The sequence below is a fragment of the Metopolophium dirhodum genome, chromosome 1, assembly GCF_019925205.1.
Source record: "Metopolophium dirhodum isolate CAU chromosome 1, ASM1992520v1, whole genome shotgun sequence".
In the NCBI taxonomy this organism is placed as follows: domain Eukaryota; kingdom Metazoa; phylum Arthropoda; class Insecta; order Hemiptera; family Aphididae; genus Metopolophium; species Metopolophium dirhodum.
In genome coordinates this window covers 88,944,893-89,006,465 of record NC_083560.1, presented here as the reverse complement: position 1 = coordinate 89,006,465, position 61,573 = coordinate 88,944,893, and the positions used below count along the sequence as shown (strand labels likewise).

At 26.8% G+C, this 61,573-nt stretch overlaps 3 protein-coding genes, 2 long non-coding RNA genes, 1 other non-coding gene and 2 pseudogenes across 13 annotated transcripts; 4 read left to right on the top strand and 4 right to left on the bottom strand.

The window, feature by feature from the left end:
• The first annotated feature begins 2,950 nt into the window (after nt 1-2,950).
• On the top strand, nt 2,951-3,808 carry LOC132944360 (zinc finger MYM-type protein 1-like). Its single transcript, XM_061013666.1, has 3 exons — nt 2,951-3,425; nt 3,470-3,655; nt 3,762-3,808. The coding sequence occupies exons 1-3, from the start codon at nt 2,951-2,953 to the stop codon at nt 3,806-3,808; spliced, it is 708 nt and encodes a 235-aa protein (XP_060869649.1).
• Nucleotides 3,809-3,909: 101 nt separating this feature from the next.
• LOC132944352 (52 kDa repressor of the inhibitor of the protein kinase-like) lies at nt 3,910-4,497 on the top strand (annotated as a pseudogene).
• A 13,382-nt stretch (nt 4,498-17,879) lies between these two features.
• LOC132936145 (uncharacterized) lies at nt 17,880-23,793 on the bottom strand. Of its 4 annotated transcripts, none has more exons than XR_009663405.1 (7): nt 23,486-23,793; nt 22,595-22,827; nt 22,098-22,505; nt 21,279-22,032; nt 20,165-20,465; nt 18,592-18,981; nt 17,880-18,505 (listed from the first exon to the last, which is right to left on the bottom strand). It is a non-coding gene; the product is annotated as an uncharacterized LOC132936145 (long non-coding RNA). The 4 variants fall into 4 exon arrangements; XR_009663407.1 differs by lacking the exon at nt 23,486-23,793 and having other exon boundaries at nt 18,592-18,810; nt 18,886-18,981; nt 22,595-22,733; XR_009663406.1 differs by lacking the exon at nt 23,486-23,793 and having other exon boundaries at nt 21,279-21,822; nt 21,908-22,032; nt 22,595-22,733.
• On the top strand, nt 18,766-22,824 carry LOC132936144 (uncharacterized). Its single transcript, XM_061002833.1, has 12 exons — nt 18,766-18,993; nt 19,208-19,417; nt 20,025-20,105; nt 20,171-20,456; nt 20,544-20,608; nt 21,317-21,479; nt 21,543-21,812; nt 21,887-21,925; nt 22,000-22,050; nt 22,110-22,202; nt 22,351-22,542; nt 22,607-22,824. The coding sequence occupies exons 1-12, from the start codon at nt 18,775-18,777 to the stop codon at nt 22,822-22,824; spliced, it is 1,887 nt and encodes a 628-aa protein (XP_060858816.1). The 5' UTR covers nt 18,766-18,774.
• A 6,147-nt stretch (nt 23,794-29,940) lies between the features above and the next one.
• LOC132937766 (5S ribosomal RNA) lies at nt 29,941-30,059 on the bottom strand. Its single transcript, XR_009663830.1, has one exon. It is a non-coding gene; the product is annotated as a 5S ribosomal RNA (ribosomal RNA).
• A 4,317-nt stretch (nt 30,060-34,376) lies between these two features.
• On the bottom strand, nt 34,377-39,759 carry LOC132935010 (uncharacterized). Of its 5 annotated transcripts, XR_009663137.1 has the most exons (9): nt 39,550-39,759; nt 39,259-39,480; nt 39,106-39,188; nt 37,622-37,818; nt 36,651-36,776; nt 36,327-36,561; nt 35,301-35,524; nt 34,876-35,122; nt 34,381-34,805 (listed from the first exon to the last, which is right to left on the bottom strand). It is a non-coding gene; the product is annotated as an uncharacterized LOC132935010 (long non-coding RNA). The 5 variants fall into 5 exon arrangements; XR_009663139.1 differs by having other exon boundaries at nt 34,377-34,805; nt 34,876-35,524; nt 37,690-37,818; XR_009663135.1 differs by having other exon boundaries at nt 34,378-34,805; nt 34,876-35,524.
• Nucleotides 39,760-40,295: 536 nt separating this feature from the next.
• LOC132944347 (uncharacterized) lies at nt 40,296-46,533 on the bottom strand. Its single transcript, XM_061013643.1, has 3 exons — nt 46,220-46,533; nt 41,258-41,795; nt 40,296-40,304 (listed from the first exon to the last, which is right to left on the bottom strand). The coding sequence occupies exons 1-3, from the start codon at nt 46,531-46,533 to the stop codon at nt 40,296-40,298; spliced, it is 861 nt and encodes a 286-aa protein (XP_060869626.1).
• LOC132936237 (uncharacterized) lies at nt 44,836-45,979 on the top strand (annotated as a pseudogene).
• Nucleotides 46,534-61,573: the final 15,040 nt, after the last annotated feature.

The following is a 61,573-nucleotide window of genomic DNA, read 5'->3' as shown; positions in this document are numbered from 1 at the left end:
TAGAAGTTTCAAGTAGGTTGAAGCATAGTTCTAATAAGTATAAAGCTTAACATTGTATTATTTTTGAGGACATATATAAAGTTGGAGATAAAAATATTGAAAAACAGAGTTCAAACCTAACTTTGTGCTTTAAACGATAGTCATGACAAAAAATTACGTGTAAAGCGACAAAATTTAATCTTCTTATAAATTGAGTTATAGTATAGTAAGCGACGCAATGATTGTCGTGTTAAACGCCATAATATTTTAGATTCTAAACGGAGCATCGAAATGTATTGATTTTACAATGATGTGTGTGTTTTTTTTAATTTTTAATTTTTGTATCTCTCACCACCGTTTGGGGCAGTAAAACTTCTTAGATTTTCTTCAACAGTATCTTATTTTATGGGAAAGTGAATCTAGTTGGTGAATTCGGGAGGCCCCAATATTTTTTAAAAGCACCGGGAAAAACAACATAAAAGTTAAGGAAAAACAGGAATTTTTACGCAAAATTGGTTTTTGACAAATTTGATTTTCGTTTTTGGCGTAACTCTTAAGCAAATGACCGTAGATACATGAAATTTTTACTGAACATTTATATTACCATTTGCACACCATAAAATATTCAAAATATTTTGACTTGTTTTGAACTGTTTACGGACATTATTAATTTTCATTTTTTAAAGGTTTTTTAATTCTATGAATGCCAATAAAACTTTATTTGTTAGGTAAAAAAGTTTGGAAATTTAATACAAGGCTCTTAATATATTTTTATAATGACATTTGAAAAATATTAAAAATCCATTGTCACAATTGTTTTTATAAGCATTTAAAGTTCGAATTTTGAAAAAAATACTGAATCACGAATCACGAATATTAGCAAATTATTTTGAGTTGAGAATTCATAAAAATTTTTCTTTTTAAATCTAAGATTTTAAAATGTAATACAAGTTTGCTCATAAGTTTGTCTACCCTTATCAAAAAAATAAAATTGTCTACAAGCAAATCAAATTAAATTTTTATGAGCGTTTGAAGTTTATATTTTTACAAGATAGGATATTCACTCGATTTTTCATGTAGCGATTTTGTTATTTTGTTGTAATTCAAAAACAAATAACTGTAGATATATGAACATTTTACTGAATATTTATATTTTCATTTTCTATACACCATATAATTTTGAATATATTCTGATTCTTTTTGAGCTGTTTACGGACATTGTCAGTTTTCAATTTTTGTAGTTTTTATTTCTATAAATATCAATACAATTTTATTTGTTGGGTAATTTTATACAATGCTCCTGATATATTGTAACAATAGCAGTTGAAAAATATTAAAAACACATAGGCACAATTTTTTTTTTATAAGCATTTAAAGTTTGAATTTTGACAAAATGTATTAAATTTAAAATTTAATAGTTATTTTGTAGATAAAAATTTATAAAATGTTCAACTTTTATAGCTAAGGATTGAAAATTTAAAACAAGTTTTGTTGAAAATCGTTTTTGAACCAGAGTGCAGTTCGACCATTACCTTTTCAAACCCAAGTGCGATTCTACTATTTAATTTAGGAAAAAAGTGCAATCCGATTATCCCGTATCTGTTCATATTATCAATGTTTATTCATTAATGTTAAAGTTAACTTTAATTTACTAATGGCAATTATAAATATTTAAATACCTTTAATTTATTTTGAAATATGTATGTTATAGTTCAATACCTAGGTTAAAAATTGTGGTTCGGGTAAGCTGTCCATTTCAATCTGAGTAACATGTCGGAGGTACCGGTACGAAACATTTTATCTTGCTAATTGTGGGTATCATAGAACATTTTATGAATCATAATTATGTTATTTGTTCCATTATAAAAATAAAAATAAATATTATATGATTATTACCTATATATTATAAAGTACATTTTTTTTATCAAACATCAAAATTGATTTTTGAATTTGTCGGTTTAACTCATTTTGACAAGTTTAGTTGTTTTTAAATAAACCAAAAAAATATATCATTTACGGTTAATATTATTTAACAGAAAATATTTTTTTTTATTATTTAAATTAAATTAAATTTTTGACAATTGTGTCACCTTATTATTATTATTAGTACCTATCTGTTACAGGCACGCAGTTTAGGGGTGGCCTGGGGTGACCCGGCCACCCAAAATATTTACAGGCCACCCTAATACATTGTTAAAATTGTCACCCCATTATATTGTTAAAATACCCAAGGCTCAAATAATTAATTAAAAAGAGTTAAACTATTTTCAAAAATGATATTTGTTATTATTCACTAATTATCATTAACGCTGTGTTTTCACAACGATTACAAATTTTGAACATAATAGCTTGTAATTTATCGCATCAGAAGCAATTTGATTTTCGAACAGCATGGGCTTCAGCCCCCCCCCCCCCCCCCCCCCCGAAATCTAGGAATTGTTTATTAAGTCTACTTATTATGTTCTACTAGATGATAAAGAATTATTATTAACAACGAACAAGTTATTCATATTATAATGTGTCAATGACGATTTTGATCGTAACGATTATATCTTTGAGTTCGGTACATAATGCTTAATTTTGACGTGCGGTACTGCTGCATTATCGTAATTTTATTTGATTTACTGATATTATACACGCGTTGTCGCGTTTCAATCACCGTACAATAATTATACGAGCATTACGAGCCTGTATGAGCTAAAAATATTTCCGAGAAGTTGTGACGACGACGGCCGGCTGTTATATTATAGTCGCTATTATAGATAAATATTTTGTTGTCTGATATATACGACGTTTAGTATCGCACGTAGTACGTACCTACTAACTACTAAAGCAGTGGATTGTGACGAGTGTTTTTATTTGTTGGTTAAATAAAATAATAATAATACACCTAAGCATAATGAAAAGAACTCAACAATCATTATGTATTTAATCGTTAAAAGAACATTTGGAAACTAGTGGTTGTAAATCTATGTATACAAGTCCACTTATACAAAACGAAATAATAAATTTGTTTGGTGATTTAATTCAGTCAAAAATTCTTGAAAGAGTTTCAAAAACTAATTTTTATACAATACTTGCAGACGAAACAACTGATATTTCTCAAATTGAACAGTTCTCATTATGTATCCGTTATGTTGACGAGCAGGTTTTTTCAATTCGAGAAGATTTTCTTACATTCGTTCCGGTATATGATATATCTGGTGAAGGTTTGGCTAACACGATTAAAGAAACATTAAAAAAAATTGGTTTTGATTTGAATAAAATGCGAGGTCAGGGTTACGACGGGGCTGCAGCAATGCGTGGTCGTTTTAGAGGTGTTCAGGCAATTATTAAAGATATGTACCCAAAAGTATTATACACACATTGTGTATCACACTCACTAAATCTTTGTTTATCGGATGCTACAAAATCTCAAGATATTCGAAATGCTTTTGGTGTAATAAGTGAATGCTGTTTTTTTTTAACAGTTCGGCAAAACGAACTACAGTCCTCAAAAATAAAATAAAAGAAATTAAACCAAATTCACAATCTACAAAATTGAAATCTTTATGTGAAACTCGCTGGGTGTTACGCCATGAAGCAGTTATGCTTTTTAAAGAATTTGTAGAACCCGTTGTAGCTGCATTAGAAAAAGTGCAAAGTGAATGTTCTGGGACCGATTCTTCAAAAAGAGGTAATAGCCTTTTACATTGTATTTGCAACTTTAATTTTTTAATATCTATTTGTGTGTCTAGTAAATTATTAAGTTATACTTATAATTTATCGAAATATTTACAAAGCAAAAATATTGATTTATTTAATGCTCTTAATCAAGTTTCTGGTGTAATTTCTGTGTTTGAATCCATAAGAGAAAACGTTGATTTAAAATTTAACAATATTTATAAAGAAGCCAAAGATGTTGCTGAAAAGATAAATATTGAGCCAAAAATGCCTCGTATTTGTAGCAGTCAAAGAAATAGAAGCAATGTACCATCTAACAACATTGAAGAATATTACAAAAAATCTATTTTTATACCGTACTTGGACGATTTGATGATGGCATTAAATGAAAGATTTATACCTCACAATGAAACTATAACTTAATTACAATATGTCTTACCAAGTATTGTAGTTGAAAAACCATTTTCTTATTTAAAAAAAGCTGTTGAATTTTATGAAAATGATTTACCGGGGCTAAATGACGTTATAGAAGCAGAGTACGAAATTTGGCAAGCTAAGTGGAAGAATATTGAAGACAACTTAAGGCCCACAACTGCTATAGAGGCTTTGAGTGTCTGTGATAATTTAATGTATCCAAACATGTATGAATTACTAAAAATACTAGCTATAATACCAGTGTCCACCGCTACAGCTGAGCGTAGCTTTTCGACGTTGAGAAGACTCAAAACGTATTTAAGAAATACAACTTCAGAATCTAGACTAGTGGGACTTGCCCTTTTAGCTATTCATAGAGACATTGACATACCAGATGACATTTTATTAGATACATTTGCTAACAGTGGCAAAGAAATTTAAATTTGATTTGATTTGTTATATTAATATCGTATTATTATTATTATTATTATTATATATTATTTCATTATTAATTTTTTGAAAACATTAAAAATCATGACAAAAATTAAAATTGTGTACTAATTTCCTAACTCTTATTTTTAATAGGCTGAATTAGGGAATTTTAGTTAGAGAAAATACCACAGCCCCCCCCCCCCAAAAAAAATATCTAAATACGCCCCTGTGGGACACAATGCATCTATATTATGAACATGCATTGCTATAATGGTATATCATTAATTCAGCACTTCCCATCATTGCTTGGTTAGCGATGGTTAGCTTGATACCACGATAATTATTATGCGCATTATGCGCAATAATATACTTAGTAGGTACCTATTTATAATACTAACTATTATTAGTTATTACTACCAGCCCCCATTTTTCAAAATATAACGTATTACACATTTTATTTACAATGATATTAAGATACTGTAGTGATAAAGAGGACCAAGAAATTAAACTTATATTAATATATTATGTAGTAAAAATATAGCCCATAACTTTTTATAAATTTAAGAGAATTAAAATCATACCACACTACCACAGAAACAATTAAAAGTACCTATCAATCGATTAATCTATTTTCATAATAATTCAATAGCATTTTTAAAACTTATTTTATCTTTCAAATGTGGGATACAGCATGCTTTTTTATATAATGATACGAAGTGGATTGGTTCAAATTCTAAATATACCTTTACATATCTTATTGTGATCACACATTATTATTATTCGTCAGTAATTTCATCATTTTCAGTTATTACTTATATAATCGGTCTAATTAGTTAATAATATTATACTATTTTGTATACCTACATATCATGTACCTTGGTAATGTAAATTATACATTTGTACATTGATTACATTTTTAGAAAAAAAATATAACAAAAAGTCTCCTTCACGATAGTTGTAGGTATCTATCGACTATACCCAGCGTGTTCACTATTCACAATTAAAAGTAGAGAAGTAAAGATCAATTTGGTAAAATGTTACTGAAAACAATTTATTTTTGGTACCTATCATAAAAGATTTTCATTTTTAAAAAATTCAAAAATGTTTAATTTTATTGTTGTCTACACTTCTCAAATCCGTAGTGCACACTTTCAATTTCGGACTACACACTTTGTGTCGGGGTTCGCTAAAAAATAGGGGCTGATTACTACTAATACTATTATAATATTTAAAACAAATATAAATATAATCGCCGAATTCCTACTATAAACAACTTGGTATAAAAAATAAAGCTACGATAATAGCATGGTATATAGCCATATAGGTACCAATACCTATTGTACTTTTGTTACTATAGTAGTATATTTAAAAGAGAAACACTTATAAATTAAATTAGTGCCTGGGGGGGGGGGGGGATTAAATGTTAGCCAATAAACATTTGTCTGATTAGGCCAACCTAATTATGTAATCCTACCTACGTGCCTGATCTACTATAGTAGGTAGGTACCACATTATTGTGTTTCAAATTCTTGAGACATATATTATAAGTTCTAGGATTTTTAAAATATCAGAATAAAATTGTATGGCGGTCCGCGTATACGTAATTTATACTCCGACTTACGATCAGTCAATAGTTTAACGTATCGTGTAAAAATAATAAAATAAAATAATGCCAACAAATCTTCAAACACCAAAATCTGATTGAAATAAATACAGATCTAGGTAGGTAGGTATATAGACTATAGGTACAATCATATAATGTTAACAAGAAATAATAAATATATATATCGATGTATATATATATATAATATACACACTCACAAATTGTATCATTTTATCTAACACTAACAGTATAAGGTTTGCCAAACAACAATTTCCCATATGTGACTTTTGTATTCGCACGTGATTAGATTACGGTGATTGGTAACTGCTGTTTGGCTCCTCACATTCTCGCCACGCACAATAAAACTATCACTCAGTCTGTTCGCACACAACTCCTAACGAGATTACATTTTGTTTGGAAACATCATATGTTGTAGTATCAGTTAATATACCAACGACCCACCGTAAAAAATCATTGAATACATATACAATTGTATTATAATATTCACATGCCAGAAAAAAAAAAGTAAAATATATTTACCAACATAAAACCGAATTGCAATCATTATTAAATACCTGCCTGTCATACCCACTATTTAGTACTTTACCTTAGTTAGATATATATTGTGTGTGGATAATTTCTTGAATTGTAATAATCATAAGTGTCTATAATTTCATATGTAGGTTTATAGCAAATTAAACATCGTATAGTGAATTATCGGAAATTGTTATTTTGTTCATTGTTAATGCTGATTTTACCTATTACTCTTTATTACCTATTACCCCTTATTTTACATTTAAAAATGCAATAGTTGAAGTTTAATTATCCTTATTCCTTACAACTTTTTATATAATAATTATTCACTATACCTATACTGTTAAAAAAAATTAATATGACTTTCAGTAAACTTTTTTTTTGTTGTTTAAGTTAAAACAAATTGTGGGGAGTCTTCTATCAACATTTCTAATGTTAATTATAAAAAGAAAAATGTTTATGAATTTCTAACTGAAAAATAGTTTGAAAATGTTTGACATTTTGAGGAATTTTGTCAAAATTTGAACTTAAAATGCATTAAAAAATAATCGTGACTTTTAATTTCTGATATTTTTTTGTACTTACATAATTGAAACTAATAAGGAACCTTGTATTGAATTTCCAAGCTTTTACTTAGTAAAAAAGTTTTTACCGAGAATAACTTTAAACAAATTTACAAATTTCTAAATATTTCTAAAGGCTATAACCTGCTCAAAAAAAGTCAAAATATTTCGAAATTATTGTTACCACTCGTTGAAAATGCTAATATAAATATTATGTGAAAATGTCAATGATCTGCGGTTATTAGTTTGTTAAATTAGTGAGTTAAATTAAAAAAAAAATCGATTTAGCATGAAAGTTACCTATCACTTTTTTCACTTTATTTTTGTTTTTCTTGACACTTTCTAAAACCATTTTGAACTATCAAAATTACCAATTAGATTCACTTTTCTAGATTTCCGTTTGCTGATGCAACATTTTAAGAAATAGCAATGAAGAGGACTGGAGTGTTGCATGTTTTAAGCAGTAATATTTAGACAGTTCATATGACGTCATGTACATTTGGGATGTCTCAATGCGAGTAGTAAATGTAAAATGAAGATTAGTGTATGTAGTCGGTTCGCTTTTAACTCCCGCACACGCTGACACAAACGCACCTGTCAACTACTCACGGAAAATTAAACAGGTACTTATATTTTTATTTGCATAGCTATAAAAATTACTAAAAGCTGTAGTAAATTAAACAAATATAAGTATACATTAATATACTGTTATATTACTATATAACATACAAGTATATACAATGCCGTCTTAAGCCTGGAGCCCCGAAATTTTAAGGGCCACAAATTCACATTGATTACATTATTTACTAAATAATTTACATTTTGTTTTAAATGTTTCTAATATAAATCTCGAAAGAAAAAATATTAAAATTATGAAACTGCCGCTAGAGAAAAATTTCCAGATTCTGGCTTTAAAGATGTACACCAATGAACTAAGAAGAAGAGTATTCATTTAACATTCCCCGGGGTGAACAGACTAACGAAAGTACATCGTTTACAAGTTGTGAAAAATTCAAAATAGAAACTTACTTCCCAATAATAGATTCATTAATAACTCAGTAAAAATTCGTGGTAAATTATACAAATCAATAAATACACTGTTTGGATTTTTCTCTAATTTACAAAATTTAGAGACAAAAGAAATACATTGTATTATCCATTGTAAAACATTAGCGGAATTTTATCACATAGACATTAATGAAACTGAATTAATTTTTGAACATATACACTTAAAAGCGTATCTATCAGAACTTGATATTTCTGAATTCAGTATTTCTAGTACATACAAATGTTTAAAATCAAATAGACTAGAAAAAACATTTCCAAACATAATAATATCTTTCCTATTTTTTTTTATCAATGATGATTATCAACTGTAGTGGGGAACGTTCATTTTCTAAGTTAAATTTAGTTAAAGAAGAGCTTAGAAGTACCATGAGCCAGAAACGGTTAAACTCCTTATTTTTAATGAGTATTGAACATGAACTACTATTAAGTTAAGATTATGGAAATGTTATAGAAGACATTGCGAATGAAAAAGCTAGGAAGAAACCATTAAAGAGTACCTACTTAATAATTGACAAATCTATATCAATATACATATAATGTTTTTTATGACAATTATATTAGTTTTTGTTTAATGAATTACATTTATTTTTAACTATAGAACATATTGATGTATGAATAATTAATATATTGACGATTTAATTAATAGGAAAGAATTTTTTGACCGTGTATTTTGAAATTATAATTAACAATAAAGTAACAGAGATTTAAACAAAAATGCACTTTTTACTAATAAAGTATAATATTTAATAAATAATAATACATTATGTGTTAAAAATGTATATATTATAATTTAGTATTATAGGGCCCCCGAAATATGTTTGGCCCGGGGCTCAATAAAACCTTAAGACGGCTCTCAGCATAATATACTGTTATACTTACTGAAATTCGATTGTAATTTCGAAAAAAGTTTTGAACACATACGTTTTTAGACTAGATTTAGGCTATTTTACGAATTATTTTAGATTCTGAGCGGGGCGATAAATGTATTGATTTTACGATTATATTGTTTTTTTATTTTTGTGTCTGTTGCCACCTTTTGGGACAATAAAGCTGCTTCGATATTCTTCAACAGTATCTTGTTCAATGGGAAAGTGAATTTAATTGATGCATTCGGGAGGTCAAAATTTAGAATTCCCAATAGTTTTCAAAAGCGCTGGGAAAAAGAACATACAAATTAAGGGAAAACGGGAATTTTTACGCAAAATCGGTTTTTGACAAAATCGATTTTAGTTTTTGGTGTAACTCTATAAAAAATGCATGAAATTTTCACTGGTTGTTTATATTTGATAAAATTTTCAAACAATTTTGATTTGTTTTGAAATGTTTAGGGACATTTTCAGTTTCTAATTTTATTAGTCTTTTTTCCTATGAATGTCAATAAAAAATGTATTTGTTGGGTAAAAATGCTTGAAAATTTAATACAAGGCTCCTAATATATTGTTACAGTGACAGTTGAAAATCATTAAAAATCCTAAGTCACAGTTTTTTTTTATAAGCATTTAAAGTTCAAATCTTGACAAAATACGGAAAAATCACGAAAATTACCAAATTATTTTGAGACAAGAATACATGAAAAATTTTCTTTTTAAATCTTAGATTTGAAAATGTAATACAAGTTTGTCTACTTTTATCAAAAAAAATGTATTTTTAAATTAAAAACAAATGTAATGCAATTTTTTCCCAGAATTCTAAATATGATATCTTGATTGGTTCTTCACAATTGAAAGTAGGAAATTGACATTAGATAGATTTTGTCAAATAGTTCATACCCACATACATTAAAATTAAAATCAGAAATATTAAATTGTGAAGTGTGTTTATCTTACAACCACTATTGTACCACTAGACTTATTAATCTAAATTTTAAAACGTATGAAAAATACGTGTGCTGCGATCACCTTAATGACTGGCATTATTATATAAACAGAACGAAATTCCTGTGTCAGGTCATCTTTAAAATACCAATTTTATAAAATCCTTCTTATTGCACATCTAGAGCATTTTAGAAACTAATATTCAACATTTCAAGTGCATACGTTTTTCTCTTTTTGAAAAATAGTGACTAATGGATTTGGATTTTAATAGTTCTATAGAATAAGGATTGTCTATAGTCTATATAGGTGTATTATATAATATATTATTAATACGTGAAAATTTTTTTGTCGTACCAACTACTCCACTTCTATAATAATATTATATATTAGGGGAAAATAGTATTGTGGAGTTGGTTTACACAAAAATATAAATTGTAAATCATATTATGAAGTCGTTGGGCGGCTATAATACGTAAATGGGAATACCAGTGGCGCCATCTTTCCAGTACTTAACATAACATTTAAAAGAAAATGACCATGGTGAAGAAAGGTAATGTGAAATATAAAAGTAGATAGTAATCTAACCACACAGAAAAATTATATTTTGAAAATATTTTAATGATGCTACAAAAAAAATTTAAATATTGTTACAAAATGTTGAAATTGTGATTAGGAAGTATTAGATAATTGTCACATGTTTTGGAATCAAAAATGTTTGCAGTGATAATATTGTTGGCACATTTATAGTAAAACTTGGCCACAATATTAGAGTATATACTGGGGTGTATTTAGGCCGGGGCCGCCGAGGCCTAGGCCCGGGGCCCCCTAGGTGTGTCGAAGACGGGGGCCACAGGACCTTTATTATTACAATAGTCAATATTACATAAAAAAAAATACTGAACATTTTTTTTAAAAATTATATTTACGTCGAAAAAAATTTGATCTAAAATACGAAATGAAAAAATATGTACGCGGCGGTAACGTTCATTATCTTGACATCTTGTATATTAATATTACTATCTAATAATAAACGGGGCTAACACCATAGCCACGAAAAGTGATTACTCCGAATATAGTACTACTCCGAATAAATTACTACGAATATCAGTTACTCCGAATATGGCTGCTGAAAATGATGATACCACGAACAATCATAATTCCGATAATGATATTACTCCGAAAATATTGCTACGAATATCAGTTGTTCCGAAAATATACAACTACGAAATAATAACCACGGTTTTAGATATGCACATAGGCGCAATTTGGGGGGTGACTTGGAGGGCCTTAGCCTCTCCAAAACTTGTATTTGAATTGATTATTGAAGTATTAAATCCTTCATTAGTTAGGTATCTAATCTGCATAATCCAAAAAACGATTTTTTAGAAATTATTTTCTTAAGTTAAAACAATGATTCATTATTCACGTGATTAGATATCGGATTCACTCACAGGCCACCAAGCATAAAGTAGGTTTAATAATAGTAATATAGTTTTACAAATTATGAATTGCCTACTAATCACAATACATTAGGTAACCAGGTAACCTACTGGCTACTGATAATATTTAAATTTTTTTACAATAATATAGCCAATACACAATAGTGATTTTTTTATAAATTTGCAGTTCGACGGTTACAATTCTAATATAAATAATATAATATAATAACAATAATATGTACCATACCTACCTGAATGTTATTTTTTTAGCAATACGAGCGGTATTAATTTTTTGTAGGAGTTAACACTGTATTTTGTAGTAGTTAACACTATCTTTTGTAGGAGTTAACACTACATTTGTAGGAGTTTACCATTCCCCATTTGAACAGCGACAGAGCCCCCCCCCCCCCCCCCCCCAATGGTCTGATTCATTTAAATATGTAAAGCACCTCAAAGTCAAAAAAAGAAATGGCACCTATGGATATACAATATACATCCATGATAATAATATATATTATCAATTTTCATACGCATAACGTCATAACCTATTTACATAATATATTTTAAGTGTTTTCTTGTTTCTTCTAAAATAGCCATAAGTACCTACTTTACTGTTTATTTTAAATTTGATTATTTTTTTATTCTTGAACATATAGGTACTTACGTTATATTAACATTAAATTTATTGACTATTAACATATTTTATTATTTAGCAGTTTAGTACCTACCTAAGTTTAGTTGCTCTTAAGTCCTAAGAATATGCAATTTTAAATAAACATAATATGTTAATTATTGAAGTTAACCTGTATTAGGTGAATAAATAAATAATTGGTATGTAACGTACCTATGGCCTAGAATAAATCTTAGATTATATTATTATTATTTATAAAATTATTATTGATTATTTATTTACGGGCTATGTAAGCCCAATATTATTTGGCGGTGGTCGTTTGGGCGAAGGTAATTATTTTGATAAAAAAAAAAAAAAAATAGTCTGTGTGGGTAATTATCATTTAAACCGTTTAGTCGAATAAAATTATTTTTATAGGTAAGATAAAAACCTGGTGACTTTGATTTAGGACTATATTATTATCCTCAGTACAAATATTTTAATAACCACTCAGAAACTACTCATTCGAATTTTTAATTTGGTATAGGTACCTAAAAAAAATATCCACTAAATAATTTACAGTAAAAGGGGGGGGGTTTACACAGTTTTCATTTTAAAAACAGAAGTCTGTATTACCACAGGACATTTCTTAAATAGTATCATTGATTATAAATACTAGTTTAAATACTAATTTATAATCAATGATAGTATTACTTGATACAATTACTTGAATCAGTGGCACCGAACTCATATATCATGTGAAGCGATCGCTTCAATTCTTAATGGGTGGGTATAAGTGAGAATCATGTAGAAACTCAAATAAAATAATATTAACAAAAAAAGTTGTGTGTGTTTTTAAACCATATTCGATGGCTGTAAAGTTTTGGTGGGTGGGTGGATAAAAATTCTAGATTTCACTTCACGATAGGTATAGTGTATACACTAGTTACCTATATATACCTACGTGACGTGTTACATATGTTTGAATTTCTATGCATGAAACAACAATACAACATTTGTGTATTATTTAACTGTTTAGCTTAAACTATAATAATTTGTATTAAATCCTTATTATATAACCCTTTTGGCCTTTTGTTATTAATATTAATTTTTATACCTATATAGGCACCTATTATCATTGTTTAAAACAATTAGTTTTATATTTTTATATTTTTTTGTTTAACTGTATTTTACTTCTGATCAGGTGGCCCTGCTGGGAGCCTTCCTATTCCGTAATTAATGTTATTTTATGTCACCCCACGTACGTATGTATAGATTGTAAGTAAAAAAAGTTTAAAAAAAAAACTGTACTTACAAATGTACAGAATATAATATATGGAAATCATTGAAATAAATTATGTTTAATAAAAGTAAAAATTAAATAGTTTTGTGTTAATATAATTGAAGTGAAGAAGTCAATATTCTATTAATATTTATATGTTATGTTGTAGAATAGTTTGAAGAAGTTTAACTAAAATTTAAAAATGTACTCTCCCGTACAGCTCACGATTTTTTATTTTTTATAAAACGATTTGTTTTTATGCTTAAAACGATGGTATGAAAACCGTTTTACAGAAACCATTATTTTAGAACTAATAGCCGTTTCAAATTTGTGGTTATATATAGTATAGGGCCCAGCGGTTCCCAACCTTTGGGCCGCGGCCCACAAGCGGGCCGTGAAAAATATAATATTAAATATTATATATATTTAAAATAATATTATTATATATTTGTATTATATACCTAATAATATTTCTGGTTATATTGGTTATAATAATATTTAATTATTATTAACTACACTACTACAGTGTACAATTATAGTATACTATTAACGCTATCGAACGTTTGAATAAATAAGCACCTATACTACCATTTGAACTTGTTAGTTCCTACACATGTTTAAAAATCGTCAATGTATATAAAAAAAAAAGGCGGGTAAGTGGATGTCGCTCTGCTGTACAGTAGGTTACAAGTGAGTCAATGTAATGGATTGTGTTAAATTTGAATCCAATGATATAATATCATTGAATAAGAAAAACGATTCTGAGCGAAGACGGTCAGTCAGTCTATAATATCTTATTAAATGTATTTGATGATATTATTGTGAATAAAGTAATTAATTTTAGTATTAGTCATTAGTATTTACTATAAATTGGTTAATTTCAGGGGCGCCGGAACGATTTTTTTGCTGTGGGGGCAAAATATTTCAAACTTTATTCTAGAGGGTATAGGAGCAAAAATAGTGGTGTTTAATATAAATTTATTAACAATACAAATTACAGTTGTAATTAACTTTTTCACATACACAGTTTCTTTGTTGTACAATCTTTAATCAAAAATCCCATAACTATATTTTATTATACAATAATAATAAATAAAATATACAGTTCAAATTTTAATGAATAATTTACATTTTACCAAATACACTTTTTCTCTCTGCTGTACGGCTAATGAACTCTTTTAGGATATCATCCAAGGAAATTTCATACAAAATAGTTTGGTTTAAGTGTAGTAGTAACAAATGAGTCAAACGCTTTTGACTCATAGTTGAACGTGTATAGGTTTTTAAACGCTTGAGCCCACTAAATGACCTTTCTGGTGTGGCTGATGCTGCAGGTATTGTGTATAATGCAGGTATTGTACTATTGTGGGCTAAATGTAAATATAATTAGGCCATGAAGTCGTGGGGGCCTTGCCCCCACAGTATTTATCTTGTGGGGGCAATTGCCCCCACTGCCCCCATTGTTCCGGCGCCCCTGGTTAATTTCATTTTTCCCAAAAAAATTACATTTTAAAATGACATTGCGTGCATATACAATTAAAACAATATACTCTAAAAGTTTCATATACCAACAAATAATATTTTTAAATTATAACAAAATAACTAAAATCATTATTCTTGGTTTAAATATGAAAATTTGTCTAAATTTGAAATTAAAATGTCTGTAAAAAATAAATGTGTTGATATATTTTTTAGATTTTTTGGTTACAGTATGAATTATTTATGAGAATCTTTGTTTTAAATTTTCAACCCTTAGTTATAAAAACTGAACATTTTATAGTTTTTTAATTCCAATGATTGATAATTTTCGAGATGTTGACAAATTTTGTCAAAATTCGAACTTTAAATGTTTATAAAAAAAAATCGTGCCTATGTATTTTTAAAATTTTTCAACTGATATTGTAACAATATATTAGAAAGCTTGTATTAAATTTTCAGACTTTTTGGCCGACCAAATTAAGTTTTATTGACAATTATAAAAATAAAAACTAAAAAAATTGAAAACTGAAAATGTCTGTAAACAGCTCAAAACCTATCAAAATATTTTCAAAATTGTATGGTGTATAGAAAATGAAAATATAAACATCCAGTGAAATTTTCATGCATCTAAAATTATTCGTTTTTGAATTACAACCAAATAAGAAAAACGCTACATGAGAAATTGAGTGAATATCCAATTATGTAACATTATGAACTTAAAACGCTCATAAAAATTTATTTTTACTTGCTTTTAGATATTTTATTTTTGATAAAAGTAGAAAAACTTATGTTAAATCTCGTGTTACATTTTAAACTCTTAGATTTAAAAAGAAAAATTTTTATGAATTTCTAACTCAAAATAATTTGCAAATTTTCGTCATTTTTACGTATTTTATCAAAATTTAAACTTTAAATGCTTAGAAAAAAAACAGATTTTTCATCTGCCTCTGAAACAATATATTATGAGCATTCTATTAAATTTTCAAGAATTTTTAAACAGTAGATAAAATTTTATTGATATTTATAGACAAAAAAACTAAAAATATTGGTAATTGAAAATGTCTGTAAACAGCTCAAAATATTTTGAAAACGGGATGGTGTATAGAAACTGCTTATATGAACATTCAGTCAAAATTTCATGTATTTATTTTTTTTTAGAGTTACACCAAAAACCAAAATCGATTTTGTCAAAAATCAATGTTGCGTAAAAATTCCCGTTTTTTCCTTAATTTTCCATTTGTTTTTCACGGTACTTTTGAAAACTACTGGAAAATGTTTACTTTTGACCCCCCAAAGTACCAACTAGATTCACTTTCCTATCAGAAAAGGTACTATTGAAGTAAATCTAAGCACTTTTACTGTCCTAAAACGTGATGACAGACACAAAAAAATCGCTTCGCTCAGAATCTAAAAGTAAAACTTAGGTATTGGAGACTTGCGGACATTTGAGTAGGTACTCAAAAATGTAGGTAGAAAATCGAAACAGGTATTATTCTTATACGCACTTCTAAAATGTGTACATTTACTGGTTATAAAAGTATAGGTAATTCTTGATATATAAGTAGATAAGTTTTCCGATGAATATCTATAACGTTTCAGGAGATTTTAAGGAGTCATTCGATAAGTACCCGCATTAGCAATGAGCCAAATTATTCTGTGAACTTAATAACGGGTTAGGTAATTCGATAACAATTTTAGCAGTATTTTGAACAGCCAATCAAGATCAACAATTAAGTTTGCACAAGGAAATTATCTTAGTTATATTGTAAGACGTTAAACCATATTGTTTAGTCTTAGACGGTTAGTGTTAGCGTTGCTAGAGTTATACTTAATTTGTAAAATATCAAAGTTTAAGTACCTAGGTACTGACACGTACAGTATTTTCTTAAAATATTATTTCGATCCAAATTGTACAGCATGGACCAATTTGATGGTAAGTAAAAAAATATTTACATACCTTATATTATAACAATATTTTTTATTTAATGCTCGTTTTTTAAATTTATCATAATATTATGCGTACAGCTATTTTTAAGGAGCAAAACATTTATATATTACCTACCTATATAAAAGTCAACATTTTGTTAATTACAAGTACTTTTCAGGAAAACTTCTTCCACGACTTAGATATTATATTAAAATGTTGAGTGTAGAGATAAATATTTTTTTGTAAAAACACAGCAAGGACTGCCAAGGAGAGTAATATTTTAGCGAGTTACATAATAATATTATTATGCTTTCGAAAAATCTCTAAACACCGCTGTATAGTGTGCCTACAAAGTCGTTTTTTAAACAAATAAACAGCATATTCTATCACACATTCAGACTGAGCAAGGCGACCGTAGGGAGGCAGTAAGGACAGTTCCCCACCTTGGCTTTTTCTGGATCAATTATCATAATGCTTATTAGGGCGGGGATTTGAATACACTGAAAAAACTGTGAATATATTCTGAATAATTCACTATATTATTTTGATTTTTATAATATCGATATAAATTCTAATATAAATTTGGTATAAATAATAATATGCATTTTAAACTTTTAAAGAATTGTAATAAGTTTTTCAGATAGAACTGATTGTTTTAAACTCTCAAATCTTAAAAATTAATTATTTCTTTTTTTTTTTATAAGTTTAGATCATATAATATTTATTTATCTGTATATAGGTATTGTTAATTAAATTTAACATGTACCTAAAATTTACGTGTAAAAAATCATGTAAAAGCGTTTACAAGTTGTAAAATAAAATTTAAAATTCAAATTTAAGAAAAACTTCAAAATCCCCCAAAAATACTAAAATTACCTTAAAATTTAAAATAGTCAAAAAACGCAAAATGAAACACTTCTTATTCTATTTGTGTATGTTATAAAATTAGTATCGTGTAGCACAGTAGCTAGATTTGGAAAACAATGCAAAGTGTATTGTGTATACAATGTGCATACAATAGTTTCAACTTTTTAAGTGTTTTTGGAACCAATGACTGAATAAGCTGGAAACATTTGATTTTATAAATTACCTAAAATAACGGTTACATTTTATTTATTAAAAAATACATTAGCTAATTTAAAATTACATAACAATCAATTACAATTATTAAAATACAAAATCAGCCTCCAATATAAAAGGCATTTTAGAATGTTTTTTTATTCATTTAGATGATCATCGTGAACGAAGGTCTCGATCTAGATCTCCATTAGTTGGAAATATTTTAGATGTTGTAGGAGGCAATGAGAACAATCCGTCAAGAAGAGTGCCTGGTATTCGAGGAAATTTAGTATATTTAGCTGCTAACGGTTATACATACGTTCAAAACCATACCTCCACCAATAGAAGGTTAGAAATAGTGTTTTGTAAATGATCTGAATTCTAAGTCATTTTTTTTTTATTCTTAATTAATTAGTGTAATACTAAAATTGTTTAGACAGCTAAGATGCACAAGGTACGAACGGGGTTGCCGTGCAACAGCCTCGATGGATCTGGAGCCAGAAAATGCACCAATTGATATGTATAGTATGCATACCCATAGGCCCGGGCATGATGTTGAGATTGGAAAATTTTTGGCAGCTCTAAGAAGCAGAGTTTCGGCTGAGAGCACATCACCCAGAGTGATATATGAGGAAGAATCTAGAAGGTAAGATAACATACTAAAAGTATTATAAAAATTTCAACATAATTTTACTGCTTATAATGAAATACTTAATACAACTAACCTTTTCAATAATATTGGCAGATACCCAAATGCAGCAATGCTCACTACCGTGGATTCTGCATTAAATATGATGCGGAGTATCCGAAAAAGATACAACCCCCCAGTACCAGCTTCATTAGCAGTAATGGGCGATACGATTGTATCTCAGAGATGGCGGGGTTTAATGTCACTATTTGATGACAACATGACCAGTCCATTCTATCAAGGCCCTCTAGAGTACCTAGTTGGTGAAGAAACTGTGTTTGGTGGATTGGTTTTTGCCAATATTGTATTTTTACAAAATTATTCACCATACATGAGGCGATCATCAGTAATAGCTATTGATGGAACATTTGCTGTGCTTCCAAGAATTCCAGGAGACATGGAACAATTGGTTACCATTCATGTACTTCTAGACAACATAGTAAATATTAATTTAAAACCATAAAATCTGAGTTAAATATTTAAATTATATAATAGTTAAATCAGTATAAAATATTAGCTTTCTCAGTTTTGAAAATCAAACTTAAAACAATTGTTTTATTTTCATCATTAAACATATTAATGAAGTTAAATAATTTCCAAAATATTATGATCAAAATAGAAAATGAAAATAATAATTTATTGTTTTTTGTAAGTCTATTCCAGTAGTATATGCAATACTGAACCAAAGGACTGAACTTGTATATTCAAGATTGTGGCAATTTCTAAGATATGACCTTTCTTTTGATTTATTAAATTGGCATGGGCTACAGGTCATAACAGACTACGAGACTGCTCTTAGAAATGCAACAAGAAGAGTTTTACCCGAAAGTCAGTTGATAGGGTGCTGCTTTCATTTTAATCAGGTCAGCTAACTTACATTCATATTTATGTTGATAACTACTCCTGCAGTGACTGTCTTCCTTACAATAGCTTTTTTTTTTTTTGATTTTACTCAAAATATTAAAATAATACAATATTGTTATACTCAAAGTGAGGTCAGAATGAATTCTGTTATAAATTCCTATAATAAAACTATATAAAATGATGCATACCTACCTAATATAAATATTTAATACAGCGCATTATAATACATTTAATAATATTTTAAATTTTAATTCTGATACTTCTTTGTTAGAACAAAATATAACTGTAATTTATTTTAAATATATCAAGAAGTAAACATTAAAATACCTATGATAGATTCACTGAATATTATGTAATTTATTAATCATTACCGTAAAATGTATTGACATCTTAACCCTAATAATAGCACCAGTTATATTTGAACTGAGTTTAAATTAATTTTTCTTTTACAAGATCATTGCATTTTAATTAAATCACTAAGTTAAACATTTAACATTAGCAGAAATTATTTTTGTTCTAAGCCATGTGTACATTAAAGGTTAAACTAAATATGATGATTGATGACTATTCTAAATTATCATCATTAAATATTATTTTTTATTTTAGTGCATAGTGCGATTTATTCAAACGCACAACTTGATGGTATTAGTGCGCAATAACCCACACATAGCAACTATAGTCAGAATGGTAATGTTAATTGACTAATTTGAAAAATTTATCATTGTGCTAAAAATTAAATTTATTACCAATAGATCATGGCATTGCCACACCTGCCACCAGAGAGAATTGAAGATTACCCCGAAAATTTCCATATTCTTGGTGGGTTCTTGGAAGTACAAAGGTTAGCCAGGGACATGAATGTAGCTGAAAATATCACAGAGCTTTTCCACTACTTCCAGAATTATTGGATGAATACAATTGGACCACATGGTTTCTCTGTATATGGTGTCAATATCAGAACCAATAATTATATTGAAAGCTTCCATAGCACCATTCAGACAACAATTGGCAGACATCCACCGATTTGGACCTTCTATGGTACTCAAACTAGAAATTGCAACATAATTAGTTAATTAATTTATGTATAAAATATTAGGTTAACAATTCTGAATTCATTACTTATAGATCGATTACGATTGGTAGAAAGGAGAGTAAGGAGAGAAACACAGCAGATTATAAATGGCCACCAGGTAAATATAAATATAAACACTAGGTAATAAATATTTAATATACCTACATAAAAGATGCATTTTTTCTGTCAAATTACATAACAGATTTTAATTTACGTCATTAAAAAAATAGGAACTATTTCCATATTTTTTTTCCAAATTATTATATTATAATGAAAATTAAGTATATTTTTTATTATTTAATAAAGTGTATAAAGCAAAATAAAAGAATTTAAAATGATTATTTTACTCAATGGAAAATTTAAAAAAGGAACATCTTTAAGCAAATATTATGTATTTATAATATATATAGTTGTTGTGCTTTATAAATTATATTTGATTATAATATAAAATATAAATTGATGTTTATTTTTTTACTCAATAAAATAACAAAAGTTACATCATAACTAAGTAGATATAAATCTATTTAGTCATAAGATGGATGTTATTTTAATAAATAATTACAATTTGCATTCTTGCTGCTATTTTTAAAGTATAATTGCACACACAATACATACCAAAATTATATTATAATTATTATAGTTTTAAAAATAATAATAATATTGTTTATTTATGATAAAATATCTAATATACTATACGTTAAGTTACTTTTGTTTATATTGAAAAGAATAAAAACAAAACTTAATTCTTAGTTGTTTTAAGCATTATAGTTCTTTAGGATACTACTTACTAAGACTACCAATGTAGTTATTTCCAATGTTATTGTAGGTTCGGAGAGCAATATTAACAAGTAGAGACACCAATAACCAATTACTAACTGCTGCACTTCAAAATGTCAGAAATGGCCGATACGACATTTCAGCATTCCTTCGACGAGTTGCTCACTCTGCAAGTGGTTACTGGGATCAACAAATTGGCCATTTACCAACGGGTAAATTTATCTTGTTTTTATTAATTTAATTTTTACTAAACAATTATAAATAATAAAAAATAGATGAGCAATTAAATGATCAACCACCAAATGCATTGGTACTTAGACCTCTTCAACCACCAAATGCATTGGTACTTAGACCTCTTCAACCACCACAATGCCAGTCAGGACGTATAATGCGTGGTGCTGGAAGGGGCAAACATCAAGCCCGGGTACAATCTGCTGTTCGACCCCCTGTTTTACATGCAGCAAGAGGCCAGAGACGCCGAGGACGTCCCAATACTAGCAGAAGGCTCCCTCCTCATCAGAGATTAAATGAAGAAGCAATGGAAGGTTTGTATGGCTGAAATTTTAAGATAAATTAAACAATTTTATAGATATGTTTAAAATGTTAAATTTGTTTATAGACAACATAATGGAAGTTCTACCGGAACCAGAAATCGAAGGTACAAATTATATTAATGTTTACAAATAATATAAATTATAATGAAGCAGATTTAATATTTATCTTTTTCTGTAGTTGTGCATTTTGAAGTAGTTGAAGCACTTACAGCTGAAAATGAACATTTAGGTAAGACAAAATATTTATTGTTTAAATCAATATTAATATGAAAATACTTGTATTCTAAGAGGATGAAAATTTTGAGATCGTGGTGGTTGGAACAGATGCTGAAGAATTGAACATCATCAATTTGGAGGATCAGACATTACCACAAATACTAGGTTACACGTCTTATGTACATTATATTCCTAATGTAAAAATTGTTATTAGTTTAAACAAAATATTATTAACTATTATTAATACTAATTAAGTAATAATATAAAAAATAAAAATATTACATTAACTATAACTTATTTTATACTTAAGCAGGCGAGGAATATGATCGTTGTTTTGTTTGTTGGCAACGCAGAGCTGTCGTTGTAGGTATAAATATTGTTCTGCCATGTGGACACGGGTGGTGTTGTGATGTGTGTGCTCGGCGATTGTCCAAATGTCCCGTCTGCAGGGCAGAATATCCAAGAACCCTAAATATAAATATTATGTTGACAAGTTTTAATAACGGTATATATTGGTATGTTTTGACTTTTAACGGTTAATATAAAAATATATTTACTTTTTGCAATAGACTCATGGATACGCAACATTAACAGCCTTTTAGACCCGACAGGCAGTAACTGCATTTGTTGTGGGAGGGCTTATAGGGACGCCCAAAATGGCTCAAGGTATGTGTACCTATATTGTGGACATGGATGGAGGTGCATGGATTGTACAATCTCACTTCCATACAATTGTGAAGTATGTGATGATACTGTGGATGGTGTTGCACAAATGTTCATAAGCTGATTGCTGATCAATTTATAATAATATATAAGTTTGTATTTTTTTTCGACTTCATTGAGCCATTTACCTATTAGTAGTTTTTTTTTTTTTTTTATAATAAACATTATTCTCTAACTAAAATCATTACTTTTCGTTTACTATTTTAAAATACCTATATTTATTAGTGTGATGGTAATTTGGTCAACAATATAAAAATAAGTAGGTATAATATAATATTTAGTATTAGTATATATAAGTATTATATAAGTATTCAATATTTAAGTATTATAAAATAAAATAAGTATATGAATAAATATAAAAATGTAGAAAAAATTTACGATCAAATAAAACTGGAATATTACAATTTTAGTTTATTAATTTTAAGACAGATTTCCTGACAAAAACCTATTTATGAATAATTATATTTTTTATAATTTATCATTAACTTTTCTTTAATACAGAAATTTAGCAAATTATACTTATCTTAGTAGGTAGATATTTTATTTATGCTTAGTACATAGATGACTAATAATTTCAACACCATTTTTTAATAGAAAATGGACATAATGATTAATGATTTATCAGTAGTTCTGGTAGTTCATCATCTTAAACATATTAGGCAGTTTTGAACTTACAAAGAAACCTCATACCAGAGGTTCAAAAACATATTAAATATAATACATACCTAAAATACTAATTATTTAGTCGTTAATTTAATAAAATTCTTGTGTCAATGTTTTTGTTTGAGAAAATGTAAAAAAAATTCATTTTTTTTTATTCATTCAAAGGTTTTTGTTTTGTAGGTACTTATGTAAAAACCAACAATTAATTTTAACTCTAAATAAGCATTTACAAAGTAAAATCTCAAAAAAATAAAAATAAATAGACAATCATAAAAATATTGTTACATTATGCAAATCAATGTTTACTAGTTTTAATAAATTAAGATTTATGGTTAGGTAATAGGTATACCGTTTACCTATTACAAAATCGGCTCACCGTGAAATATTCTAGAACTGTGGTTGGTTGAACCACAGAATAGATTAAATTTTATATTAAAATTAAATTTAAATTTATATTAAATTTCATATATTCTGTGGTTGAACCATGTAGTTAACTAATGGTTAACCATTAGTTATTCCTTATTTATACCGCGGATACCACATAGTTGAGTTCAATTGGTTCAATCTCAATCCTAGTTCCTACCATGACTAACTAAATTTATTTAGTCATGGTTCCTACTACCCCCTGGGCCATGAGCGTGTATAGTGTGTACTGTGTTCAGTATGTTCATACTTCATAGTAGCCAGTAGGTTACTGTTAGTGGTTCAAATTGAATTTAGTTCCTACCGAAAAAAAAAGACGAAAAGACAAATTATAAATTATCACGTTTCACGCCTTCACGATGAGGTGTGAATGGTTTATTAATTTGGACATTGGACTCCACAAATTCCTCTTTACATGTTAATAACGTCTAAAAGGAATTATTTTACTGAACTTGTGGATACTTGATTGAGATGTTATAAGCCTACATTATTCATGATCTTGAAGTTGGTAAGTTTAAAATCGTAGCCTCCAAAATAAATTCCAAAATAATGATTTCCGCAAATTTGTTTTTGCACTATCGTTTTTAACTTGTTGAAATACATGTTTTAAATAAAAAATGTAAAAAAAAAAGCTTGGTAGCTAAAGTGAATTTGTTCACGTAGTAAAATGATATAGTGGTATTCACATATCGTGGTAATAGTTCATAAATTTCATTATTTTATAAATTCGATGTAACATTAAATCGTGGAATGTGTTTATTCGTAGCAGCTGATATTCGTAATAATTGTATGATAATAGAAATTCGGTGTAGCAGAAGGTCGTAACTTTTAATGTTCGAAGTAAACACGGCAACCCTAATAAACGTCACTGGTTTTTCAAACGGACGGTTAGTTATATAGATAAGCTATTCTAAGAATATTATTTCTAAAGCAGCCACCATCATGTAGGCTTCGCAGTTGGCAGTTCTATTATCTGTTTGTTTAATCTATTATGATTTGTATTTTGTACGACACGTTCGTTGTCACCTGTCGGGTTGTCTACTATATTATACAAATTATATTAAGTTATTATTTATATTTACATTTTATATTTACTTGATACTAATTATTTAAATATATATTTTCAATTATTTTTACAATTTTATTTATTAATAATGTCTAAACGTGTATATTTGAGTGGAAGTTTAAAAAGAAAATTAAAAAAACAGCGCATTGAAAAAGAAAAACTACTCCCGCGAATAAATGATTTTTTGAATAGAGATGATCTTGGAAATAATTCATGTATAAGTACGACTGTGAAATCTACGCCTGCGGAAACAACTGATATTGTAAGTAGTTTAATGTTGCCATTCTATAATAGTTTAATAAAAAATTCAATCTTTTATTTTGATACATTTTGAAGGGAATTTGACAAACAAAAATATGTGGTTCGTTATGAACTATTTTAATATTATATAAAGTCCTAAACTAATTAAGAAAGAAAATAAATTTAGTTTTAAAATAATGTACTTATTATTCTATTATATTTTTAATTATTTATAAAACTGTTATTCTTATAGCACCACTAGTATCGAATGTAACAAACAAAATATATAGTTATAACTATTGAATTATTGTGACCGAATTTGTGTATATTTAGATATTAATATATTACAATGATGTTTTTTTAAAAATATATATTAATACGTTGGATCTTAAATGTCCATGCACATTTATTTTAAAATATATTATTATTTATCAATTGAATTTTAATCATTTTTCATTTAATCATCGTCGAAAAAACAAGGAAGATAAAATATACAGTGAAATAGTAATATTATCATAAACATTTTAAAGTACATTTATTATTTTCTATTTTCTATTTTAAAAATTATTATTATTTGCTTTTATTTTTATTTTTAAATTAAAATTATGTTTACAGTAGGTAATTTATAGGTTACACAGAAGCTACAAATCTTTCGAAAACATGGGGCATAACACCAACATTTAAAAACCAAATGTATAGCAAAAAAAAATGTTTTTTGATGAGCTTTGTGAAGACCAAAGATTAAAATCACCTGGAAAAAAATTTGAAGTTGAAATTTTTAATATAACACTTGATCGTAGTATCAACGAAATGGAACGTAGATTTTAAAGTTTTAATTACGTTTCTCACTTTTTTAAATGCTTACAACCTATATCATTATCAGAACTAAACGACGAGGAACTACACAAGGAAGCAGAAATACTACAAAAAAATATAACCACGATATTTCTCCAGACTTTCTTCATCAGATTCTATCTTTTCGATCATGTTTCAAGGATATAATATTAAAAAAAAAGGTGGATAAGTGGATGTCGCTCTGCTGTACAGTAAGTTACAAGTGGGTCACTGTAATGGATGGTGTTAAATTTGAATTCAATGATATAATATCATTATATAAGAAAAACAATTCTGAGCGAAAACAGTCAGTCAGCCTATGATTTTACCAAGTATATTTGATGATATTATTGTGAATAAAGTAATTTATATATAACATATTTACGTGGAGCCTTGTTTTAAATTTTCAATCCTTAGCCATAAAAGTTAAAAATTTATAAATTTTTTACAAAATAATTAATAAATTATAAATTTGATAAATGTTGTCAAAATTTGAACTTTAAGTGCTTATAAAAAAAAATTGTGCCTATGTATTTTTAATATTTTTCAACTGCTATTAGAACGATATATCAGGAGCCTTATATTAAATTTTCACGCTTTTTTACCCAACAAATAAAAATGTATTGATATTTATAGAAAAAAAAACTAAAAAAATTGAAAACTGACAATGTCCGTAAACAGCTCAAAAAGAGTCAAAATATTTTCAACATTTTATGGTGTATAGAAAATGCTAATATAAACATTCAGTGAAATTTTCAAGTATCTACAGTCATTCGTTTTTTAATTACAATAGAATAAGAAAATTGTTACATGAGAAATCGAGTAAATATCAAATGTTGTAAAAATATAAATTTATATAAATAATCTTATATTACATTTTCAAATCTTAGATTTAAAAAGAAAAAATTTTATGAATTCTCAACTCAAAATAATTTGCTAATTTTCGTGATTTTTCAATATTTTGTCAAAATTTGAACTTCAAATGCTTATAAATAAAAACTGTGACTAAGGATTTTTAATTTTTTTCATCTGCCTTTGAAACAATAACCTAGGAGCCTTCTATTAAATTTTCAAGCTTTTTTACTCAACAGATAAAATTTTATTGATATTTATAGAAAAAAAAACTAAAAAAATTGAAAACTGACAATGGCCGTAAACAGCTCAAAAAGAGTCAAAATATTTTGTAAATTTTATGGTGTATAGAAAATGCTAATATAAACATTCAGTTAAAATTTCATGTCCCTACAATCATTTGTTTTAGAGTTACACCAAAAACCAAAATCGATTTTCTCGAAAACAGATTTTGCGTAAAAATTCCCGTTTTTCCTTAATTTTTCTTTTGTTTTTCACGTCGCTTGTGAAAACTACTGGGAATTTTACTGTCCTAAAAGGTGATGACAGACACAAAAATAAAAAAAAAAAATAAAAAAAAACACACATCATTGTAAAATCAATACATTCATCGCTTCGCTCAGAATCTAAAACAAAATTAGCTACTCGTATTTTGTTGAATTAAAAATAATAATATTCATAGGTAGGGACTTGAAACTTTTCGTTGGAATTCTAATTAGACAATTAGTAGTTATATTAGATTATTATAAAACTTATAATTTCTATTATTTTGACCTGTCGGGTGGTACTACTGAGAATCTTCCCTGCACTCTGCTATATTCACCGTTATTTCTTTCAAAAAAAAAATTAGTTATGGTACAAAACTATGTATAGACTATAGATTGGAATTATTCTTTTAATAAATAAATAAAAATATATTATAACTAAAATGGCCGTACGTTTATTTTACGAAAATTAATTATAACCGAAAATTATATTATAATAACGATCACGCCATCACCGCATCAATTGACTACCTGAGTAGTTACTGAATAGCCGATAGGTATTATAAGAATATTAAAAGAAGTTTAACAATAATACAATAACTTGAGGAATATGTGCGTGAAAGTGTGGGCTTTATTTTTTACAATTTTCGAGACATCGATGGTAGGCATATTTTTGATGAGCCGCAAATACTAAATAGCAAGGTTTGGCATTGACGAGTTAAAAAGTTAAAGTTAAGTTAAAAAGTTAATTTAATTTAAACTTTTTAACTTAACTAGTTACTTTTGGCTTCTCATTAACTTAACTGTTAACTTACTAAATTTCTTTCTTAATTAACGTGAAATTAACTAGTTAATTTTTCATTTGAAGAAGTAAGTTAAGTTAATTTATTTTGTTTTTAATTTTATAATATTTCACTATTTCAGTTTATTTCGTTTTAATGTCAAAAATATGTATCGTAAATTCTTTAAAGTTAAAAATGTATATCATTCGAATCTAACTTATATGGATATACTGTATGAAGTATTAACACTATATCCTATAATTTAGTTTTGAGTTTGAAAAAAATTAAGTACGCTAGCATTGTATAAACAAATTAACTTTTTTTTAACTTAATAAAAAGTTAACAAAAAGTGTTTATTAACTTTTAACTTAACTGAGTTAACCTATAATTAAGTTAACTTTTAACTTTTTGTTATTGGTGCATATTAACTTAACTTAACTGAGTTCAAAAAAATCATTAACTTGCCCAGCCTTGCTAAATAGCTATTACCTAGGTGCGGTGGCAATTAAATGAAACATTAAATGATTATTAGTTATTCGTTTATTACTATATTTTATTATATCGTCGTGGTGACGTGTTGGCGTGTTGCACTGAATTGTGTCTACAGGCTGCAACCAACAGTGGCAGAACTAAAATTTGTTTTCAATTGGTAAGGTATAAATGGTAGGTAGACTCGAAAACACATTTTACTTATAAATCATACTACATACAAGTTATTAATACAATATCGTTTGAAATGTATATTTTTTAACATAAACAAGTGATAGTTATAAACTTATAACCGTTGTAGTTTTGGTATGGGTTACAAAAACACGTACCTTCTTGTAAAATATAGCAATGTTTTATTATTTTTAAGTTAAATTTAATGGAAAATAATTGTACTAACTCGATGTAAACACTCTGTTCACACAATATAGGAGCGATAATATTATAATAGCTATGTTATAAATTATAATCTGCATAATCATAGATAAGATAATAGCATTAATTTATTGTTTATATTATATAATTAAGGAATAAGTGAACTATTATTCGTAACACTATTCGAGTATTAATATGGGATTAGCTAGGTATTCATTTTTATTAATATAACATTAATGTTATAGATTTTTGAAAGAAAAAATGGGTTACAATAATTACAGGCAGCAATTATTGTATAATATATTAATATAGTCATAATAAATACAATAATGATTAATGAAAAATAAATTACTTGGACAAACTTCAATAGAATAAAATATGTTTTATCCCAATTTCTTTAAGAGGACAGATGTCAAGGATTATCGGTTCTAAAATTCAAATAGACTAGAAAATAACTACGATATCTCTTTCGTAATTAATATTCATAAATTTATTAACAATCCGGTCAATTATTACAATCTAGTTCATGTTTTATTTACACTTCTCTAATTTTATAATAACATTACCATTATAGGAATTCTAACCATTAATATTGTAGGTTATGTCAAAACAAAATAATAGTATTTAGCAAAGATATTTCAATAAAAGCAAATAAAAAAAATGAATTAATAGATACGTATAATAAATTAATGAAAATTAAAAATTAAGAATATGTATTTCAATAATATATTAGCATAATATGCGAATGAAAAAAATATCATTCTTTTTATTTTAATTATATAAAATAAACTGTTAAACTATATTAATAAGTTTTCCATTTTGATGTAAGACTGAAAATGACCGAATTCTATACAATTCTTAAGTATTTTAAATGTTTTAAAAATTGAACAAAGAAATTTCATTTAAAACAAATTAAAAATGATAAAAATGAATAAATATTAAACATAAATATATAAATTAATAAATAAAAAAAATGCCAACGGCACGTAGTGTTCCCAAGCGGTCACCCATCCAAGTACTAACTACGCCCGACGTTGCTTAACTTCAGTGATCGGACGAGAACTGGTGTATTCAACGTGGTATGGTCGTTGGCGACAATCTGGGTTTATCCGAGTATATATAGGTAAAGCTGTTAAGGTTAGTAATTAATACCGTGTACCAGCTATGCTTGGTTGTTATATTTTTATAAATATAATAACTTTCAAATTGAATTTATTTAATATTTTTGTAATGTACAAGATGAATGCAATGGAACTATTCAATTTTATTATTCAAAATTAAGAAAATTAAAATGAAAACTTCGTATTATATTCACGACCAAATGTTATGGAGAACTGAACCAATTATTTTGTGTGGTGGTACCGTGTACAACAGCGAAATCCCAAACATTAGTAATTTAAAATTAAATTATACGATACGGCATAATGGCGACTAGTTTCTTAATTATAAATGATTACTTAATATAACTTATGATTTATGAATAAGTGCGAAGTACAAGTAAAACCGCTTAACCGCCATACATAAATAATTAAGATATAGGTAGGTACAGCAATATTTCTTAGCAAATTGTGATCGCTGCGTTTTTGTTAAACATCAAATATATTCAATTCCAATTGCATCAATATCGTTTTCTTCCGAGGACAAGTTGTTAGAGAAAAAATATAGTTATGACTTATGGCATTTTTTGTTTCAATTTCACTATAAACTGATGGTGATAAAGTATTGTTTGTGACATGTTTCCTATCATATAGTTAGGGAATGTTAAAAAAAAATCGACCGACTCCATGCGAGCAACGTTCATCATTTCATATTATTTCATATTTGGTTCTAATTTTAAGATGACTGTGACGTCCTCTTAAATAGCTAAAAAAAGGTCATCACAATTTTTTGAAAACGTTGTCATATTGATTGTTGAAAACAGCAAATGCTATTATAAATATATGATGAAATATTAATTTATCTGCGTTTATTCGTTTTTGAGTTGGGTACACAAAAAAAAAAAGGTGGATAAGTGGATGTCGCTCTGCTGTACAGTAGGTTACAAGTGGGTCACTGTAATGGATGGTGTTAAATTTGAATTCAATGATATAATATCATTGTATAAGAAAAACGATTCTGAGCGAAAACGGTCAGTCAGCCTATGATTTTTCCAAGTATATTTGATGATATTATTGTGAATAAAGTAATTTATATATAACCTATTTACGTGGAGCCTTGTTTTAAATTTTCAATCCTTAGCCATAAAAGTTAAAAAATTTATAAAATTTATAAATTTTTAACCACAAAATAATTAATAAATTATAAATTTGATAAATGTTGTCAAAATTTGAACTTTAAATGCTTATAAAAAAAATTGTGCTTATGTATTTTTAATATTTTTCAACTGCTATTAGAACGATATATCACGAGCCTTATATTAAATTTTCACGCTTTTTTACCCAACAAATAACATTTTATTGATATTTATAGAAAAAAAAACTAAAAAAATTGAAAACTGACAATGTCCGTAAACAGCTCAAAAAGAGTCAAAATATTTTCAACATTTTATGATGTATAGAAAATGCTAATATAAACATTCAGTGTAATTTTCAAGTATCTACAGTCATTCGTTTTTTAATTACAATAAAATAAGAAAATTGTTACATGAGAAATCGAGTAAATATCAAATGTTGTAAAAATATAAATTTCGAAGCTCATAAAAATTTAATTTAAGTTTCTTCTAGACATTTTTTTTTTTGATAAAGGTAGACAAACTTATGAGTAATCTTATATTACATTTTCAAATCTTAGATTTAAAAAGAAAAATTTTTATGAATTCTCAACTCAAAATAATTTGCTATTTTTCGTGATTTTTCCGTATTTTGTCAAAATTTGAACTTTAAATGCTTATAAATAAAAACTGTGACTAAGGATTTTTAATTTTTTTCATCTGCCTTTGAAACAATAACCTAGGAGCCTTCTATTAAATTTTCAAGCTTTTTTACTAAACAGATAACATTTTATTGATATTTATAGAAAAAAAACTAAAAAAATTGAAAACTGACAATGGCCGTAATTAACAGCTCAAAAAGAGTCAAAATATTTTGTAAATTTTATGGTGTATAGAAAATGCTAATATAAACAATCAGTCAAAATTTCATGTCCCTACGGTCATTTGTTTTAGAGTTACACCAAAAACCAAAATCGATTTTCTCGAAAACAGATTTTGCGTAAAAATTCCCGTTTTTCCTTAATTTTTCTTTTGTTTTTCACGTCACTTGTGAAAACTACTGGGAAATTTTTATTTTTGACCCCCCAAAGTACCAACTAGATTCACTTTCCTATCAGAAAAGTTACTATTGAAGAAAATCCAAGCACTTTTACTGTCCTAAAAGGTGATGACAGACACAAAAATAAAAAAAAAAACACACATCATTGTAAAATCAATACATTCATCGCTTCGCTCAGAATCTAAAATTCAAAAACAACAAAAGAAATTGCAGAAATGTTATTAATTGAACATTCTCCTCTTACAACAACATACCCTGATGTATGCACTGCTTTTATTTTGTATTTGACGTTACCCATTACAGTTGCAGCAGCAGAGCGATCGTTCTCAAAACTAAAAATAATAAAAAAGGAACGACTGAGTGGTTTGGCAAATATTTCCATTGAGAATAGGCGGGCACGGCAATTGAATTTAGAAGATGTAATTGACAAGTTTGCTCAAATGAAGGCTCGATAAGTTAATTTTTTAAGTATAATACTAAAACATATTATATGTTTTTATTAATAAAATATGCAATAAATAATAAAATAAAAAATATATTTTATAATTATTATTAACTCATGAATCATTATTGAATAATTTATATTTGTATTATTATTAAATGTCTGTGTTAAAGGGGGCCTCTGTCTCTTATGGCCCTAGGGCCACCAAGTTCCTCACTACGCCACTGAGTATATTATAATATATATATATTATTTTCAATATATTTTATGAAATTGTTATTTGTTTGTGACTGGGTTGTTCTGATTAAAACATAAAAAAACATAAAAAAACATATTATTTTGTTTTAAACGTATAAAACACAATAAAAAAGTGTGTTTAAGCAATATTTTGGTACATTTTAAATTAAAAAAATCTATGAAATTTTACTACTCTGTGGTATACTTTTTTTAATGATAAATCAACAATTTAAATGATTTAAAAATGAATTTTGGGCCAATTGTTTTAGACAAAACTTTATAATTGAAAATAAGCACGACTTCTGTAATTTAAATACGTTATAAAGTACTTTAAACAGCTTGATAATAAATGCAAAAAGTCTTATGAATAGAGTTCCCACACATGCTGCAGTGTTTGGAATACGATAATATATGAATGTTTTAAAGTGATTGAATAATGAATATTTAACTAATATTTTTTAAATATTTTCTTCTCATGATAACAAAATATTGTACTATATAATTGCATAAAAATGTTGACTTAATATTTTTATAAAGTTTCCGTAAACATATTTTTTTCAAAAAATTATGATTAAAATATTTTGTAAATGTTTTTTTACAAAATATATTCAAACATATGAACTTCTTGGCCAAAAAATATAACTTAAATATTTTCTAATTATTTACGCAACTTTTGACAACTTTATTATTTTTGTGAAAATATTTTTACCATAGTTCGGAAATATTTTTATGTTGTGTGGGTTAGGATTTTGTAGCTCTATATACCTAATTATAACAACTAAGCACTACAAATCTAAAATAACCACCTAAATTATTTTTAAAAAACTACAATTGTATATTAGACGCATATTAATTTTGTTAAATTAGGTATATCTACTTATTATTTAACATATTATGAGGATATAAATATACCTACCTATAACATGTTACAGTTATTTTAATCATAGACATATTAATATATAGGTATAGATGATATAAATTTTAAATAAATACACTAAACTAAACTAAAATTAAAATTAAAAATAAATGTGATAAAAATTTAACGATGATGGCTAGTTGACGGCTTGACTACGTATTTAATATTAATCTAATAGGCTAAAAGATAGAATATTTATAATTTATATTATTATAAGTTAAAATCAACCACATTCTTCAGAACTCAGACATCCACCATGGTACGAACACCACCCGAAACCCACTCATTAAAAGGTGGTTTAGGCCCTACTGATTCTGTGACAATGCTTCCATACAAAATATATGCAATCGTACTTTCATACCACAATAAATAATCCACCTAGTCATGGGTTTATGACTAATGTTTAAATAATATGAAACAAAAACATCATACCTGGCTCCTACGTTTCAGTAGATTAGAATACATTATAATTTGATAAAAATTATATTCTATTTAGAAAATATATATATACAAATATTTTATGCACATATTATAAAGTTTTTAAACTTGAATAAAAAATATTCGAATATTATATAAAACTGTACATAAGACAGTGAAAATCAGTTGTAAAATTCTTAGGGGAATATTAATTTGTTTATTGTAATTAATTATTTATGTACTTCCTATATTTTCTATACATACATATTATTATATAAAATTGATATTTTTATTGTTTAATTACATATTATAACATATTGTATAATTAAAACATTTTTTGAAAACAGTAATGGCAAAAAAAAAACGGATTTTATTATAACCAATTAACACTGTTTACGTAAATTTAAAGGGTAGAACAAATGTTCTTTCCTTTGAAGCCTATGTAAGAAAACTTTGTTAAGAAGTTATCAGTAAACACTAAACAAAGCATGCATATTTTTTTGAATCGTTTTTGATAAGTTTTGTCTTCTTAAACGAGCTTGTTCTTTAATTGATATTCTATGAAAAACAATTAATAGGTTAAAATAATAGTTGCAGTGAAACTAAATACTAAAAACTGTATTATTACCACTTATTTTTTATTCTTCATAATAAATATTATCTTCAACTAAACTCTTTTCCATTTAATTTAAGTACTTGTTTATACATTTTAAAGCATTCTTGAATTCATTAGTCATTAGTATCGATGGATGTTATATGATTGGATAATTATTTGTACATTTTTTCTCACATCATTAGGATGTCAAGGCGATCCTGTTTATTTTTTATCTCAAGTTTTTGAACAGTAAGCTGCCTATTAACTGATTATTGAAAATCTGTAGAGCATACAACTTAATTTATATACATATAAAATTAATTGTTATTTGAGAAATTATTTATTTTAAATATTTTCTATTTTATCATGTTGGTTTTGTTTTTTAATAACTACAATTTTAAATTGTATATGAATCAAAAAAATCCATTAAATGAACATTATATAATATATTTATATACCTTAAAGATATTTTTCTAAAAGATTTTTAGCATGACAAATTAGATAGGTAGTTCACAGGTCATAATTGTTTTAACATGATACAACATTTCTGAACATAATAATATGTGGAGTTGGTGCTTTATTTTAAATATATTTAACACAATTGTGTGAGATGATAAGTAAGAAATGTCTTGCGATCTTTTTAGATTTTGCTCAATCTACATCAATTGATATAACTGATATCCTAAAATAAAATAAACAAAAAAAAAATATATTAATACAAACATAACTAAAATACATTGTTAACATTATAATTTAGACTTTAAAATATTAGTAAGCAACAGGCGTGCTTTAGACATAATTATACGGTTTCTAATGTTTTTGTAGAGACTATTTCTGGATTAATTCTTTTTTTAATAAAACTATGAATATTGGAATATTATATTGAACAAGCACAATAATTGTTTTTCACCCAAATGTTAGGATGAAATTTACAGAGTTTTCATCCACAAAACAAATAATACTTCAGATACTTCAATGTTTAAAAATAAATTTATTTTTAAATTAACCAATATAATATATCTGTTAATTAGTTGTGTACAAAACGCCTATTGAACCAGAAGTTACTGATATGCTAAAGCAGGCCAAATATAGATTACAATACAATTAGTTATTCTTATTAATCTTAAAAATAATTTAAGATTATTGATCTTAAAAAATAATATAAGATTTTAATGGGAATAATCAAAACTAAAAATGACGATAAATTAATATTAGCATGTAATCCAGAATCAAGTATAAGTAATATTAAAGGTTTTTCGTCCAGATGATGTAAATAATGAAAAACTAATATCATACAAAGTTTACAACAACAATATTACTATAAAACGAACAATAATTATTAATTATTAAGTGAAATATTAAATAGATTAATTTCAAAACTAAACATATATAAAAGTTGTTCTATTAATAATTTTAAAATAGATTGAAAACAAAAATCATCAACTTCAATAAATTGACTACGAAGACTTAGAATAAAATTTCACCTTATTTTCAAGAAGACCTCCTCACTCAAGGCTTTCCAAAACAACACCAATTGTAATAAAATATTTGATGGGTATTTTTATTTGTTAATAAGCTTGCTATTGTATTATTTAACTTTTAGTGATTGTTGAACCGGTATACAAACAAATCCAGACACTATGCAATGGGATCTCAAACATTTCTTTAAAAACAACGATTGTATTAATATATCTGGTGGGTTTTGATTTGATGACAAACCTTAGAACAAAAATATAGAAACAAAAGTTATTAGTATAATTAAATATTATTATTAAATAAGCAACAAGTGGAAAATACATTGTCTATACCTGTATTTCAGTTGGTACATGTAAATTAATTTATTTTTGAAGAAACAGACATAATATATCCGTTAACTACTTGTATATTGAGAACCATCGCAAGAGAATGTTTTTAATATGCTGAAACATTTTGACCTATATTATAAAATAATATTTGAATAGGAATAATCAAAAATAAAAATAATCATAAAATTTAAGGTTTAAGATGTTTCATTCAGTTGATATAAATAATGAATATACTAATAAAATATTTAAAACAACAATATTATTATGATGTGAAAGAGCATTAATTAATTAGTATTTCGAAAATGATAAATAAACTTTGACATAGAATGTAAATAATGAGTTAAAAAAAACGTTTCTGTTTATTTAAACTTACATTTGTCTATTATAATTTAAACTATTCTATAATAACTTTCTGTTAAAAGCTATTAAAATAAAAAACCTAAATTATTCAGTTAAAATGATTAGTTAACTTTGCAGGCTCTCATCAAATTATGATAAAAAGAAAATATAAATAAATTATCTAAGTAAATACTTGAATTTAGAAAACTCGATATTCTTCTCATGATCATATAGTTTAGTCAATAGTTAATTGTTTTCAATAAACAATAAGCATTAAGCATTAAGCATTACGCATTAAGCATTAAGTTAAATTGTTTTTCTTTCAGATGATGTTAAAAATCACAACATTATATTATAAAAAGTATAATACAAAGATATGACTATGAAGTGGATAATAATTATGAAGTAGAATACTTAACAAAATCAACAGTTATATGAACATTTTTTTTTTTTTGAAAAATTTTAAGAGAAAAAAGAGTTAATCTGCAATTGATTGATTTAAAAACTGAACTTATATACAAGTTGTTTTACTAATCACTTAAGCATGGATACAACACAAAAAACATAAACTTAAACATATTTAATAATCTGCTAACAGCTATTCATCTTATTTTCAAAAAGATCCCAACACTTACCAAAAAAAAAAAAAAAACACTGAATTTTAATAAAATATATGGCTGGTATTGATTTGTTCATCGCTCACTATTATATTATTAAACAATTAGTGATTGTTCATGTAACTCGGCAGTTGGCATACAAATAAATGCAAGTAATATGCAATAATATCTCAATGCTTTCCTAAATAAACACCAATACAATTTGAGAACAAACTCTGAAACAAAAATATAGAAACAAAAGTTATTAGTATAGATTCAATATTCCAAAGCAACAAATAGAAAATAAATTACTATAGCTGTATTTAAATACATGAAAATAAATTTATTTTTGTATAAATTGACATATTAGGTCTGTTAACTAGATGTGTGCCTGTGTATTACACCCATAGCACCAGAACATTTTTAATAAGTTATAACTTATAACAGACCTCTTAGAAAATAATAACATTAATTTTATTATTCTTATTGATCTCAGAAAAATAGTATAATATTTTAAAATGAATAATTAAAAATAAAAATAACTTTAAAATGTAAGCATAAAATCCAGAATTAAAAAATAATGTTAAAGATATTTTATTTAGAGGATCTTAACAATGAAAAACTAATATCATAAAAATGTTAACAATAATATTACTATCAATTATAACTAATCCAGCAGTTCATAAAATTGGTATTTTGAAAGCGATTAATATGATTTGACATAGAATGCAAATAATCAGTTAAAAAAAGAAAAGGTAAATGATTATTTTAAATGAAATAACTATAAACTTAACATACATTGTCTATTATAAATTAAATGATTTGGTTAAAAAGATTAGATAACTTACCCAGTCTTGCATTAATACTATGATTCAAAGGCAATATGGATAATTAAATAAGTAAATGCTTAATAAAACTTGATTTCCTTCTTATGATCATTTAGTTTAACTAAAAGTTAATTGGTTTCAACAAAGAACAACATTATGTCAGCTTGTTTTCATTGAGATAATGTAAAATTTGTCGTTAATTGATTTTAAAACTTAACTATATAATAGCTGTTCTACTAATAATGTTGGTATAAATTGGACATCAAAAACATAACTTAATTTAATATACTGCTAATAACATTTAATCTTATATTCATTTAATTTTATGATACTTATATGATATTAATAATGTAGTTTATAAATGCTTTTAAAAACATGATTGAATTTTAAACTTGATTTATTGGTCAATGGTCATGTTGTAATAAATATATTCAACTTTCAATGGTAATGGATGAGAAATATTAAATCAATGACATTAATCTATGATACAACATATTACACAGCTTATTTTAATTACGTGAGCATTAATAATGAAGTGAATGAAGTTAAGTATTCTATCAGTTTTATAAATTAAGTTTTATTTTATAATAACAACATAAATTATTAAGGTGTTTACCATTGAATATATTTAAATTCATGTTCAAATTAAAATTGTTTTGATAGTTTTATAAGATTTAACTAATGATTTATATTTACCTTCATCTTTTCCACAAATAAAGCAATAGTTTTTCATAGACTTTTAACTTGCTAGTATCACGTACTGCAAGTTTGTGTAACAACTGTTTGAATTTAAAAACATTTGATTATTTATTATTTTATTGCTCATTAATTGATATGTAAAATACATACGGTATACTATGATAGTGTAAGGCGTATACAGAAGTCATGTCTATAGCTATTAGCTTATAATTATTGTGGTTGAGGATGATGAGGAACCTCTGATACCCCATGCCATCATAGTGTTCGACGTTCATACTAGTTAGTATCATGACTAAGAAAATATACCTGGTATATTGTACTATTCCATTATGGTCAAAGCTGAAATTGTTTTCATAACTAATAGATGTCTTCCTGAAATGATATTATTTTATAATAATTAAAAAATATTACCTAATTAATAATAATTAAATATGAACTCACTAGGGGTATGACACTGTGCGAATTGGCCGGCAGTAGCAAATACTACAAACCATAAACGAGACACGAGTAGAAGTAGTAGTATTAAAGACTAAAGTATTTTGTAGTTTTCGTTGTATGCATAGATAATAAAGAAACGGATAGGACGATGCCTCAAATTCATTATAGTTTAGAGGTCCAACATACATAAGAAATTGAGGCCGTTTGTTTACATTTTTGTATAATATGATTATTGATTATACCGATGGAGGCAGTGTGGAGATGGGGGCAGATCTTCCAAAAACATAATGTGTGATAGTGGAATTAATCTCAACATTTTTTTTTTTATCAAGGATGTATATTATGATCACAATATCATATTATGATCATATATGAACACTTTTCAATTCATGAATTATATACAATGCGCCTGCCGGTTAGGTTAGGTAATGTATAGAGTTCAGTGCGTGATTCTATCAAAAAGTATACAATTTAGCCGGTATTCGAAAAAAAGCCCGAGAAAAAAATGACTTGAAATAAAATCCCCGGAAAAATTTGATCTTTAATTAGATAAATTTAATTATAATCTTTATGTACATATCAATATTATATTAAGTCATGCCTATACAATTTTATTGTCCTAAAACTAACGTATAACCCTTGTTATATACATAGCAAATAGTAGCAATTAATACTTAGATATTTTATTGTGTGACTTTATAATAAAATATAATAAAATATTAAAGAAATGTTGATAATTCAGTGAAATTCTAATTTAGCTGATTTAGGTGAGATAAATATTTAAGAATTATTACACAATTAATTTAAAAACCTTTATTTGTTTTATTAGGAACAGACGTACGGCATAATAATTTTGAATGAAGAATGAGATCTGCATTGGCTGAATTAAATTAAGTGTTTAAAGAAATACATAATTTTTTAGCGAATGAAAGTCCTTGCCCTCAATTAATGCTACTTACAATTACATAAATATATAATATGATATGATATATTAATATATAACCTATTAAAAAATATATATTAAAATGTAAAAGTGGGAATAATGATATAAGTGAAAAAACAAAAAGCAAAACCCGCACTTACATAATATAAGTACTGCAAAAAATAAACAAACCTTACCAATTTTGAAAAATGGTTCAATGTTTGCTGAATTAAAAAGCTCCAAATCAGGAGAAGGAAAATTAATTTTGAGCAATACTTGTGCTTTTGATGCATTAACGGCGTTATTGATAGTTTGTTTTTCATTATTGATAAATATAAAATATAATATTAATTAGTCTATAAATTGTAATATTATAATATACTCTATTCTATATAGGGAATATAATACACAAGGTATAAAGATAATTTGATTTACAAAGGATTAATTACATTAAGTTTTTTATTATATTGAAATAAGAACTTCAAAAATTAAAGTTATTTGTGTAGATAATACAACATTTATTTTAATCTATTAAGTGAGCACAAATTAATATTTTGTTGAAAAAATACAATATTTTTTAAAAAAAGAACATTATATAATATTATGTTCAAGTAATATAAAAACATAAAACTAAATATATAAGTTCATCTTTCAGTTTTAGAATTTGTATGGTAACATTTTTTAATTATTTAAGGGAAATTTAAAAAATTTTAAAGTAAAAAACTCAAAAAAAGTAAAAAATTCAAATATCTACAAATAACATAATATTTGGTTATATAAAAAATATACTCCTCCCTTTTCACTAAGGGTCAGGCCACACATAGCGGTTGAGCCGCAGCGGTTGAACCATCCAACAAATTCAAATTGTTTGATTTTAAATGCAACCGCCTGATATGCGTTCACACTTATGCGGTTCAGCCGCGGAAACCGCCGCGGTCGAAAAATCGACCGCAACATGTTGCGGTTGACGGTTGACGGCGAAGTTCCAACATCAATGTAAATAAAACTCAAATTGGCATCAACTACGGCCATTAAAATAATTGAAAAATATTTTTTGTAGTTAAAAAAGAGTGAGTCCATGTTTTTTGGATTTTGTATACGAATGTGTTTCCCATCTACAGCACCAAGACAGTTGGGAAAATTGGTTTTTGAATAAAATGTATTTGATATTTCCAACCAATGTTCAGTTGTGGGCTCAGGCATTTCTTCCTTTTGCAACATGTTCCATATTGCAATACAAGTTTCTCGTACTATTTCACCAACAGTACTTTTGCCTATTTTAAATTCAAAATGTAACGCAGTAAACGTCATTCCAGTTGATAGATACCTATAGTATAAAAATAATTAAATTACACATAGTTATAACAATAAGGGCTACGGGGAAAAACGATAATAGTCAAAAAAAAATAATAATCAGATAATATAATATCTTGTTTGTTGGTTTTTGAACGAATTGTAACGTGAATCGAGTTAGGGAAAAAATATCACGGTCAATGATATTATACAGGTTTAAATATTACCATGACGGCAAAAAAAGATCAGAGTCCGAGCGGAAACGTGAAAAAATGATCAAAGTCAAGTGTATGGTTTTTATTTTTAGTACGTAATTTTGAAGTTATTTATAAGATCGATAACGACCGTTGTTATGTTATTTGATTGTTGCGTTTTGATATTATTATATTATTATTTGTAGTACGTGCGACGATTTCATAGTGAAATGGCGTAATAACAGTATAGTTTGATCGTATTTTACGTATCACGTGTTGAAGTGTTAATTTTTCATTAATACAGACCTGAGCTAAGTTTTTTTTTAAATGGACACCAGCTTTAGTGATTCTAGTGCTGAATTTGAAGAGAACAATGCTAATCATGTCAAAAAAAGAAAAAAAACCGGAAGATTGAGTGAAGTAATGAAAAAACTTCGTGCAACGTCAAACGAGGTAGGGAGCGACTGTCGTTGTAAGAGGCATAAATGTTTCGATGTTATTTCTCCTGAAGAAAGAAATAGAATCATTAAAGATTTCAACAATTTAGGTGAGTACAACCGCCAAAATGAGTATCTTGGGGGATTGATTACGATTTTACCTGTTGTACAACGTAGAAGTAGGAAGGATCCGAACGAGGCAAAATTTAATGATTCCTCTTATAGTTATCGTTTGCGTAGTTATATCAATGGTGCATTGCAAGATATTGTTGTTTGTTATAAAGCTTTTTTAAGTATTCATGGTATTTCTAATCGCCGTGGTCAAACAATAAAAAAAAAATTGCTTATTTCTGGTGTCTGTGTATAGTCGGCACTGATAATCGTGGAAAACATTCCAACCGACCGCATAAGTTATCTGACGAGACCAAAACAAAAGTTTTTTATTTCATTAAATCTTTGAAAGGAAGAAAATCCCATTACTCACCCAAGGATAGTGAAAAAATATATCTCCCGGAAGAATTAAACATAAAAAAACTTCACACGTTTTATAAGGACAAACATCCTGAAAATGTAGTAGGTTATACAACTTTCCGCGATATATTTGAACAAAAATTTAACATATAATTTGGGTACCCACGTAAAGATACTTGCAGTGTATGCGATGTTTACAAATCAGAAGTCAAACTAATAGAAAACCAAATCAATACTTGCGCAGATAATGAAACAAAAAATAGTTTAAACAAAACATTAAAACAAAAGTCAATAGAGCATGAGCTACACAAAAAAAAGGGTGATAAGTTCTACGAACTGAAAAAGAAGTATAGGAGGGCAGCAAAGAAGACTCCCGATTTAGAAGCTATAGTTATGGACTACCAGCGAAATCTTCCAACACCCAATATAACTACCAACGATGTGTATTATCGTCGACAGTTAAACTTTATTTCCTTTAACGTACACGTTTTGTCAGATGAATCTTCAATATTCTACACGTATGATGAAACTGTCGCACGAAAAGGAGCAGATGACGTATGTTCAATGCTTGAACATTATTTTTTCAAAATTTTGGATCCGAAAGTCAGACAATTAATTATTTTTTGCGATTCGTGTGCAGGTCAGAACAAAAACTATACGACAATAAGATTTTTTCATTACATGGTCTGTATAAAAAAACATTTCGATAGCATAAAAATGGTGTTCCCAATTCGTGGTCACTCGTATTTAGAATGCGATAGAGACATGGGAAAAATAAATTCTAAATCTTATACCGAACTACCTGATGACTGGAGGAATATCTTTTTACAGAGCCGTCAAAAACCAACACCTTTTAATGTTATTGACTGTGCCATTGAAGTCGAGTTCAAGACGTGGACAGATTATTTTTCAGATTTATACCCAACGAAAAACCCGATTCCAACGAGACCCATTCGAGTGCTACTTATTGAGGAAAGTAAACCTCGATTTATAAACCATAAGTCCACATATCATGGGCCTTACTTATCAGCTGTCATCACTCGCGCCACTAATAAAAGGAATCGAAAAAATAAAATAAATAAGAATACTACTCTTTGTCCTTTATATGATGGTCCCCTACCAATAAAAAAACCAAAACTTAATGACCTAAAGCAATTTTTAACCAACTCGGATGCACAACAATTCTATGCTGCACTCAAGTCAGATGAAACAGATAGAGATGACGTAGATGTAGAGTATGCAGATAATATACCAATCGACGAAAATGAAGATGCATAACAGGAAGAAAAGATCAATGTCAATATTTTTATTTTTATTTTTTTTTTCTAAAATTTAAAAAGTAAATTTAATATTTTTTTTATTCGTTATATGACGTAAAATTAGTTTTGTAACTACAATAAATATTTTTGAAATATTTCGTTCTTTATTTCTTTGGTTTTTGAGTTCTGAAACTTTAAAATTGCAATACTGAACATTTTAGTAATATTGACTATTATCGTTTTTCCCCGTAGCCCTATAATAATAATAATTACTAATTACTATAATTTAACTAGGTATATGTAAATTATTTACTTTAATAGGTTCATGTTTCATGTTTCATTATAATACATAGATACTTGTTTTATATCGTTTAAAAAAAAAAAAAAATAACGTATACATTCGCACTAAAATCACTGTAGGACGTAGGTACTTCTCAGAATATTTGGAATTTGGAATTTATTCCGTTAATAAAGAATTATTATTATTATTATTATTATTATGATATATTGTATTATTATATAGTAGTGTGTAATATAAAATAATTTAAAACATAACGTAATAAAATTACCAGTTTATTTTGTTGAAATATCTAATTTTGTCCAAATTTGAACCTGGAATACCGTCTATAAAAATCCAATTTCGAAAAAATGTGCTCTTAAAAACGCTTACTCATAAAACAATATTGTAACTATGTTTTTTTAATATTTTTGATATGATATATAAACAACTTGGTAGGGTCTTAGTACTTATTAGATTTTCAATGTTTTTGACCGTGTACATTTTTTTTTTAACTTTCCGTGAATAAAAACACAAAAAAACACATTTTTGTAAAATCAATATAAGTTAGGTATACAATACACATTTATCAATCTCAAATACTTTTAGGGCTACATTTGGACATTTATAAATTATAAATTAATTATATTTTTATTGTTCGTTTTCAATTAATTTATTTAATTTCAGTCAAAGAACTTCGAGATAAGAAATGGAAGAATATAAAAGATAATTATAAAAAAAGTATAAGCGAAGAAAAAAATGTGAGAAGTGAATCTGCAGCACAGAAAAAAAAACCATATGCTTTTATTGCGGCATTGCCGTTTTTACAGAATTGTTCAAATAAAAGAAAGTACGTATCTAACATTATATATGAATCAATATTTTACTTGTATTAGTTTTATAAAATTATAACATATTTTTATATAATATCAGCCTGGTTGTCCACGATACTATTTGTGGATTGAGTGGTTATATTATATTATATTTATTTAAGTTTATATTTTTGAAAGGTATAATTTTATTTTATTTATAGGACAACCAGTAGTATGCAAGAAGACGAAATAGACGTATGCAACGATTCTTTGGCTAATAATAGTTGTGTTGACCTTGCTGATACATAATGTGAGCCATCAACTTCGTCAACTCTAAAACAACCATCGGAAAAATCGAAGCAAAACAAGAAAAAAAAATCGAATGAAAACAATAGTTCTTTTCAACAAGAACTGCTCCAGTTTTTGCATAGAACAGAAAATGCAGATCCAGATAAAATTATGCTCAATTCTTTTTTACCATACGTAAAAAATTTAAATAATGCACAGAAAATAGATTTTCAATTATATGTTTTGCAGTATTTTAAAAATCTCGATTTGAACAGTAATATTCAGGTTTCATCTCAAACTAATCAAACTAATCCTATAATAACAAATCCATATAATTCTCTTGCTCATTATTATACTTCTCCTGCAGTCACACAATCTTTGTATCCTTCACAAAGTACTCCTACTGATCTTAATACACCACAATTAACTTTTCCACAGACAAAGTATGATTATTTAAATTACCCTCATAGTCAAAATTAAATTATGTTTTAATTATAGTTTTAGTACCTATAGAAGTTCAACATTTTTTTTTTGTATTTTAACTTACATTTTTACTTAACAGTACCATGATATTATTATTATTATATTGGATTTATATATTTTGGATTTTTAGTTGGAATACGACTATGTTATTTTTATATTTATTCATATTTCATTTAATTAATACTTATAATAAATTTTTATAATAATACATGTATCTAATTTATAAAAGTGATTTACCTGAGTGTAATGGTTAATCTTTCCTCTGCACTCAAAGGATTCAGCCAAGGTGTATATCTCTTTGATATATGGTCACGTACTTTTTTAAGTAATTCGTCAAATGGTTTGATTGACATCCGATAATATAAGAAAAACTTTTCTGGATATAATCTTATATCGTTATAAAACTTAAAAAATCGTCCGCTTGTTTCCCTATCATGATTCATTGGGTGAACCCAGTGTTGTCTACGTGGCCTTTGCACAGGATCTTGTAGCATACCAAGTGCTTCTGCTACACACAAAACCTGAACTAGTCGTTCGTGATTTATTTCCATTTTGTGCAGATAGCTAATATTACAATTTACAATACTGTACAAACAACCTTACGTGTTAAAGACACTGAGATTACTAAGTTTTAAAATATAATAATTTTTCCATCACCCAATATTTTAATATAACCGCGCATATGTGAACGATAATCTAGCGGTTGAACCGCTGCGGCTCGACCGCTATGTGTGGCTCGGCCCTAATTGTATTTCACTTTTAAGCCTATCTTATTGTGATAGCTACAAATTTGCAACAATGCATAATAATATGTATAAACATATAGAGTTATTGAATTTCATTTCAGAGTATCAAAATCTACATATTTTAAAAGAGCAGATATCATAATGACATTAATGAGTCCTGATGTTCAACCATTGGAATATGGTAACTCCTTAATGACATGTGATGCGACGATAAGTCATGTTATAAATGCCTTACTTAGTGGCATTCCATTGGCCAAAGAGGTAACTGAGTGTATATCCTCAACATGTGATAAATTTGAGAGAAATATTATGTACCTAACATACCAAATGCGTAGGGAAGGCCGTCTGGATGAATTACAAACGTTTTTGGATGAACATATTGAAACAGACTTCATAAATTGTGCACAAATTGGCTGTGAAAATCTGAAGTCTGTAAAAACCAATATTTTAAAAATGAATTTATTTATTGACGTCCTTCATTGGGCAGGTAATTATATTAAATTAATGTATATTACTTTTATTATACATTCAAATATTGTATTATTTCTAGGAGACAATGATCAGTGTAGTAGTGAAGCAGGTACGACTATGTGATATTTCTCCTATTTCATATGTGATACAACAACTTACGAACTTCGTGGCGTGATAGCATTTCGTCAGGGAAAATCGAAATTGAGACATTCAATTGGTCATTAATCATTATACAACATACGCAAAACGTGATACAAAAAACTGGGAGTTGTATATGATGACCTTAAAACTAAACCTGTACCAATTAAGGACACAACGATAGTGCCATGTGAATTTTTATCGTATACAATTTAAACCTAAGTCTTTATAAAATAAACTTTTTTAATAGTATGTTTAACTTATGTTAAGTATTAAAAACATTCTTCAATTTTATTTCATTGAAAATAGTTCATTTAAAGATATAAATTATTTGTAAAATCAAGATTTTGGTAATTTGAAATATTTATTCTATATTATTTTTATAATTACCATGCCTACCTATTTAATATAATATACCTAATATTATAATACCTATTAGTTCAATATAAAATATTAGCATTTTCGTATCATGTACGGTTTAAAATATGCATGCTAACCATGGCAATGTTAATAAAACATTAAATCAAATGTACGTATTATATGTGTAAAAAATACTTAACACGAATTATGGTATTGGTGAAAACTGAAAATCACTCAAGTGTTGAAGTGTCGAGTTCAGCGACAGTCGTGCAAATGCTTGCTAATGACGTGCTAATGTTTGGTAAAAAAAATTGTAAAAAAGTGATTATTTCCTTTTTGTGGGGGCTGGAGTAATGCGTGAAAGTGGAAAACTGGTTTTCCCGGAAAATTCGAAAAGTTTTGGGTTCAATGACAGTCGGGCTAATGCATACTAATGATTGGTAAAACACAATTTGTAAAAATGAGATTATTTCCTTTTTGTGGGGGGCTGGGGTAATGCGTGAATGTGGAAAACTGGTTTTCCCGGGAAATTCGAAAAGTTTCGGGTTCAGTGACAGTCGTGCAAATGCATGCTAATGACGTGCTAATGTTTGGTAAAAAAATGATTTCACTTGTGGGGGAGCTGAGGTAACATTACGCCAGCCCCCCTCATTGTTTTTTTTATAAATATCTCTTAAAAAAAGGTCGTGAAAATTCTAAAAATAGTCGTGCAAATACATGCTAATGGCGTGCAAATTCGTGACCTAGTTTTTTTTGTAAAAAATTCAATGAGTGGGGCCAGGTTAATGTACGTATAATATTATCTAGTAATTGTCATAAATCATAATTTGCATATTATACAAATTAGGCGCGGTCTATCATTGTATACTAATTTAGACATTTAGAAACAATTTTAATTTTTTTTCATTTATGTAACTTTGTTTTTGCTTTTTTTGCTGTTTTTGTTTTTTTATTTTCCAAAATATGTAGAGGATCTAAAATGCCATCTACCAACAGCCTCTTTGCGTACTGTGGATTGACTATTTCTGGAAGTAAGCATTCTGTATAAAAACTGAAAGTAAAATGTTATATGTTTATATAATTACATTATTATAATTAAATTATTGTTAGTTTAAAATTTAACGTTCAAACATTTTTAATTTTTCAACCATTTTTTCAGCCAGATAGAATCATTGAAATTAATTATTTGTATTTCCATCCAATTTTCTGAATAAACGAAGAAATAACAGAAATTTCTTTTTGAAATTTGCATTCGTCCCTGAACTTGATAATAGTAACTATGGTCCACTTTTAATTATATTAATTAAATTTTGCCGTTTTCACTAAGACGACAGAAGAGTAACGGAAATCAAATATTTCAATTAGAACATTTTACATTTTACACTTGGATCGATTAATGTATTGGTTTATAATGAATTGTGTTTTTATTTTTTTGTATGTGTGTGTGTTTGTTTACACGATAAGTAATCGTAATAAATAATAAAATGCTTCGATTTTCAATTTCAGTAGCTTTTTTAGTAGAAATGGGAATCAAGTTGGCGCATCGAAGACGTCAAAACTAAAAATATAGGTAGGTATAGTTCTCAAAAACGTCGGTGAAAACAAAAAAAAGTTGAGCGTAAATTCAAAATAATAAGTTATTGATTACCTATCAGTTTTTTTAATATTTTTAAATAATAATAATATAATATATTATGCAATTACGATAAAACATTTTTAATTAATTATTTTTTGAGTTATCATATTCGCCACTGATAAAGGGTTAAAACATCTTACCGAGGCGGATACATGGATGTTCGATGGTAACTTTGCAATGGCACCTTCTATTTTTCAACAATTATACGTAATAAGAGTCAAAATTCATGATTTGTATATAACTACAGTATATTGTTTATTAGAAAAAAAAACGCAAACTACTTATGAATATATGTTACAATCGTTACTTAATGCATGTCATAATCAAAACTTGTATCCAGACCCTATTAATGTTCATATTGACTTCGAAAAGGCAGCTATAAATGCAGTCACATCTATATTAGGTGAACATGTAAAAATAAAAGTTTGTTTTTTTCATTTAACGCAAAGTACCTATAGGAAAATACAATCCCTTGGTTTAGTAAATGTATACACGGAGAATGAAAATTTTAGTTTGTTTTGTAGAAAAATTGATGCTCTAGCTTTTTTACCTGTTGATGTTCCAGCTGGAATTGACTATATTAAAAGTATTATGCCAGAAGAGGCTAGAGAACTAGTCAATTATTTTGATCAAACTTATATTTCGGGAATAAATAGACCAATTGGAATTTCACGGCCAGGTAAAAAACCAAATTTCGAAATATTCCACCAATTTTTCCACCTGTTACGTGGAATGTACACGAAACAACTCTTAAAAATTTATATCGTACTAATAATCAAACAGAAGGATTCAATCATCGATTTTCTAAACTCGTTAGCTATAATAATCCCTCTATTTGGACCCTGATTAAAAAAATTAGATTAGAGATAGATTCAGATAGCACTAAAATAGCTCAATTTGATATAGGTAATTTACGACCAAAAAAAAAAAAATGTATGAAAATATGCAAGAAAAGTTATTTTTACTGTGTACAAAATACAAGAATAATAATGATGATAATTATATCGAACACTTCTTAAACGCTGTAGCTTATTATATACGTTTTAAATAAATACATTTGTTTGATTCGATTTTTTTTAACAAACTATAAGTAATAATTATTTGTCAATTTTAATAGTAAAATGTAATATACTTATGACTTATTATAATATAATTATATACATAATATATTTAATATATTTAATTAATTAATAAAATTATTTTGATTCGATTTTTTTTAACAAACCTTGTAATGATATATACCTATAATAATAAATCAGGCACGTATACAGGGGGGGGGTTTTTGGGGTTCAAACCCCCCCCCCCCCCCCCCCCCCCCCCCGAAATAATTTCTTTAAAAATTAAGTCAAATTTATTATATTCCTATTATTATAAAATATTTTTATAATTAGCTGTTTGTGACTGGTTTTCTCTGTTTATTAGTCGGGTATGAAATACACGTTTATACCTATATTATAGTATTATAATTGAATGATCGAGGTGATTACTGAGAACTACGCTCGAACACAGAACAGTATAGTTGCGATTTGCGATATACCTAGAAAACTCATACTTTTAGGATAATCTTATCTTATCTTATTTCCGTACCTACTCGATCGAACCAAAAATTTCTATTGAAATGCTAAACTACAATAATAAAATCATTAAACGATGACGATCGTTTAGTTTTAGTCTGTGTTCGGTATTAGAACAGTAACTCTGAGTATCATAAGCTTTCAATCATTCGCTCTGAAGAATTTATTAAAGTAATGGAAAACAAAAAAAATAATATTGCAAATGAGATAGATATTTCACAAAAAATACAAGTCATTGAAAATCGATCTATTCTTCGTCCAATAATTGAAACCTTAATTTTATGTGGAAAACAAAATATTGCTTTAAGAGGTAATAATGACAGTCATGAAAAATATATGATGAAAGTATAGAAACAAATTACGGGAATTTTAGATCTTTATTAAGATTTAAATCATTGACTGATCCTATTTTAGACAAACATTTAAAAAAACGCAACTTCTTTTGCATCTTACACGAGTCCTAATGTTCAAAATGAAATCATTACTATTTGTGGCAATTTAATACTAGGTAATTGTATGTGCATATAATAATCAAATACATTTCTGTTCTGTTCATAATACATATTATTTAAAGTTTTATTTATTTTTATAACTATTATTATTCCTAATATTCCTATTTCCTAAATATACTTACTTCTGAACACTAAACAAATGACATACATAATAAAGTTTGAAAATGTACCATAATAATTAAAAAATTAAAAATAATGAGTAAGTAGGAAGACATTGTTTTATTATGTTGCTGTACAATTTGTATTGCTATATTTTGTAAGCCCCCCCCCCCCCGAAATTGTATTCTGTGTACGTGCCTGTAATAAATAATAAATACCTACCTAAAAAATAAACTAATGATAATAATTAGTTTTCGCTTTTTTTTCATATGCTTTTTTTTTCATTCGCTTTTTTTTCAATTTGCTTTTTTATCCATATGCTTTTTTTTCACTTGCTTTTTTTTACTTGCTTTTTTTTCCTTTGCTTTCTATGCACTTGCTTTTTTTTCCTAAACTCGTACCATAGGATTGTATTTATAAAAATAAAATTTATGTTTGACAAAAAACCAAGTATTATGAAATTTACTATAAAACATTTATTTTTCGCATTCTCATAGTCGAAATGTACAATAATATTCATTTTATTCAATATATGCAATAATATGCATTTCATCCAAAATATGCAAAAACATGCAAAATAAAAATACCACCATTTATCTCATCATGAGGTGATTCGTGGACATTACTGACAAAATCAAGAATCAGAAGTCGCAAAAAAAACATGCTTTTGCATATAAATCCTAGCCCTAATAATAACTCATGCGAGTTTGAAGTTAGAACTTTGATAAGTTTCTTCAAAATCTCGAATATTTGCAAATTAATTTGTAGTTAAAAACTTATAAAATATTCAATTTGTATTGCTAAGGAATGAAAATTCAAAACAAGGTTTCTCATAATTAGTAGGTACATACTGTAACCAAAAAATTTTAAAACTACATAAATTAGAAACACCTTTTTTTAAATAGATATATTAAGTTAAAATTTGGATAAAATTGAAACGGAAAATAAGTAATAACGATTTTAATTTAATTTTTTTTTTGAAATATAAAAATATTATTCGTGGGTACTTAAAACTTTTAAAATATATTATCAAATTAATGTCTTAGGACACCAGTCGCTTGGGTATAGGCAAGTCATGCATTGCTTTAGGGTAGCAAACAATTTTAATGAAATTAAAAGCAACAAAATTAAATAAATATCGGTAAAGAAGAGCAGCATTAAAATGTTTAGTTTAGCGCGGAAAATATCTAACGACGGGCCTGTACATAATAAACTCATACTTTTTTACTGTCCATACCTTCTAAAAATGTGTTCTAAAAGTGTCTTTTACTCCAAATGGACATTTAATTTCAACTATAAAATTATCATTGACAAGACCGTCTATAAATTATAAATAAACTAAATTAGTAATATTGATTTAATTGATATTTATAATTAAGCACTAAAATATATTTTACAAGGAGTAACTGCTAAATAAGGAAAATGTTCATCAATAATAAGTCCACATTGATTCACTGTACAATTTATTTATTTTTGTAATGCGACGATAGCTTGTGGTTCAGTAGCTTTACGATAATCTGTTGCTTTTGAAAAAAAGTCCTATATATTATACTATAAACCAAGGGCGTCCGCAGGAATTTGGCAATGGGAGGGCAAAATATTTTCTTTTTTACATTTTTTGTCTCACTATCCTATTAGTTATAAAGTATTTTTGTGACATATTTTCTTTCATATAGACAAGGAATGTAAAAATATTTATGAATAATACGTACGTATAGTTAGTTAAAACTTAATCTTGCAGCATTAATTGTAATTAATTGTTATGTAATTTTAAATTATCAAATACATTTTTTTTAATAGATAAAATGTTACCGTTGGTTTTATAATTTTAGGTAATATATAAAATTTAATATTTCTAGCTTATTCAGTCATTGATACTACAAACTTTGTAGCTATTGTAGGTGGTATGCCATCTATGAACTTATAATTTTTTTTATCAAAAAAGAAAAAACTTGATTGACACTGCAGTATTGGCGTATTGCACTTGGTCCCACCACTACATCTAATAATCTATAAAAGCAACGTTCTTATTTCTGACTCTGAATCGAGTGTAATAAAATTTACTCTGTAAAAAAAAAGAAAATGTTTTTATATTTAATTTAAAAATAGTTTATTTTATGATATTTTATATTAAATCGGTAATGATTGAGGTTGGGATTATAATGAACTTTGCATTGTTTTCCAAATCCACGCGATACTCGTTTTATAACATACCCACATTGAATTTTTTGACGATTTAAATTTAAGGCCATTTTTTGCATTTAAAGATTTTTAGAACATTTTGAAGTTTATTCTAAATTTAAATTTAAAATTTTATTTTTAAATTTGCACATGTTTTTATATGATTTTCTTCTTCTTCTTCTTTCTTAGTAGTAAATTTCTTATCTTTCTATTTCTTTCTTTATAGTAAATATATAATCTAAAGCTTAAACCTATAGTTACAGAAAAAAAAATTAATTTTCAGATTAAATAAGTAGTCTAAATGATAAGTTCTATCTATTAAACTTTTCTACAATCATTTAAAAGTTTGAAATGTATATAAGAATTTATATCTTTAATATTAAAAAGGTGGGTAAGTGGGTATCGCTCTGCTGTACAGTAGGTTGCAAGTGGGTCACTATAATGGATGGTATTAAATTTGAATTCAATGATATAATATCATTGTATAAGAAAAACGATTCTGAGCGAAAACGGTTAGCCGGTTTAGTCAGCCGATGATATTACCAAGTATATTTGATGATATTATTGTGTATAAAGTAATTTATAAATAACCTATTTACGTGGAGCCTTGTTTTCAATTTTCAATCCTTAACTGTAAAAGTTGAACATTTTATACATTTTTAACTACAAAATAATTATAAAATTATAAATTTGATAAATTTTGTCAAAATTTGAACTTTAAATGCTTATAAAAAAAATTTTGCCTATATATTTTTAATATTTTTCAAGTGCTATTAGATCGATATATCAGGAGCCTTATATTAAATTTTCACGCTTTTTTACCCAACAAATAAAATTTTATTGATACCTACTTATAGAAAAAAAAACTAAAAATAATGGAAACTGAAAATGTCCGTAAACAGCTCAAAAAGTGTCAAATTATTTTCAAAATTGTACCGTGTATAGAAAATGCTAATATAAACGTTTAGTCAAAATTGCATGTACCTACGGTCATTTGTTTTAGAGTTACACCAAAAACCAAAATCGATTTTCTCGTAAACAGATTTTGCGTAAAAATTCCCGTTTTTCCTTAATTTTTCTTTTGTTTTTCACGTCGCGTTTAAAAACTACTGAGAAATTTTTACTTTTGACCCCCCCCCCCCCACCCTAAAGTACCAACTAGATTCACTTTCCTATCAGAAAAGTTACTGTTTTGAAGAAAATCCAAGCATTTTTACTGTCCTAAAAAATGATAACAGACACACAAAAAAAAAAAAAAACACACATCATTGTAAAATAAATACATTCATCACTTCGCTCAGAATCTTAAATAAAAATAATTTAGTCCACTATTTAGAATTGTTAGGCCAGTTTCAGTTTTTTTAAAACATTAAAATCATCAATGATAATATGTATATCCAAATTTGCCACATGACATGGCTTAAAAAAATTTTGTATATTTATTTTGTATTTAAAAATTATAGTAGGTACCAACAAATTTGTATCAAATGTATTTATTAATATACTATATTTTATTTAGTTTGTATAAAAATGTATTTTATTTGTGACTATAAATTTTTACAGAAATTAGGTATTTAATAAATACGTAAAATATTTACATAGATAATATGTACATTGTACATATGAAATTTCATTGAATAAATGCATGTATTAAATCAGTGTTCGGACTTATCTAGATAAATTTATTTAGATGAATATCTAGGTAATTATTTGTTCATCTTTTATCTTATCTAGATAAATAGTTACAAGGTATCTAAACGTTTATCTTAGATAATTTTTTTACTAATTTAAATTAATTCATCTAGATACATTTTTTATTGATAAAAATCGCGAAATTGTACAAACGCATTTTAAATATTTATACGGATTTTCAAACCAAGTTTATAGTTTATAAATAATGTAATCATTTTTATTTATATCATTATTATTATTAAATAAATATGAGTTAAGTTATCTTTTATATCTATCTAGATACATTACAGTTGCATTATCTTTATCTTTATCTATAGATAGCAACTACTTATCAAATCCGAATACTGTATATTATACGCTACTACTAGCATTAATTAAAGTTATCAATTATAATAAATTGTCATTTATCCAAAAGTTGTGTTTCAATTAATTATTAATTATCCGTCAAATTTGTTCTGTCATTTGTATTTACCTACATAATTCAATTTTTATTTATATAGATTATATTATGAACAATAAACATGTTTAGTTTGTACTGACCAGTGTTGCCAGGTAAACATTTTTCAAATCCCATGACGAGTACTAAAAATTACCACATTTTATTATAATTTCCCACATAAAAATTTGGCGTTAGGGTTCTCTACTTCCCTATAATTGATTAACATTAATATTTTTCATATCACTCATTTTACTTTGATAATCAAGAATGTACTGTTTATAGTTTATTAATAATAAATTATTATACAACAAATAACAATGTAAAAATTCAACTTTATATTGTTTTTTTTAATTGAGATAAACATAATGTAACAAATGAAAAATAACAAAACTCAATAAATAAAAATAAAAATAAAATCTTTTGAACTAAGAGTAACTTATCACACATTTTGCATATCAGTCTTTTGATTTACAACTTAAGTATGAATATAAAAATTGTGTTTTATAATATTAGACAACATATTTTATATATTATATGTTACGGTCAATGACGAAAATGATGATATTTACGTTAAAGCCCGGCCAATGTCGAAAATGATCTTGTACAATACAAATTTACGTAAATGGCGACACATAATGGTTAATGTTGTAAACACGGGTATTATTTTATTATTCACGTCAATTCCTAACTCCTGCTGGACGTTGTTGTTAATTATACATTTAAACATTTATAACATACAGGTCACTGTTAGTTATCTATCCAGATTCCAGACAAGTTACTGCGTTAGTATGTATTATTTATATTAATATCATCGATAAATGATAATCAGCGATATAGTTACTCGAGCAAACCATAATAAAATTGATACATAGCTGATGCCTAAGTTAAATAATGCCGTGGTTATCTAATTAATTATCAAAGGTAGGTAATTTATTTTATTGGATTTTTTCCCCATAACGTATATTTTAACTATTTCAGTATCGTTGCAGACATCGTATTCGCTTGACATCGCTTTGATTCGCAGTTTATCAGTTCGAAATTTCGCAGTTCGCCCGTTCAAGTGTCATTGCATTTTTAAATATATATTTTTTATTTACGTAAAATATTAAATATGGATGTAGATACTATGCGTAGTAAATTCAACGATTCATTTAATAAGTTAATTAGTCAAAAACGGACTGACAATAATTCTTATTTTAGTTTATCGGAGTATAGTGAGCAAATTTCAAAAGTTAAAGAGTCGAAAAAAATATTAAGTACTAAGGGATTGAAAAAATCGGTAAAAGATTACAGGATGGTTCGTAAGTATGAAATATTAATGGTTAATGGAAAAGAACGCTTGATAAAACCAGCATCAGAAAATAATAATACTATGCTTTATTATGTATCAAATTAAGAGCTTTTTGATATTCTTCATACTACTCATTCGTCTATTGGACATGGTGGGAGAAATCGAATGGTTGCGGAAATAAAAAATAAGTATTGTAATATAACTAAGGAATCAATTATGCTATATTTACAACTTTGTTCACACTGTCAAAAGAAATCTACAAATAGAATAAGAGGACTGGTTTCCAAACCAATATTACACAATGCTTTTAACTCGAGAGCACAAGTAGATTTAATAGATATGCAGTCCCAACATTTTAACGATTTTCGGTTTATTTTTTGTTATCAAGACCATTTAATGAAATTCGTAATTTTAAGGCCTTTAAAAAGTAAACGTGCAAAGGAGATTGCATATAATTTACTTGACATTTACATGACCTTTGGCGCACCAGCTATTTTGCAGTCAGATAATGGCCGTGAATTCGTAAATTCGACTATAACTGAACTGCACAATATGTGGGAAGACGTCAAAATTATTCATGGTAAACCGAGGCACAGCCAGAGCCAAGGTTCTGTGAACGAGCAAATAGAGATGTAGAGGATATGTTGGCTACGTGGATGGCAGAAAACAAAAGCACGGATTGGCCCTCTGGTTTGAAATTTATTCAGTTTCAGAAAAACCGAGCTCTTCATTCAGGTAAAAAAAAGTATTTAGTATAATATTAAAATAATATAAAATAATTAGGTAATATAAAGTACGTACCAGACTACCAGCTATTACGATTCACGATATTATTATAATATATTAAATTTAAACTATTTCAGTATTATACATTTATATTTTATACTATTACCTACCTATATAGATTATTTCTTTGGTCCCAGGTAGAAAGGGCTTAAGTCAATTTTTGACAAAAATGGTTTTTTCCGTATATTTAAAGCTTGATTTTCGCTGATTTTTTTGGTCTAATTGGCATAAGTCAATGACGATTGTTACTCAAATTACTGAAGAAATAAATAGGGCGTATGTGGAGTTTTTCCACTTTAAGTTTGGTAGAAAGGGCATAACATGACTTATGCCTTTTGTAACACTTTATTGTACAGGTATAAAAGGCTTATTATGACTTACGCCTTTTGTAGCATGATTATCATATGTCTATAAATAGCATAAGTCAAGAATAAAATGTTTAGTACAAAATCATTATTAGTGATATCAACAATTCTCATAATAATTATAATAATAACAAAACCGATAATTACTATTATCACTAATTGTACAAAAATAGTATAGATAATATTATCATATTATTGTCTGTTTTTAAATAACTTAATAATATTATGTTTTGAAAATGTTCATATTATTAACCAGTAACCACGGTATTGTTGTATAACTTATGTAAAAATGCTGGTGTTTATCAAACTTTTCGCTCCAATTTAGTTTATTAATTATTATTGTTTCCTTTGTAAACAGTATAAGTACTTGCCTTGTTTTAATTTTTTAATTTACACTTAATTGTTTTTTGTAAAAAAACAATTATGAAAAGAAGAAACTATTCAAATGGTCGAAATGACCAGTTCATCAAAGCGTTCTTCACCAGGTAAATATTCCAATTAATGATAATAATAATAATATATTATTAAAATAAGTAATAAAAAATATTATATTTACTTCAATATTCTATTTAATTAACAGCCACAAAATATTATAATGAATCAAGTAATTTTAACAAGAAAAAAAAAACAAACATCATCAGATGATTCAGGTAAAGTACCTATCTATAACTAATTCAGAAATACACTTTAACTGTGGGTAACAAATTAAGTGAAATTATTTTAATTAATATTATGACCAACAGACATGTCAGATTATGTAGATGATTCAGATCTTGATAAAGACTATAAACCTGAATCAAGGGATTGTGATGCATCAGATTTATCTGGTCATGAAGATGATATTGAAAAATTGATGCAACACTCTTTTATAAAAAACATCATAAATGATAATTCTCCCACAGGTGATTAATTTATTTTTATTTTAACATTTTAAAAAGTTACTTATATTGTAACTTAATACTGAATTGCATTACTGTAATAATTACTATTGTATAGTAATTATTGAATGATAATAGTCGCTGTAATACTATTTATTAATATTAAATACACAAAATACTATTAAACTAATAAAATCATTGAGGTACCTATCTAATTATATTATATTATATTTTAATATTACTAATTCTTCAACAAGATGACATTGAAGATCCATCTGGAGGAAATCTAACAGCCTTAACTACTTTAGGTAAGAATGGTAATAGGTACAATTATACTATGAATACCATAATGCACATGAACAGAAATTCAGTGTGTACTATTTTATAATAATCATTTTTAATTATTAGATTTTGAAGAAAGTAGATAGAAATGAAGATGAACAATTTAAAATATTAAATTTAAGAAGAAGGGGAACAAGAAATGTAGAATTTGCATTAGAACAAGCATACAATGAACCATTACCTATTTCAAAAGAAAAGAAAAAAGACTTAATGGATCTCCTTCCTTTAATTCCTGATATCTACCATGATTTTTATAAAAATATAAAAAGCAATGATAGTGAAGACCCATCCTATGATCCAGATCTCAGCGAATCTGATTAAATCTAATCATTTTATGTTAAATAAAACTAAAAGGAAAACTATTTATTTTATTAATTCTTATATTAAAAAAGTTAAAATCTTTTTTTTATTATTATGTTTTAAGACTCATTTGTTATAAACTTAAATTCTTTTATCAAAATATTATATAATGTACTATTGATTAAAAATATATTCTTAAGTATTAATTTGTTTTTAAACACCTACTAGATATTATTATAATGAGTTTCTTTTTATTAAAGGTAAAATATCTAAGTTTTGATCAAAATCACATAAGTCATAATTTATTTGATCCAAAAGGCTTATGTTGTAAAAAAAAAGACTTAAGTCAGAAAGAGTGAAATCCAAAAGGCTTAACTACAGTTAAGTCTATGAATAATTATAAATTCAAGAATTTTAAGTCATAAATGTACATAGAATTTAATTAAAATACATAAATGATTTCTATAATATTCATGGTTGTAATTCTAAAACATGTAGGAATTTCCAAACTTTCAAACAGCTGTTCTGAAAAGTTGATTAAATTGACTTAAGCCCTTTCTACCTGGGACCAAAGATTTAGTATTTACAGTTTAGATTAATTAATAACAAATTTATTATATATAGTTATTATCAGTAATGAAGTCCTAAAAAAATGCATAGGTACACGCCTTAATCATTATAAAAAATAACTGTATTATATTTATTGTGCTAAAAAGTATTAGGCCACTATAATTGTTCCAGGCTCAACTATGGTTTTTTTATGGTAGTTATTAAAAATAGTTTTTACTTTTTTTAAGGCATTGGAAGATCTCCTTATGAGGCCATGTTTGGCTGTACTGCCAGAACAGGACTATTATCGATTGGTCTACCAAATGATGAAATAAATTCATTAAAAACAGAAGAAGATATAGAAGAATTGTTTAAACAAATGCAAGAAACTGGATTACACGATTCAAAACAAAATATTGAAGAAGTTATTTCACCGATTTCAGAACAGCAAGAAAATATGATAGATACAGGTAAATTAATATTATATTTAAAATTTTAAATCTTATAAAAAATAACATAGCTATTATTTAAACATATTAGATACAAACCTAAGGAAATGTGAAAGATGTTTTATTTTCTTCGGCAAAATCATTTTCACTTTTTCTTTATATTAGTATTTTCTATACAGGATAAAGTTTATAACATATACATTTACTTTTATTTTTAATAATTAATTATGATTAATGACATATTATGTTTAATGATATTTGATTTTTTCAGACAATATCACACAATACACCGAAGAAAAAATGCACCCACAGATGAAGAAACTAAAAGAACTAAACTATTGGATATGGCTTGTCAACGTCTCCAAAAACCCACCTCTTTTTCACAAGGCCAAGGCGTGGGGTATAGAGTTCGACAAAATGAAAGCGGACCAGCAATTGTACGCAAAAAAATTCATTGACGACATTATTTATGAAAGACGACTTGGCAATCTCCATAAAAACTCTATTACCATAAATCATTCACCTGCACCAATCAGTATACATTCAACAGGTCACATTCAACATCCATACTATTATTGTCCATCTTCACTGTCTTCACATTATTCAGGACCACCCTCTCCATACTTACAATCATTTACACCAAGTCCACAACAACAACCACATACATTGCAACATTCAACAGTTCCAGTCATACCTCAAGAGACATCAGAAGGATATTCAATTAATGATCTTCTTAACGATAACCAGTATCAATAAATATTCAATGTTGTATAATACTTTTAT

Bases quoted from the DNA above. Each gene is read 5' to 3' on its own strand.
- LOC132944360 (XM_061013666.1), top strand. From the start codon at position 2,951: ATGTATACAAGTCCACTTATACAAAACGAAATAATAAATTTGTTTGGT. The intron at 3,426-3,469 runs GTGAATGCTGTT...AACGAACTACAG, and splicing joins AAATGCTTTTGGTGTAATAA to TCCTCAAAAATAAAATAAAA. The intron at 3,656-3,761 runs GTAATAGCCTTT...ATATTTACAAAG, and splicing joins GACCGATTCTTCAAAAAGAG to CAAAAATATTGATTTATTTA.
- LOC132944347 (XM_061013643.1), bottom strand. From the start codon at position 46,533: ATGGAAATAAATCACGAACGACTAGTTCAGGTTTTGTGTGTAGCAGAA. The intron at 41,796-46,219 runs GTAAATCACTTT...TTTATACTATAG, and splicing joins AGATTAACCATTACACTCAG to GTATCTATCAACTGGAATGA.
- LOC132936144 (XM_061002833.1), top strand. From the start codon at position 18,775: ATGACCAGTCCATTCTATCAAGGCCCTCTAGAGTACCTAGTTGGTGAA. The intron at 20,457-20,543 runs GTACTCAAACTA...CATTACTTATAG, and splicing joins ACCGATTTGGACCTTCTATG to ATCGATTACGATTGGTAGAA. The intron at 22,543-22,606 runs GTATATATTGGT...TTTTTGCAATAG, and splicing joins GTTGACAAGTTTTAATAACG to ACTCATGGATACGCAACATT.